At 41.9% G+C, this 72,089-nt stretch overlaps 2 protein-coding genes across 4 annotated transcripts; one reads left to right on the forward strand and one right to left on the reverse strand.

The window, feature by feature from the left end:
- The first annotated feature begins 517 nt into the window (after nucleotides 1-517).
- On the forward strand, nucleotides 518-13,537 carry LOC121547071 (mitogen-activated protein kinase 8). Of its 3 annotated transcripts, none has more exons than XM_041858168.2 (12): nucleotides 518-774; nucleotides 3,576-3,756; nucleotides 4,153-4,282; nucleotides 4,663-4,721; nucleotides 5,202-5,340; nucleotides 5,439-5,604; nucleotides 6,146-6,217; nucleotides 7,868-8,050; nucleotides 8,502-8,626; nucleotides 9,212-9,275; nucleotides 9,929-10,006; nucleotides 10,339-13,537. In XM_041858168.2, exons 2-12 carry the CDS (start codon nucleotides 3,635-3,637, stop codon nucleotides 10,485-10,487), a joined length of 1,287 nt encoding a protein of 428 aa, XP_041714102.1. In that variant the 5' UTR covers nucleotides 518-774; nucleotides 3,576-3,634; the 3' UTR covers nucleotides 10,488-13,537. The 3 variants fall into 3 exon arrangements, with proteins under 3 accessions (XP_041714102.1, XP_041714101.1, XP_041714103.1); XM_041858167.2 differs by lacking the exon at nucleotides 6,146-6,217 and adding an exon at nucleotides 6,913-6,984 and having other exon boundaries at nucleotides 524-774; XM_041858169.2 differs by lacking the exon at nucleotides 6,146-6,217 and adding an exon at nucleotides 6,913-6,984 and having other exon boundaries at nucleotides 528-774; nucleotides 10,334-10,433.
- A 137-nt stretch (nucleotides 13,538-13,674) lies between these two features.
- LOC121547070 (rho GTPase-activating protein 22-like) lies at nucleotides 13,675-46,898 on the reverse strand. Its single transcript, XM_041858166.2, has 10 exons — nucleotides 46,732-46,898; nucleotides 38,558-38,757; nucleotides 37,025-37,112; nucleotides 26,688-26,819; nucleotides 17,437-17,644; nucleotides 17,028-17,160; nucleotides 16,774-16,847; nucleotides 16,549-16,670; nucleotides 15,286-16,264; nucleotides 13,675-15,180 (listed from the first exon to the last, which is right to left on the reverse strand). Exons 1-10 carry the CDS (start codon nucleotides 46,763-46,765, stop codon nucleotides 14,958-14,960), a joined length of 2,193 nt encoding a protein of 730 aa, XP_041714100.2. The 5' UTR covers nucleotides 46,766-46,898; the 3' UTR covers nucleotides 13,675-14,957.
- Between the last annotated feature and the right edge of the window lie 25,191 nt (nucleotides 46,899-72,089).

Genomic DNA, 72,089 nt, shown 5'->3' on the forward strand with positions numbered 1-72,089 from the left:
TGTTTGTACAAAGATTTCCTCAATTTTGGGTCAGTGGTCAGGTATTCTGCCACTGTGTACTCTCTGTTTAGGGCCAAATAGCATTCTAGTTTGCTCTGTTCTCTCTCTCTCACACACACTATCTCTTTCTCTCGCCCTCTCGCCCTCTCTCTCTCTCTCTCTCTCTCTCTCTCTCTCTCTCTCTCTCTCTCTCTCTCTCTCTCTCTCTCTCTCTCTCTCTCTCTCTCACACACACACACACACACACACACACACACACACACACACACACTCTTTCTCTATTTCTCTGCCTTTCTCTCTCTCCTCTGTATCTTGCTCTCTCTTTCTCTCAATAAACTTCAGCGCGTGTGTTTATTATGGCGAGATGAGAACTAGAATGCCTAAATGCCTCTAATTTGTCCTGCGTAATATTGCATTCAGCACAATCAGAGAATACACACGGGAGGTAGGCTATGCAACACTGCAGGGCGTTGCGCTCTTGAATGTCACCCAGTTCTCATCCGCAACCGGAAAACATCGCAAGGTTTCGACGACGTCGGTATGAAATAGCAGAAACTGTTTGTGTCACGGAAGCTCAAAGATTAGGTTACGTAGTACACATGTACTTTGCAGATCCAGGCCTGCCAGTGGAAGGAAACGCAGTGGATTCAGAGGTTGTCTTACTAAGAAGAAAATAATATAAGATATTCAAACATTCTGCTGCAAATTTAAACGGAAGATCAGAAACCGCGGTTTGACAGTTTTGGAATTACTAACGGGTTCTTTTGGAGTGAGGTGAGTTCTATTTGAAACCTTTATAATACATGTTATTGTTAGCAGTGGGGGAGGGTATTAGCACTGTTGGGTCGCAAGGAACACATAAAATACAGTAAATAGCTGCAACCAGCTTGCTGGAACATATTATCGAGTTTTGGCCTATAGGCCTATTGCAATTTTAAAGACGTGAACCGCCTTAAAATATATGGGTATTGGATACTTCTCAATGCGCGATTAATATAAATGCACACGAGAGGCTATAAAATACGCTACATTGTAACAAGACTGTAACTACCTGCTAGTGTTACATTGTAACAACTACCTATCTTCGCAGCAGATACTGACAACATAAATGGCTTGGTTACATTTGGCATGCTACATTTCTGAAATAAGAAACACATGCTCACCATTCGGTAAATAAATGGGCTATTGACAATTAGCCTATCACCAATTGACTAGTATAAACTTGTGTTTGCAGGCTTACTTATTCTGCTAGTGCGTCAAGTCGATGTCTATTAAACAAGTGAAAGGTGTAGCAGCAGTTTATGTAAAATTGTAACACTTTTGATGGTTGATGTCGTCAACATATCTGGATCGAATACATTTCATCCAATATACCTAAAACATTGCAGAATAATTAATCCACGGTGTTATGGTCAGGCAGCTGTCACATCGACATAACCGTCTATCGATAATAATAAGAACACTATTAATATAATTATAATTATGGTAATCATGTAAATATGGTTAAATCATATCTTCCTTTGACTGTCTATCCATTCGATTAACGATTGATAACACTTGGGTAAAGATTACTGTCGCATTTTGTTTTGAAAGATGTTGGAAACCTTCATTGGCCATTCCAGCCTAAGGTGTGTCATAGAAGAATGACCTCCATAACAGATGCAGCCAGGGGTTTTTGACAAATTGCTTCTAATTCCGATGTTGCTCGTTGCTGCTCTCAGTGGTGATGGACTTCAGTGTCTTCATTAGCTGGAAAAGTAGGCTGGTGAAAACCACATAGATAATGTGAGAAGTCATATTAATTGAGGTTAGATGTAGACCCCAGCTGGTCATTGTGGCATGATAGAGAGACATGGATTGTTAGGCATTTCAGTTATTGCTGTGAATGCAATGGCCGCCATTTTACTGAAATGCCCCACACCACAAACTTGTGATTTAGAGCGAGACCTTGAAACACGTGACAGATGATGTAGCCTTCACCTGTGGGTGGGTGATGTTGTCCACGACGACGACATGCTTCTTGGCTACAGTTCTCTGCCTCCCTCTTATCGCAAATTCTCTCAGTTTCTCTCAGAATCTCTGTGATTTGAAGGAGCACTCATCTAACCAAGTGTCACATCTAAAGACCAAATGTCATTAATGTTACACCAAGACTTTGAGCTTCTACTGCTCCATGTCTCCTGTTTTTAATACACCTTGTTGCATACAGTATGTGTTAGTGTTTTTATCCTGTCTATTAGCTTTTCACGAATGAATTATGATGAAATGCTCACATTTCCATTGATAATGTGAATCAAAATAGTATCATTCATGTTGTTTTAATACAATGACACGCATATCATTCAATTCAGTCCCACTGTATAGCCATGGTCATCCAGTTGTTTGCACCGCCATCCATTCTGCTCCAGAGTGCACATTTGCATGGACCGATTGCACGGAATGATTTCACTTCCCTTTGTGTCGGTAAAGCATTCTGTTCAGGCTCCTCCAAACCATTTTTTAGTCCCTCTCATAGCACGGCTTCAGGCCGTTGACATGCCTTTCATCCGGGATGAAAAACCCATGCACAACACCCCTTCATGTGGAGAGGAGAAAAGAGGAGGGGGAGGGTGGCTGTATAGGCATATGGAGGTCAAGTTATGGTCTGTCGACTGTGCAGCCATTAGCCAGTGAAAATGGCCTAAATTTGAGTAATGATTTGTCTTCTAACTCCATATCAAATCCAGCACTCCCTCCCTCTCCTTTTCTCTCTCTGCCTCACTCCTTCCTTCCATTTGCCTGAGCAATGAGTCTTCAATAAATATTTTTGCAGGCTCAAATGGGCATCGGACAGTGGTATTAGTCCCTCTCGATGTGATAGCCGTGTGATTTCTCTATTGGCTTGTGATAAACTTTTCTAGCGCTGCCCCATATCTCAGCCAAGCAAGCAACTAAAGTGTTTTGTTTTTAATTTGCTATGTTTAAATGCTAGCAAAGAACTTCCACAAACCTCAGGAAAGGCCTTTTTAAAGCTGTAGAGAAAGGATGTATGCAATGGATTTGTTGACCTGAATGTTTGGCCTAGCTAAGACAAACACAATTGTGGCTGAAACATTGGTCCCTGTTTAGACCACAATTGATTGGAAGTACCAAGCAGTTTGCTGGGCTGATTTTGTGCTTTGCAGTGCTCTGGTTTTACATTTATGAAAGCTGTAATCCAAATCCTGCAATGGATTGTTACAGTATATTGTTCTATGATGGGATATTTTCTGTATGAATTCGCTCATACCAGCTAATCCTATAAACCCAGAACTATAATGTATTGTAATGCATTTAAACCTTTTTAGATTACTGTATGTGTAAAACAGTATACCCTAGCTTGCCTAAATGATCCAAATGTCATTGCTATACAGGGAGGACTTGATTGCCTTCACATACTGAATAATTTCACCTCATGCATTTTTTTACACTCAATGCAGCCTATGCCAATCAAATTCCCATAGATTAACAACTATGGCTTGGAATGCCCAGGTAATAAACTAATAATATGCACACTATTTTTTAAAATCTTCCTGTTTCTTTTCCCTCTGTCTTAGGTCTTGAGACAGAAGTTCCACTTGGATGCCCAAAATACACACTTTGTCCAGATTTCATCATGAATCGGAATAAGCGTGAAAAGGAGTTTTACAGTTTAGACGTTGGTGATTCCACTTTTACGGTTTTGAAGCGCTACCAGAATTTAAGACCCATAGGTTCCGGAGCACAGGGAATTGTCTGGTGAGTAGACGGAGCTGTGAATTAGAAAGGAAAAGAGATGCGCTGTAGCCCAATTCGCATGATCAAGTGGCTATGTTGTGTGTGTAACTTTGGAAAATAACATCTATCTAACATAACCATTTGCTAGCTATTTTAAATGGCATTGGAAGTCAATATGATATTTTATTAGCTGCTGCAAGTTTTTGTATACCATTGTTCCAGTATTACACTTAGATAATTTGAACCCTGTTATTGATCTAGGATGTGGGAAAGTAGGAACAACTCACATGCCTCCTAGTTAAAAAAAACAACATATTTTATTAAAAAAGGATAAAAGATATTTATGTTTGGCCATGCTTACCTTCTTCAGATTGCATCATGCAGTATGGAATAACCTGTTATATTTTGTGTTTCCAGCTCAGCATATGACCACAACCTTGAACGAAATGTTGCAATAAAAAAACTCAGCCGGCCTTTCCAGAACCAGACCCATGCCAAAAGAGCTTACAGAGAACTGGTGCTCATGAAATGTGTCAACCATAAGAACGTAAGCTATTTACCTCTCTCTGAATCTGTGATAGCAAATGGGGGAGTGCAAGTGGGACAGGGAGTTGTCCGAATTTATAGAAAAGAAAGTAGACTGCAGTGACTGTTGTACCATTTAACCAAAATGTAAAATGCATCGTATTTTCACTACAGAGATCATTCTAAAATGTTGCTATCCTCTTGTAGCTTTTACATGAATTCTTGATGTTTACATTTTTCAAATGTTCATTGCCTATTTTATGTAGTCTTATCTATTTAGCAAAGAACCCTTCTGTAGTTTTAGTGCACCCTTAAGCAGCGTATTGTCAGCATTAAATACAATGTTCCTCCATATGCTGCTCATAGAACCATGATGCATTGATGCCTTTTGTAACTCCACAGATTATTGGCTTATTAAATGTATTCACGTCACAGAAGACACTGGAGGAGTTTCAAGATGTGTAAGTAACGTCATCATCGCCCTTAGTTATAAAATAAACAAGCACAAATTACAATAGTATGTGCTCAGTGTTCCCTGGTAGGCTATAGTGCTGAAATGGCAAGAAGTATATAAAACAATTGTTTTGTGCAGTGTATGGTAGTGGGGATGGGGTCTATTGTGGGATAACAGATGGGTTAGTACATTGCAGTGCATGGGACGAAATGTGATTAATTCTCAGAGCGGAGGAACTGTGAGAATCTCTGCCTGCCTGATTGGAGCTAAAAAATAAAAATGAACAAATCATAGCCTGAGGGTACACAGACCATTTCACTATGATGGAGGAGCAGCCTGTGTGTGTGTGAGAGACGTGTAATCGGTGTGTATTCTTGCATGTGTTTGGGTGTATCTGTGTGTGTTTGCTTGTGTATGCATACGTTTGTGAGTGTGTACGTGTCATCTCACCCACCCTTCCTTCCCTCTCCTCTGTATCCGTCCCCAGTTATATTGTGATGGAGCTGATGGATGCCAACCTGTGCCAGGTGATTCAGATGGAGCTGGACCACGAGCGGCTGTCCTATCTGCTCTACCAGATGCTGTGTGGCATCAAACACCTTCATGCCGCGGGCATCATACACAGGGTAGACACACGCACGCCTTGCCTAGCCTGACATTTATAGAGAGTTATCCACAAATCCCATATCTTTAAACCATATCCCCTCCTGGCCCCCACCCTCAGGATCTGAAACCCAGCAACATCGTGGTAAAGTCGGACTGCACACTGAAGATCCTGGACTTCGGATTGGCCAGGACAGCGGCCACGGGCCTCCTGATGACCCCGTATGTGGTGACCCGCTACTATCGCGCCCCTGAAGTCATCTTGGGCATGGGTTACCAGGCCAACGGTGAGTGAGTGACCGATCATCGGAGCTGTGCGTGCCGCAGAACGCTGCCTTTCGCATGCTGCGCCCACAATATCCTGAGACCCACCCTCACAGCCACACCACCCTGATGGTGGCATGCCTGGCTATGCATTGTGGGTTCCTTTCCTCCTGTATAGAGAGCCAGTGCACAGCAGATGTAGCACTTGTGTTTTCTAAGAGGACGTCCAGAGATGGTGCAGCTGGACTAGATGTCAGTGTGAATCCAGTCACTTATGGATGCACTAGCTCACTTTAGTGCGCATGCCTTTAACAATTAAAATGTTCTGCAAGAATGTCTTATGTGCAAATGTGACGGGGCTTGATATCTCCAAATCATTGGACTCGGTTTGTTGTGCGATTAAATTCAGCGCTCAAATACGGGAAAAAGTTTATTTAACTTCAACTTCAACTGCCTGGAAATATGGCCATCGCTGTACTCTTGACCAAAAATGACCCAAACTTTCCTGCTGACTTGTTGCTTTGCTTATTTTCTTCTCCTTCTTTCCATGCTACACATATTTAGTGGATATATGGGCTGTTGGCTGCATTATGGCAGAAATGGTTCGCCACAAAATCCTTTTTCCAGGAAAGGATTGTATCCTTGTGCTGCTTGCAGCAGTTCAGTTCTGCATAAAAAAAAAGAAAACGTCACCAAGTTTATATGTCAAAGAGCAACTGTCGAAATTCTATCTCTCTTCTGATATGCCTGACACCTCCTCACCCACTTCCAACCCCCACACCTTCACTCTATCCCCCAAGCACACAGCACTGTAGCTTGAAGCACCTCTGACTCACACATCAAGCACCTGAAATAGAATTCAACGATGGTTTGCTCTTTCATTTGTACCAAGAAATGCAATTGCAAAAGATACCCTCTTATCTCATATTATTGTTTGCCGTTCTTCTTCAAAGATAAACAGCCATTTGGGCAGAAAATATTAAATGGACACTGTCCTAACACATAATATCTTATATACTGTATATGGTGGACTGGTAGGGCTTTTATCAATGATCTAATATTGGCATTTGTCTATTTAATTGATAGTATTAATTTACCCCACTGAGAATCTTGAGGGTGGTATGTAGGCAGTTCTCTAAGAGTGAACCAAAAAACCCACACCGTATCATGATGCACTGCTTAGCGGTTTGACATGAGTGTTTGCATGTGTTCATTTTCTTTGTCACACAACATCACCTTGTCTGCATCATTATTCATTCCTTGTTTTATTATTTTTCATTTTGATTGTTTTGATTTCTGCATGCTAATTGTATTGTCATTTCATTTCTCAGTTGATGTCTGGTCTATTGGCTGCATCATGGCAGAAATGGTCCGAGGTAGTGTGTTGTTCCCAGGCACAGATCGTATCCTTACCTGGACCCTCATCGTCCCTCCATTGTGTGTGTGAATTTGTTATGTGTGTGAAAGAGTGTGTGTGTTGTGGTGGTGAGACCGCCCTACTACTGCATACAAATTAATTTCCATTGGGTTGGGTATATGTGAATGGGTTTGTACCATATAGATAGATACTACAACCTGTTTTAGCATGGGCAGCGCCATTGAGGACTTTCACCATTTTTAAGTAGTCAACTAGGTGGGACTTCCTATGGGTTAAGGAAGGATCACATAATTCCATCCAGATCACCAGGAGGGATCAGCCAATTAATTATACTTGTGAGGAAACATTCTATAACTTCAGATGAAAGTAAATCACCAACCTTGGCTTATACCGGTTCAAATAACTCACTCTAGATGGCAGTATGCACCCTTTCAGTTTGTTTGCCAACTCCTACAACTAGTAGAAGAAGATAATTGACTACTTTAAAATGTAGATGGCCTCAATGGCGCTGCCCGTGCTCTCACAGACGCCATAATGGGACGGATACCATGATGCCATGTCTATCTAAGTCTATGGTTTGTACCTGTCAGAGGCCATTTCAACTCAAGGGAAAACTGTTCTGATCACTTCACCTCATTATACAGTCCCGCACTGAGGCTTGTGGTTCTGTTTTCAGTGTTTTGTGTGTCCGTCTCATGAGAGAAAAGACGATCAAACAGCTTTCCCTTGATTACTCAATCACAGTTGCTCAACAAAGGCAACAGTGAAATAAATTAGCCATGTGTCCAGTGTCCATAATCCGCCACAACAACCGATTTCTTTATCCTAACTACAAGCCCAAAACTTTGTCAATCGTCCCTCTTGTGAAAAGCCCTGTGCAGCGTTTTTCTTACATGTTGGAACGTCAGATATTGATCAGTGGAGCAAGGTGATCGAGCAGCTGGGGACTCCCAGTCAGGAGTTCCTGATGAAGCTCAACCAGTCGGTGAGGACCTACGTGGAGAACAGACCACGCTATGTCGGCTACACTTTTGAGAAGCTCTTCCCCGACGTCCTCTTCCCAGCCGACTCGGAGCACAATAAACTGAAAGGTAAATGTGGAGAGCACACCCCCCTGGGGGACACCCAAAGCATGACAACTGCAGTATTGTGTGTCATTGTGAGGTGCCAGTTGTGAGATGCAACATGTCTCCTACATGTTTGTATGACAAAAATATTCTAAATGTATAGTTAGTTATTTGCTGAATATAAGTACATTACGTGCCTAAAACTTTCTCTGATATGCGCTAACTAATGGAGTCCGACTTACTTAGGTGATCAATTGTTAATTCCACAGAAAGTAGTCAAGTTAGATGATGGTTAATACAGTATTTTATGTAGTGGTTTGAAGCCTTACTCCGCTTTGATTCTGATCATGTTTGACTAAGGGACTCTATTCTGGCCCACTACACTAATTTATCAGCACAGTGAATGTCAGCCGAGTGAAGGAGGAGGAATTTGCCCATGCCATTAATTTCTCTATTCGTCTTAATTGCCTCGCAGCAAGTCAAGCCAGAGACCTATTATCAAAGATGTTGGTAATAGATGCCTCCAAACGGATCTCTGTGAGCGAGGCTCTCCAGCACCCCTACATCAACGTGTGGTATGATCCAACTGAAGTGGAGGCGGTAAGCACTTACTTGCTCATTATGTGGGCATGGAGGGGTGGTTCTTGTGTTGTCTATTCTTATGTTAGATAATAACATGACTCTTCAGATCTACTGTGTGTGTGTCTTAATGTGTGCGCATGCTTCTAAAAAACACTTTTAGTGGTGGTTCACAATAAGAGGGAACATGCAAGCCCTGTGAGTTTGCCTGCCTGCAAAAGGCTTAGCCCACATCAGATGATAATCGTCTCTGACTGTTTATCAGGCCGTTGCTGAAAGCAGGTGCTCTGGATTTGACATCCATTGACAGGCATGTCATCATCACAGAGATTGCACTTGGATGTGTCAACCTGTTTTTCCTCAGTCACGAAATCTCCACCTCGGCTACCGTGCAGTGTGTGGGTGAAGAATGAAATGTTGCACTCCCCTTAGTCACTCACCAGTCCTCAAAACGGACAAAATCAGCCTTGAGACGTGTAGATTTGGCAGCAGTGCAGCGGCGCCTTGCACACATTTGAATGTGACTCAGCCAAGTGAAGAGAAGGTCATCAGTCCCTGTGTCACCCCACTTACAGTACACTCTGCTCTGTCCTCTTCCTGTTGCAGCCCCCACCGTTGATCACCGACAAGCAGCTGGATGAGAGGGAACACACAGTGGACGAGTGGAAAGGTACTGTAGAGAGAGCGAAGCCATTTTTCTTACCCATGCTTTGACGCATACACTCTGAGCACTTTTACATTTTTGCATTATGTTACATTACAATTGCACGTTATTCTACTAAGAATCTACATCTCACAATGAACTTGTGGGACATTTAATCTTAATATTTGAGTGTCATTCAGGTTTTCCCCTTTGTGTATATGTCTGTTTGTCCTAACAAATCCCTGTCTCAAGTATAAAGTGAGAAGTGTGTGGTGTATCCTTCGCCTGCCTCCCTGTATAATCTAAACCTGGTCTGATGATTTAACCCTGATCCCTCTGGGAGCGTGATAATGACACCCAGAGTTTAACAGAGCCCTGTTTATTGGCTCTATTCTCAAGTGTCGACTCCCTGTGTCACATCATGCTTGCTGTGTTGCGGTCTGTCATGCTCTTCATAGGTTTATGTCTCTTGTCTAAGGTTGCAAAATACCCAAACGTTCCCAAAATTCCCAGATTTTCCAGAAATCCCGGTTGTAGGGTTCCCAGATTTCCTCCTTATTCCCTCCTGATTCCAGGAATCTTCCAACCAGGATTTCTGGAAAACCTGAGAGTTTTGGTGAAGTTATCGAAAGTTGCAACTGTACTTGCTCTCTTTTACCAAATGTTGTGTTCCACTACAGATTTGATATACATGGAGGTCCAGGACTGGGAGGAGAGAACGAAGAATGGAGTGATCCGGGGACAGCCAGCGTCTTTAGGTTAGTTTAGAGAGTTTTCTCTACAGGGAATGAGCACTCCCACTCTGATTATAGCCTGTAACTATGGCCCAGTGTTTTTCCTGGTCAGGTCCCGTGGTCAGGAAAAACTCCTCGTCCAAGAGTACTAGGTGTGGGAGCAACAAATTGAGACTGACACTCTCTCTCTGCCCATAATTGGCTTCTGCTCCAGATCTGGCTTGAAGGACGATGTTAATTTCTTTAAGAACCTTTCCTCTTTCTGTCTGCTGAAATGTCATTGCCTAACCAGAAGTCATTTGTGGTTCAAGTCTGACTTGATGCCCCTTCAATGTTTCTCCATACATGTAGCACAGGTGCAGCAGTGAGCAGCGGCCCCCAGCAGTACCCTTCTACATCGTCCTCGTCAGTCAACGATGTGTCCACCGACCCCACCCTGGCTTCCGACACGGACAGCAGCCTGGAGACAGCCTCTAACACGGACCCGCTGGGCTGCTGCAGATGACTATCACCCTGCCCTGGGCCCTGTCCCACTGGTCCCGCCACTTGTCTTCAATGGTGTAGAGTTTAGGCCAGTTTCACTGTTTAAAAAATATATAATTTTCCCCGAAAACTACTGCTACAGAGTTATTTGAGTTATTAGATTTTAGATTTTTGAGTCCAGGCTGTAATGTATTTTTTTAAACCTGAGATCGTTATGATTTCACTATGCTGTGGTTTCGACCGATGGTGAGAATTTGAGAACATTTGTAAAAGCTTTATAAAAGCTTTTTTTGTGTGTTTTTAGTTTCATCAACTTTTATTTCAAGATACTGCTATTTCAACTGGCCATATCGATGTAGAATGAGTTTGTACAGATTTTATGGTAAATATATATTTTCAATTTGAGTTTGCAGTAAGCCATTTCAACCATATAATTTTAGTACTCCCCTTCAGAATAGTAATATTACTTTGCCTATTTTATCTTTTTCATATGGGATTTTGTGTTTAATGCATATATCCATTGGGTTGAATTTCGAGAAACTTTAGAACTGTTTTCCTCTTGTGAGTCACTACTTCCTTGTAAAAAAAATCCAAGTTGATATAACAGCTTTATTTTTTTAAATCTTTGTTTTTTATTAGTTTAGTCTTAAAATATCTCAAAATGCTGTTTGATTCCTGAACCATTTTCCGTTTTGGTAAGAGAAGACATTTTGTGTTTCTTTTTTTCAGTAAAATGTTTGCCTGAATTTTCTTTTGAGATTTTATGGGTATTCCAGTATATGATCAAAATAATGCAGATAGGTCCAGAAAGGAAACTAAGGAGCTTTTGATCATTTTCTTTATTTGTCAGAGAGCTGAAGGCACTGCTTTGTCTGCTCTGGTCAGTTATTCTTAAGTGATTATTTTCTCCAGGTGGCTCTTGCTTTGACAGTGGGGTTATGTTAAACACTAGGACTGAAACATGTGGCAGTGGCACTATTGTATGGGCGTATGCTGAGAAGCTTTGTGAGAAATGGGATGTGACTAGTTAGAACACATGACTTGTGAGGAGTCCTATGAAGAATGTGCTTTGATTCAGTCCAACCATGCATGTAGAGAGGGTTTGTGTATGTGGTGACGTTGGTTGTCTTTGGAGGGATGGAGATTTTGCAGGCTGCAAGCGCAGAAACAAACAATCTAAAAAAAATTGGATCAAATTTTATTCATGTAATATAAATATACCTTAGTGATTTTGTTTTTGCGGTCACCAACGTGCAACGTATTGAAAAGTTCTAATTGGGAAAATAATGAGTTTACAATATGTAAGTAATAAGCTGAATCTCAGAGAAGGTATTGGCTAAGCCCTTTGCAGAAGGTGTATGCATGTGTGCACTAAATCTATTTCACACTAAGCTTAGTACAGTACATCACAAAATGGTTACAGAACCACCACGAAATCCAAGTTAATCAATGATTCTGAACTGTATGCAATAATAATGTCCCTCCAGTGTATATATATATTTTTTGCTTTTAAAAGGAAAAAGTGCCTGTAGTTTGTCAAGCATTCATTCCTGAGTATCTAGGAAGAGGAGTCGTAGTCATGGTGTGTATAGGTTATTAACGGTTTCTGATAATGACTATAGTAGTTTCCACAAATAAGTCAATCACATTTGAGGCGGTTATCACAAATGTATTGTATATTTTTCTACGGCATTGGTATGACCCAAAAGTTGGAGACTATGTTCTGTAAAGAGGATGATGTATGCTTTGGAATATTTTAGCACATAATATACGTTTGAAATAGTTTCCGAAAGGGGCAGTTTTATGTAGGTCTTTCATCAAAGTAAAATACTTTAAAAATATATAACAATCACTGGTAGGCATGTATGGTTTGCATAATGAGAATGTGTTTGATGATTTTTAGGAGGGACGTTTCTTGCCTAATTTCCTCTATTTATATTAAACCAAATGTATTTGCGCTGAATGTTTACTATGGCTGTGGCAGTGTAGATGTTATGTGGTGGTGTTGAAGAATTCCTGTCCTAAATGATGGAGTCATTTCAGAATGTAAAATGTAATCTAGTGGATCATTTGGCAACATGACGTGTTGTGGAAGGGGAAGGTATGCAGAATAACAGCCAATGATATCTATCCATTATTTAGGAGCTGTGTTATATAACACAAGAAGATAATTAATCAAGAAAAAAGTCAGACTTTCTTTTGTTATTTTAAGTGGTCTTAATTTTGTTAGCCCAGCATTATTGGGGACACATTTGGAATTTGTAGACTTTCTTTTGCTTTTGCATCACATCTCTCAAAAAAAAAGTATCATCATGATTTTAAGTAGGCTTTGATGAACTACCTCACTAAATTTCGATAAGTTCTTGGATACTTAGTTGCCCACATGATTAGCTATTGAAGACATGTGAATACAGATTCCATTTATTTATTTGAAAGTGTACTATTGTCAATGTTAGGAATCTTCTAGTTTTGTACATTATGAATACTTCACCTACAAGTAAAGATAATTGTTTATGTACATTTCCTTTAAAACAATTTTTTTTAAATTATTTTTTTTACAGTTCATGTGCAATACCTTCCGCAAATTGTGCTAGGCGTAAACTAAGTGATGGATCTAGCCCATGTTAGTTTGTATGTTTCTGAAGGTAGAGAAATGTTTGGTACTGTCAGTCCATGTTTTCAGTTTTTATGAATTAGGATGATTCTCTACGACTTTAATCTAGTCATGATGTTACATAATCGGTCCTATTCCAGTCCAATCTGTGGCCAGAGGGAGCAGAGAGAGGGGAGTACATCATGCATGGCCAATAGATTTTGATTGGTAAGGCCAAATAATTATAAATAAAATTACAAAGATAAGTAATGCCTAAAAACAAAGTCATATGTATGGTGCTGGTTTGTTATGTTTGCTAGTGAAGCCAGCCATGCAAGTAGTTAATAATTCCTGGCTCTGTGCGTCTCGGACCGCAGGCAATGAAAAGTGCACTACTAGAATAAATGCATTGGGATCTGATGATGCCCCCCAAAAATAAAAAACATGTACTGCAAATAAAATAAACACAATTTGAGTCATGCATTTGTAGGTCGTTTTTGTACATGATCTTGAGATGTGGTATAATTTGTTGGTATTATGAGTAAGACACACAAAGCGCTAAGTATAAGATGAACTGAACCCAAGCTTGCTGACCCATATAGTATCAGTCACAAAATGACACCTGTCATCTTTATTTACTTAGATTGATTTACCATAATGCCATTCATTACAAGTATGTAGATTCATAATAAATAAGCGCCTTAAATGTTAATCAAAGACTATAAAATTGAACCTAAGTTTACGTTTTAGGAGAAAATAAACATTTCAACTGCTGTCATTGACAGGGCGACCACAATAGACACTTGTCTAAATCAGTCAAGTTTATCAAAACACCACCTTGTAAATATAAGCATATGAACAGCATATGAAAGCGGTAATCAGGTAACATTAGTTATATGATTCTGTATAAAATGCAAAAAGAACCCAAAAAATACAGTCACATTGCCTTAAAACTAATACACATTGTCACGATATTATACTGATTATAGGGGTCTTCAAGAACCAAATCATGTTTTGTGTTCAGGCATCCAGACATTTCTATGCAGTAGCAGTAATCATTTGCTGAAAATGGGGATTCTATCAACAGTTTCACCACATGCAACACTCACGTACGAATTTTCTGGGAAATGCATTCAAATCTATATCAATGTTTTAATAATTAATTCAGACTCAATTTACAGGGCTGGCATGATCAACAAGGCATTACATTCACTAAAGTATACAGTACATTATTTTTCAACATTTGAATTCAATGAACTATTGGCACCTTACTGCAAGTGACTCTGGGGATAGTGGTGATAAATTAAGGTTAAGCAATACATGAACCATTTGAGTATTATTGACGAAAATGGACTAACTACACCTCTGGACAAGCACGCAACATTTTCTTTTTTAAATTCTAAAAGCCCCTGAAGGCACAGCCAGGATACTGTTGAATTGTTTCTTTGAGGGCAGTGGTCAGCTTCATGTGCCCCAAACCGACATGGCGGCTTCAACACTGGTCCTTAGCAGAGTCCGGCTTTGGTATTGTTGTATTTGCACATTGTGTACTGTAGTAGGCAGCATATGATTAACAAAGCAGTGATTATTGTACAGTCATAATGATAGTAGTTGACCCCTTTGCTTTACATTAAAGGTATACATACTGACAGAGTTGACCAGAGTAAACCAAGGACCGAGGCTTTGTCACCAAACGACATGGAATTCCATCCAGATAGATACTCATGGTAGTTATAGGCACACTTAGAGGCCTGAGGAAAGATAGAGATGCAGCTGCCTGCGTTGTACAACATACAGTATTATTAATTGAGTCCATGTAGTTTTTAGTCTCGCTTGCCAGACTCATGGCACTCGACTGTGGGAAGAGACTATAGAGGTTTATGACTCTGATCAGGGCTATTAAATGTCACTAGTCCTTGCTCCCAGAGCCAGGTCTCCCAGAGTGGAGAAGAAGTCCTCCATTTCCCTCTCCAGGAGTCGGTTCCTGTTCTCTGCATCGTGACGGGCTCGGTCTGAGTTGCGGAGCTTGATCTCCAGCATGCGCTGCTTCTTCCTCTCCTGCTCCATTTCCTGCTCCAGACGCTCCATCTGAGCACACAGCGCAGCATTGGACTCCTCCAGCCTGCAGGGGGCACACACATACATAGGTTGATTTACACAACTATAGAGCCGGAACTCCTCAATACCTGCAAGTAACCTAAGACTGATATGCAGCCTGCAGACTTACTTTTTCATGATGGTCTCGTAGGCCACCTTCTGTTTCCTCAGCTCGTCCTTCAGACCCTCCACCAGGCTGGTAAGTACTGTGGAGCCTCCGTCAAGGTCTTCCGGCGTCACGATGGATGGCACCAACATAATATTGGCTTTGGTGTTCCCATTGTCACTGCAGCCTGCGCTGCTAACACACAGCTCCATGGCTTCAATACTGTCTTGTTCCTGCTCTGAGACCCTATCTCCAACTCTCTCCTCATCCCGGCCTCCCTTCCGGTCCTGGCCCTGGGGTGAGGCTAGCTCCTGCCACTGGCAATCCCCTTGACCCTTCCCGTTACCACAGTTAGGCCCTGAGGGCTCGCTGCCTGAGTTGGGTGCGGAGATCTCACAGGAGGAGGTAGACCAAGGAGTGCTGGCTACGCTAGGGACACTGCCCATGCTGGAGGAAGAGGTGACGTTGTCATAGGTGGACAGTCTCTGGAAAGAGCTGGTGGAGTCCCTGACACGCTCCCCTGAGGTGGTGCGCCTATGGCTCCTCAGAGAGGACAGCCCGTTCATCAGCCAGTTCCCACTATAGGAAACGCTGGTGACGTCAGCAGTGGAAACGGCCGGCTTGGCCTGAGGAGGGGGCCGCGGCATGGAGGAGCCCTTGAAGGAGTACTTCCAGGAGGGAACATTCTTGGTCTGCTTGCTGGGGCTGACCACCGTCTCCCCCTTCCCTGAAGGAGCGAGTCTGGGTGGAGGGGTGGTGGCGGCACAGAGTTTAGCATCCAGAGAAGAGGTGCTGCTGCAGGTGAGGTCCTCGTTGGGGTTGGTGGGGCAGCTCTGGAGGTCCTCCTCGGAAATCCAGCCCCCGATGCTGTGCTGCTGGAGCTGTTGGCCTTGGAGGGTCACCTCTGGCTGGGGAACAGGGACCTCCAGCTCCCCCCTCCCCGAATACAGACGTTTATGCTCACTGATCAGTACGGTCATGAGGCTCTGGACTAGGGAGGTCCCTTTACAGGAAACAATAAAAAGGAATAAGGAACCATACTGCACAATGCTGTTCTACTTTGGATTTGTATATGTTTTATGAACTGGACATAGAGTAGGTGAGTCATGAATAGATAGCATGTAATAGTAAAGTGTTTCGGTACTCTGTTTCCATAAGCTAATGTACTGTATCGACTCTGCATCATACTTCCCAGCCATTTCAATGAACAAATATCAGGAAAGTCTCAGATGATTAATACAGTTGCTGTTAATATCAGCATGATATAAAATGAATGAGAGTTCATACCTTCCATAATAACCACTGGGTCCTCCATTTTGGGCCGGAGGATATTTGGTCCAAATACAGTGGCCAGGTTCTGTACACTCATCTTGTTTTTGATTGCGTGAGACTGGACCTCATCAAGAAACCTTTAAAGAAAGGCACGGCATGGCGGGACAGAATTCGAAAGATATGAAAATGGGACTGTGATAAAATCTTCAAAGGAAGGGAGTTGGATGTTTGTGGACGTACTTGCATATGTACTTCAGGAGATTGTAGTTGGCTGGAGGAAGATTGCTCACTTGCTTTCCCAGCTCCTGTACACCCTAAGAAGATAAGATGAGAACCTATGACATACAGTATCACGACAGCTCTTGTTTCTTCACACAGACATCATGTACTTGAACACTGGTTTTTATCCAATGACAGAGCAGTTCTGCTCTTTGGCTTCAGTCAAAGTGTGAGTACTAACATGACAGGAACTAGCGCAGAGAAGTGTCTCTTACCACCTCCGCGTCTTTGGCCAGCAGCTGAGCACAGGAGAGGAAGTCCTCATACTTTGAGAAAGGGACCACAGGCTCAGGCAGTTCACGGAGGTAGAGCTTCAGCAGGGACGCCACTGTGTGGATGTCAGTGTTACTGCAAGAGGGCGCGAAAGAGTTATCTAAAGTTGTCTACTAACTCTGTATGAATTACAATAGAATTACAAGTGCTAAAGGCCTAGTGGCCTACAGTATTGTAGTGGAAGGATTTAGTGTAGGCTATATGTAGGCTTACTGTGTATACACTATCAAAGTTATTGTCAACAATTGACCACCACCACCACTACTGCCACCACCACTTCTACTTCCAGCTGAACAAATCAGCATTTATTTTGTATTCAATAACAGGGAATGCAGATGACCTTTCATCTACCTGTCAAAGAGAGGCTTATCCCCACAGTCAAAGGCTTCCTGTAGATCCTTCACCAGGTTAGCCTGCCCTGGCATCCGAAAGAGACCCTCCTCATCCAGACCTTGTTCCCTTATGAAGTCCACACACTGCTCCACCAGAAGAGGTGCCAGGCGATGGCCAAACTTCTTTTCATACTGGACTGTGTCCTCTAAACTCTGGCCAAATATCCCTGCAGGCAAGAAAAACGTATTACATACTGTATTTCAGTATTAAATAATGGTTGTCATTCATTCAGTAAAAAAGGTATTACCGTAATAAAATGCCAAACCAATGTAAAGTTATGTTCAGGAATACCAATATGCAGCTTCTCAACATTCAGTAGTTGGATGAACAGTAAACACAAAATGCAAATCAAAATATAGCTGCGAGCAGCAATGAACGGGGTTCACAGGATGACAGAAAGAAGATCAGTTGGATAACAAAGCAAGCACTATCATGTAGGAACTATGTTCCTTTATGTGCAATCAGTGAAAGCATTACCATGTTTATCTCTCAAAACCACAAAGATGACGCAAGTGAAGTTTAGTCTAGTCCAGTGCTGTAGGTTGGTTATCTTTGAATTCAGCAGGTAATCATTATTTAAGTCATTAATTAATGTATTGAGTTTATAAACCAATTCTGGGGTTAATTTGACTAATGTTTTATGTTAAGATTTGTGAAATGTTTTCAACATTATTTTCACAATATTTCAATTTTTTTTGTCTGCATAATTTAAATCTAACATGAATTTGCATGAGACAAATTCCACTTGATCAATAGTTATTGCTCCAGTATCTTATGTCCATTCCGGACATTATTATGAGCCGTCCTCCCCTCAGCAGCCTCCGCTGACGTATACATAAGGTTTACATACCTAATTTCATAGCCCTGGTGTGATATGGGGCCATCTAGTGGTGTAGCATGGCCGACTTTGAATGCAGCAACTAATTATTTTCAAATTTGTTAGAGGCTAATTCATTGAGTCTAAAACCTGGCTGAGAAAAATGGTAAACGGAGAGCCATATCAACAATCCAATGTTTTATCTAAGCTAGCTAGCTATCTATTTAGAATATTTATGTGGCCGCAAGTGCGTGAAAGTTTGTTAACTTATTAGCTAGCTAGCTAACTGTCTTGCGCAGCGACGGCTGGCAGTAAGCTACAAAGCTAGCTAGCATGCTAACTTGTCTGAATTCAATTTATAGAGGAATATCTACTGTAGCTTTTAGCTATAATGCAATCCATTATTATTGACTTTAGAATGTATTTATTCCGTTTAACGTGCCACTGTGTGTATGTGTGTGTGTGTGTGTGTGCCCACTGTGATGTATAGCACCGCACACTGGGCAAAATGGAGTGAAAAGAGTGTCCTCTATCAGGATGGACCTTATGGGTCTTTGAGGCAAATGTGTTCTACATGAGGAAAGACACCTACATACAAAGTTTCAAGTCTCTAGGTCAAATGGGGCGACAGATATGAGGGTTTAAGTGAGACTGTGTATACAGTGCCCTCTATAGGCCAATTGGTGCCATTATTTTTTACCAAGTTACTCAGCTTCGCTGTGAACCCCTAAAAATAAGAAACAGAGAGGGCAAAAAAAGTTCAAACAGTCTTCACATCTTCTTCGATCAATCGCGCACTGTATCTCATCTGATGATTGCGTGCAACACAACCCCTAGGCACGGACAGATCGGAGTAGTCATAATACTTAATTGAGAAAGTGCTACACAGTTGCAGAGCGCGCTTTTCATACATTACAAAGCCACATTCCTCAAGCAGCGACGGTTGAAGTAATTCAATCCAGTCTGGTTCGTGCATTCGAGAAGACTGGTCTTCTAATAACTCGTAATGAGGCAGGTAGTCTGCACATCAAAATGTAAATAGGAGACATGAGTCATTGGTTATGCCTGCAGTATTCCTGTTAATGACAGTTCTATAAGTTGGCGACAGTTCTATTCTTGATGGAGAGTGAGAACTCGAAAACATTCCTGCGGCCTTGTAAATTTGAGACAATGGAATAAGTGTGGCATTAAGTGAGTGAGAAAGGAAATGGTTGCATATCCCAGAACCAATGTGTGTCTGTGAGCAGGGGTTGTGAGAGAGAGCTTTCAATTTTGTGCAGATGAGGGATATACATTTTAAAATATAGTATACATCTAATATATTTTTTTATTGACCTATCATGATGGAACGATCCCCAACCCTATATCCTAGACACCCACCTGAGCGACCCATACACCAAAGAGAAGTCCCCATCTGTTTTATGGACCTGCTGTGAGTTGCCTATATGCAGCCAAAACAGGAAAATAAATGAGGTCAGAGACCTACTTGAGCAGCACTGCCCCCTCAATATTCTGAGCCTGCCTGGCAGGGTTGGTCCTACAAAGCCAGAGCCCCCTGATGGGAGAGCATAATATACAAGGAAGTTCTCAAAGCTGCTAATGAGAACCTTGACGACCTTGTACCTAGCCAGTGGGGATTCCGGTGGGGTACCCCTACCCAGGTAGTGGCAGTGCTGGCAACACTGGCTGCAGTAACCCATGGGGAGGGGGTCACACTCGGACAATCAGAGAGGGGGCTTATCATTGTGGCCAGGTGGCACAAAATAATCAAAGGTCTGACTGCACGGAGATGCTTGGGAAAAATGGTTACAACGGGGGACCAGAGTGTTTGTGTCTCAGGTGAAGAGGGTGGATCTGATCTCCATCACCTAGGACTTAACATAGATTAAATAGATTAATCAAATCTCACATTGTTGTCAATTTTTGCTCAATCTTGCACGCTTTCTCAAACAGCTGTAACTGTATAAACATTCGTGTATCCATTCATAAATCAGGTCCTTTCTTAAATTTTACATTTACATTTTATAACTGATATTTTCCGACATAACATAGGTACAGCAAATCCCCTTATTGTATGGGACGCCTTTAAATGTGCCTTTAGAGGCCATGCAATTCAGTACTCAGCTCGAAAACAAAAGAAATTTAGGTCAAAAGAAATTTGGGTCAAAAGAGTCCATACTAACAAAGGAAATAGAAGGTCTAACAGAACAGATAGATAGCAATAAAAACTGTAACATAGAAGCTCAGAATAAATTAGAGAAAAAACAAAAAGAAATTGAGGAACTTATTCAAGAAAGGTCAAGTGTAATATATTATAAAAATAAAGCAAACTGGATGGAATATGGGGAAATATGCACCAAATTCTTTTTTAATCTTCAACATAGGAATGCTACCAAAAATAATTTACTGAAACTGGTTAGAAATGTCACCCATGATTCACCAAATGATATTTTGAAGGAGGAAACAAAGTACTTTAAGCATATGTTTTCGTTTCAGTTGCCTCCATCTCCTCTAACTGAAGCTAATTGTAGAGATTTATTTTCTATTGATAATGTAAAATTAACAGCCATACAGAAAGACTCATGTGAAGGTGAAATTACAGAGGAGGAACCTCTGGATGCAATTAAAGACTTTAAGTCCGGGAAAACTCCAGGGTTGGATGGCATACCAGTCAAGGTATACCAAACCTTTTTTGATATACTCAGAGGACCGTTATTAGCATGTTTTAACCACTCCTATGTAAATGGTAGATTATCAGACACTCAAGAAGTTCTGATTTCATTATTACTGAAACAGGATACAAGTGGAAAATGTAAAGATCCAGTCCATTTAAAAAATTGACCCCTTACACTTCAGTGTTGTGATGCAAAGATTCTAGCAAAATGTATAGCGCATAGAATTAAAAAGGTATTGTCGGACATTATTCATTCTAATCAGACAGGTTTTTTACATGGAAGATACATTGGAGATAATATAAGGCAAGTACTGGAAACAATAGAACACTATGAAAAATCTGGGAAACCAGGCCTGCTATTCAAAGCAGACTTCGAAAAGGCATTTGATAAAGTATGACTGGGGTTTATGTATAATTGCCTTATAAATGTCTTATAAAATGGGTTAATATTATGTATAGTAATCCTAGGTGTAAAATAGTAAATAAATGGCTATTTCTCAGAAAGTATTAAACTATCGGCATATATATTTATTATGGCCACCGAGATGTTAGCTATTAAAATCAGATCCAACAATAATATCAAGTGATTAGAAATCCAGGGCTTAAAAACAAAGGTGTCATTGTACGCTGATGATTCATGTTTTCTTTTAAATCCACAACTAGAATCCCTCCACAGCCTCACAGAGGATCTAGATACATTTTCTAACCTCTCTGGATGACAACCAAATTATGATAAATGTACTATATTATGTATTGGATCACAAAAAAATAGAAATTTTACATTACCATGTAGTTTACCAATAAAATGGTCTGATGGTGATATAATCGGAATACATATCCCAATTGAAATAAATTCTTACTCCAATATATTTTTATAGAAAGTTAGCAAAAATAGATAAGATCTTGCTACCATGGAAAGGTAAATACCTGTCAATTTGTGGAAAAATCACCCTGATTAACTCTTTAGTATTATCCCAGTTTACCTATTTCCTTATGGTCTTGCCTACGCCTAGTGAACAGTTTTTGAAATTATATGAGAAAAAAAGATTCAATTTTATTTGGAACGGTAAGCCAGACAAAATTAAACAGGCCTATTTATATAATGAATATTAATTCGGAGGACAGAAATTATTAAATATTAAAGCATTAGACCTATCACTAAAAGCTTCAGTCATACAAAAGTTATACTTAAATCCGAACTGGTTCTCTAGCAAATTAGTAAGATTGTCTCACCCAATGTTCAAGAATGGCCTTTTTCCCTTTATTCAGATTACAACCTCTCACTTTCAGTTATTTGAAAAGGAAATTGTCACGTTCGTTGAATGACGGGTCAGACCAAGGTGCAGCGTGATATGCATACATGTTTATTGAACTATAAACACACGACAAAACAACAAAGGAAACGAAACGTGAAGTCCTAAGGTAGACACACAACTAACCTTACCAGGAACAAGATCCCACAACTCAATAGTGCCAATAGGCTGCCTAAGTATGATCCCCAATCAGAGACAATGAGCGACAGCTGCCTCTGATTGGGAACCACACCGGCCAACATAGAAATACCCATCCTAGATAAATCACATAGAAATATACACAAACAAAGAATATACACACCCTGACTCAACATATACGAGTCCCCTGAGTCAGGGCGTGACAGAAATAATCTCCCAAATATCACTATTTCTAAAACAAGCCATATAAAGTTCCTCCAGAAACGACAGAACAAAGAATGCAACAAATATTGTGGTTAAACTCAAATATATAATTGATAAAAAACCTTTTTATTTTGACAAATAAAAAAAAATAAAAGGTATAATCTTCGTAAATGATATCATCGGTAGGACAGGTGGAGGTATGTCGCACATGTAGCTAACAAAAACATATGGAAATGTCTGCTCTACCCAAAATTACAACCAAATAATTGCAGCATTACCGCAAAAATGGAAGAGGAAAGTGGAAGGGGGAAAAAGTAAGGAACTTGTCTGTTGGCCTTGCATTAAAGAACATAATTGGTTAAAGAAAACTGTGATAAATAAAAAAGTATACCAGTTTCATTTAAGGACCGACAGCCGTCCCAAAATAGCTGGGAAGAGATTTTTGAACTGATACGCAAAACGACGCCGGATTCAAAACTTAGAATTTGTCAATTTAAATTGTAAGTCGCTCTGGATAAGAACGTCTGCTAAATTACTAAAATGTAAATGTAAATGTAAATTATTATATAACATTTTTGCTACCAATAGATTTTGCTGCAAAGAGACAGAATCATTAGATCATTTGTTTTGGTACTGTCCATTCGTAGCTTGTTTTTGGACACATTGCAATATTTACCTGGAGCTAACCCTGCAGATAGCATTACTGGGTGATCTGAAAAGTCATAGTCAATCGATCAATAATATAATAATACTTTTAGCAAAAATGTTTATTTTCAATTTACAATCTGTAGAAACAATGAGAATAGAAAGGTTCAGAACTTTTGTAAAACATCACAGTACAGTTGAAAATATATGGCAAATAGAAATCCAATATGGATGGTGTTAAGAGATAGATGGGTGGTGTTGAATGGAGTTGAAGGATGGGACTAATAACTACTAACAACAACTAATAACAACAAGATAACTAATAATGTAAGCATACTGTGTCCATAATAAGTATATAGGTTATAGGTTGAGAGCTTTTGTGAAAGAGCACAGTTAGAAAGATATGGCATATAGAAGCAAACCGGATGGACATCATGAAAATGATTGGCGAGGTTGAGGTTAGAGGAAGTTCAGGAGTAAAAACAAATAAAATAGAATTATTGTAAAATTGACTGTGTCCATAAAATGTATATAGTATGTACAGTATAAGCTGGAAGTAGAGGCCTAAGCATTGTTGTTCTCTAGTTTACTCCAATTAGGGAAGGGGTGGTGGGGTTGGAAAGTAATAAAGGGAAATATATATTTTAAAACAATATATTAAAAAAAAACAACAACAACTAAATACACCCCTGTGCAACAGAGCATTCAGGGGCCAATATTGGCAAGTACCTCAACTCCCCGATGATTTCATCCATGGAGTTGAGCGCAGACTAGAGTTTTTGAAATGAACCTCTGACTCTTTCGAGTTGCTCCGTGGAGGAGTTGAGGTACTTGGCAAGGGCCAATACAGAACATGTCCATAGGTCTCACATACCGTATGGAATCTTGCTGTTATCAGCAATTTGTAGGCCCTCTTGACATGAATTAGACATTAGCTAAAGAAGTTCCCTTCATCATTGCATGCTCCTTCCAAAATGTAATGTATGAAGCCACAAGTAGCCTACTGACTACACAGTAGGTTGGTGGCACCTTAATTGGGGAGGACGGGTTTGTGGTAAAGGCTGGAGCGGAATCGGTGGAATGGTATTAAATACATCAAACACTTGGTTGGGTGACATTCCATTCGCTCAGCCGTTCCAGCCATTATTATGAGCCGTCCTCTCCTGAGCAGTCTTCACTGACTGACTACAATAGTGTGCCTCCCTTCCAGTTCCAGTGTCTGATGGGTTTAAAGTTACGACTATGATATGAAAGCCTGGATGTCAGTTAGACATGCTGTGATCCTCCTATTTATAACGTCCTCTTTTTAACATAATATCTGGATATCCAGCTGCCTTCACACACCCTAGCCTATATTTTATGAAGTGCTTGGAGAGGCTGGTTATGGCACACATCACCTCAGACACCCTAGACCCACTCCAACTTGCATACCACCCCAACAGATCCATAGATGACACAATCTGAATTGCACTCCACACTGCCCTCACCCACCTAGATAAGAGGAATTACTATGTGCGAATTCTGTTCATTGATTAAAGCTCAGCGTTCAATACCATTGTCCCCTCTAAGCTTGTCACCAAGCTTAGGACCCTGGGACTGAACATCTCTTTCTGCAACTGGATCCTGGACTTCCTGAAGGGAACATCACCTCTGTCATGCTGACTCTCATCACAGGGGCCCCACAGGGGTGTGTGCTTAGTCCCCTCCTGTACTACCTGTTCACCCATGACTGTGTGGCCACGCACGACTCCAACACCATCATCAAGCTGGCTGACGACACGACGGTGGTAGGCCTGATCACCGGTGACGATGAGACAGCTTACAGGGAGGAGGTCAGTGACCTGGCAGTGTGGTGCCAGAACAACAACCTCTCCCTCAATGTCAGTAAGAGCAAGGAGCTGATCGTGGACTACAGGAGAAAGAGGGGGGTGAGCATGCTTCCATCCACATCGATGGGGCTGCAGTGGAGCGGGTCGAAGCTTCAAGTTCCTCGGTGTCCAAATCACTAAGGACTTAAAATGGTACACACCCGCACAGTCGTGAAGAAGGCGCAACAGCGCCTCTTCCCCTCAGGAGGTTGAACAAGTTTGGCATGGGCCTTCAAATCCTCAAAAAGTTATACAGCTGTACCATTGAGAGTATCTTGACTGGCTGCATCACTGCTTGGTATGGCAATAGCACCATCCTCGATCGCAGGGCGCTACAGAGGGTGGTGTGGACAGCACATTACATCACTGGGGCCGAGCTCCTTGCCATCCAGGACCTCTATATCAGGCGGTATGAAAGGAAAGCCCGTAAAATCGTTAAAGTCTCCAGTCACCCAAGCCATAGACTATTCTCTCTGCTTCTGCATGGCAAGCGGAACCAGTGGATCAAGTCTGACACCAACATGCTCCTGAACAGCTTCTATCCCCAAGCCATAACACTGCTAAATAGGTAACTAAATGGCTACACGGACAATCTGAGCTGACCCTTGTATTTTATTTTATTTACATTTTTGCACTGTCTCTATGCACACTCACAGGGCCCTACACACTCACGCACACTGACACTCCAACACACACACAAACACTTACTCCATAATTTGCTCACACACACATAATATGCATATACATTTATACTGACTCTACACACACCGACTCAATCATAGTAATAATAATAATAATATGCCATTTAGCAGATGCTTTTATCCAAAGCGACTTACAGTCATGTGTGCATACATTTTTACGTATGGGTGGTCCCGGGGATCGAACCCACTACCCTGGCGTTACAAGCGCCATGCTCTACCAATTGAGCTACAGAGGATCATCATATACTGGAACTGACCCTGTATATAATATGCTCACTTACTTTCTCGTGTTCTTCTTATTTTCTTATTTTTATTTATTGTGTGTTTTTGTTTTACCTTATGTTATTTTTAGTATTACATTGTTATTGATTACTGCACTGTTGGGTTTAGAGCTTGCCAGAAAGGCATTTCACTGTACTTGTGCATTTGACATTAAAGCTTGAAACTTCCGGATACACGTCAAGTACAGCAGCATACAGTAGACTAGCCTTCAGTGCAATGTTAGAAACTGAACAGAGTGTAATGACACACTAGTAAGGAAATAAAGACTTAAAGCTCTGAAAGTACCTGTTAGTCTGTTCTGAACATACTGTACTCCATGCAATGATTTTCTGTCTGTCAAACCGCTGACCCCATACAGCATAAGTCAAAATGTTTGAGTTACATGTACAATGTGAGCCTTGACCAGAATACGCTTTCACTGAGCATTAGCTCAGTTTTGTAAATAATTGTATCTAGTAATATAAGTCTGGGCAAAGCAGTTTACTTCTAGCCTGGTTAAACCAGACTGAACACTGCAAAACAACAGTGAAACATAGCAAAATCACTTTGAATGCCAGCCTAGTTTACCTCCTCCAAACGGTGCCCAGATGACCCGTCGTATGGCCTTGACCCAGTCATCCATGTCACTCTGGGAGTTGGCCATGAGTAGAAAGGCCTCATGACTGATAGCAGCACGGTCCTTTTCTCCTCCTGGACCACCTGAGAAAGAGAGAGAGAGAGAGAGAGAGAGAGAGAGAGAGAGAGAGAGAGAGAGAGAGAGAGAGAGAGAGAGAGAGATGAGTCGAATGAATCTTTGAAAAGTTAATCATGTTGGCAGACTCTTATCTGGGGGAAAACTGGAGTGAGGTTAATGAAAGGTTGATGAGTCCAGCCACTTCAATATCCTTTCATGTTTTTTTCCATACCACAGCTCTCCAGCGGGAGATGATGTCCTTCAAGAGCACCATCCGTGTATTAGGCTACAATATGAGATATTGTGCATGGACAAGAACCTCCAATCAGGTAGGCCCGACTCCTCAAAGATCAAACTGTCTAAATTCAAAATCTGATTGGATTTTCAGCAAACAAGTTAGCCATCAACTACCTTCATATCAGGGTAAATAAAGTTGTAACTGGCTGGTACCATTACCACTAGATGGTGTAGTTGTTTTGTTTAGAATACAGTTACAGCTACATCAAAGACAGTACACTATGAAGATAGTCTAAAACTGCTTCTCCAAAATAAATCCCCAATCACACTTGTAGGCAATGTCATGGCGACGTTGGCTAGATAAGCACATGTGTAGAAACACGTAATTGAGTGTAATGGTCGTCTAGCGCCAAACTGCGCATATGCAGGCCGTCAAATCAAAGGCACTCCTTCGATATAACGTTTTTCTTTAACAAAAAAAATGAAAATGGTTCAGTTTGACACTTTCACGAGGTTGGAGTAATAACATGTTCAACTACTTAAGACATTGCCTCTAATCTTGGTTGTGCCTTTAGATTTCAAGAAAATTAACAACTAAGGAAGAATTTGTCACTTCTCTCATTGACTTCTCAAACCCCAAACCCCTGCCTGGTCTGTTTGGTCTGCTTTGCAAGCATTCCCAGAAGTCTAGCGATGTTGCACCTCTGGGTTTAGAAACTCTGTGGATACATAACAGACTGACTGAACAACCGAATGTAGACTACATGTCTCAATTGATTGACCCTATAGGATTTGGCAACAAAATTAATGTCTACCATTTATCAGATATAGTAGTACACATGTAGAGAAACAGGATCGCTAATAGTCACATTTAAGTGATTAATCAGATATCATTCTTTAGATGTGATTTTACTGTGGTCCAGTAATCCGTGTAATGATATCTCTTGCTATGTTACGCAATGCCATTTAGCTTTGGGAAGGTAAACCATATATAAACAGTGGTGCCATAAAGCTAAGTGCCTTTGTCACCGAGCTCAGCAAACTCACACCACTGTGATTATCGCTTAGCAGCCCAGTCACATTGACTGCTTTGGGCTCTGTGTACTCATGTGACCCTTAGATACAGGTTTGTAGTCTAGTGTCCAGGCTGTTGGTTATGCACGCTCAAGTTTTCTGTTAATTTGGTCTTATTTCTTGTTTGTTTCACCCCCAAAAATATTCTGCATCTTCAAAGTGGTAGGCATGTTGTGTAAATCAAATGATACAACCCCCCAAAAAAATCCATTTTAATGCCAGGTTGTAAGGCAACAAAATAGGAAAAATGCCAAGGGGGGTGAATACTTAAGCAAGCCAGTTCCAAACATAGCACTTCCCATTAATTTTAAAGATGAAAGTGTTAATATTATTACAGCTTCAAAAGCACTTCTTCAAAAAGCTGTTCCTTTATGTGGTCAGATAGGAAAGATAAAGCTCTTCAGTCCTAGTTCCTGTCATTAATAGCAGTGTAAACCAGATGGATCCCTTCCCTTCAGGTCACCCACATAAGTGATCTATACAGCCACCGGAAAAGAGAGAAATCAAGCGAGTGATAAAGATGTCCTGCCGTCGCAGACATAAAGGAGCCTGAACACAGTCAGTGCTTCCTCTTCCCGCCCACCGCCAGCCAGATAAGACAGCTTCACAAAATCATTCAAGAAATGCAGACTGTCAAAAAGATAAGAAAATACGAAAAGTCTGTCTTTGGAAAGAAAGTGCACATTTTATTTGTCACATGCGCCGAATACAACAGGTGTAGACCATACCGTGAAATGCTTACTTAAAAGCCCTTAACCAACAATGCAGTTTTAAGAAAATAGAGTTAAGAAAATATTTACTAAATACACTAAAGTAAAACATTTAAAATAAATCACAATAAAATAACAATAACGAGGCTATATACAGGGGGTACCCGTACCGAGTCAATCTGATTTGGAGACAATTAAGATAAACCAGAGCTCTGGGATTTAATGTAAGTCTCACTCCCACTGAGCACATTAAAGGGCTGGTATTTTGATTAGGACACTTCATGTTCCACAGAAAACTGCAGTGAAGATCATTTTTGATGATAATGATTCCCTCTGGTCGGTAAATGTCAGACTGACCACTGTGCTTGTGGATGGATGGATCCTTAGTGGAAGGGAGGGGAGATGAGGGATGAGTTTTACTGCGAAAAATATGTTTCTTCTTATCTGTGTGCAGTGGTATAAAGTACTTAAGTAAAAAACTTTGAAGTACTACTTAAGTATTTTTGGGGGGTATTTGTACTTTACTTTAATATTTATATTTTTGACAAGTTTTACTCCACTACATTCCTAAAGAAAATATTTACTTTTTACTCCATTACATTTTCCCTGACACCCAAAAGTACTTGTTACATTTAGAATGCTCAGGCAGGACAGCAATATGGTCCAATTCACACACCTATCAATATAACACATTGTCGTCAGTGGAGGCTGCTGCGGGGAGGATGGTTTCCATGTGGTTGATAGCATTCAATTGACTCTATTCCAGCCACTATTATGAGCCTTCCTCCCCTCAGCAGCCTCCACTGGTTGTCATCCCTACTGCGTCTGATATGGCGGACTCCTAAACACAAATACTGAATTTGTCAATTATGTCTGAGTGTTTGAGTGAGCCCCTGTAGTATGACAATTGAGTACTTTTTACATCACTGTACTTAAGTACATTTAAAACCAGAGTTTTGCTCAAATAGTATTTTACTGGGTGACTTTCTCTTTTACTTGAGTCCTTTTCTATTAAGGTATCTTTACTTTTACTCAAGTATGACAATTGAGTACTTGTTCCACCACTGACTGTGTGAACTTAGTTAACTGACTGGGAGGTGCAGACACCTGCAGTTAATGATAAGCAGCGGTGTTGTGTGTGTGTGTGTGTGGTCACTGTCAGTGTTAATGGTTCTGAGGATTGGGAATGGATTAACTCCCGTTGACCTTTGTGCAGCAGTGTTTATGAGGTGCAGCACATGTGTTGTGTATAATGTTTCCTAAATAACTGTGTGTAGAGTCACCATGGAGAGGGAGCATCATGATATTTCTGGCATATAGTATGTTTAATTATTTATTTATTATAGTATGTACGTTTTGTAATAAAACATGTCCTCTGGAGCAGCTATGATTGGTTCTAGAACATGCTTTATAATGTTTTCTACCAACCTTTGTTGGATATTCAGAAAAGCTTGCCCTTCAAATGAAAGGAAAGACTCTTCACAAAACCTGAATGTAGTACGTCATACAACATCAGAACACCACCACCAACAAAATAAAATACATTTTTTGAGCCCATCTAGCGCCCCTACTGAGGACACCTTTCGTTGTGGTATGGCATATTGCACTATGGACAAAACAAGTGAAATCCACAACAGACAGATGAACATCAACAGCCCATAGCTGTTCAATGTACATTGTAATTACAGTACATTACATGTACTCAAATGACATGAATTTATATTGACAATATAACTCAAAATATGTAGCTAGCTTTACCTTGCAGGTGTTCCTGTTTGAGCCTGGTGGGCTTACAGCAGGCCAGCCCCATTCCCATGCTTCACTGAGGGGAGCTGGCAGTGCTACAGCTGGGGCATAAACGGGGTACGTGCTGCCCTCCTGGAGGTTGTGTATCCTTATCCACACGCAGGTACTACTGGGCAGGCGGTGCCAGTGAGGCATGCTCGATGCCAGGAAAAAAACAAACCCCGAAAAACAATTCCCACTTCTTCCTCTTCATTTATACATTCTCTCATTCACTAACATGGGCAGCGGCAGTTCTCTCTATCCCCTGGCTCCCCTAGGGAGAGGCAGATCCCAGAGGAGGAGTGTAGGCTAAGCTCTCCTTGTGTGCCCTTGCCTTGCTCTCCCTCCCTGGCAGTGTGCTGTGTGTGGAGTGATTAGGAGATGGGCTGCTCTTCCCTTCCTTACCAAACAAACCTCCCCAGTCCACACACACACTCTCTGGAAAACAAAGAGATGTTGCTAATCAATCGGGAAGCCTCTGATTGGCCAGATTTGTGATGGTGATCTATAGTACACTCGTAGAAAAAAGGGTTCCAAAAGGGTTCTTCGGCTGTCGTGGAACCCATTGCGGTTCTACCTGGAACCAAAAGGGTTCTACCTGGAACCAAAAGGGTTCTACCTGGAACCAAAAATGATTCTTCAAAGGTTTCTCCTATGGAGACAGCCAAATAATATTTTTAGGTTCTAGATAGCACCTTTCTTTCTAATAGTGTATGAGTCTAAACTGCAATGACCAGTATCATTGTAATCATGTTTTTGGATCACACTCTGCTGTTGGCTAGTTTGTCCTACTAACGCATATTTACAGCAGGTCTTGGTGTTTTCCCTTCGCTTTAAGTGACCAGAAAGAGTGATGTGCGTAGGTTTGTTGCTAACCTCACAGTCACAGTCACGTCACCACAAGACCCATCTATAGATCCATGGAAATCCTCCATCACAAATTCCAGCATGCTGTCCATAGACATGGCACTTAAACCAACAAAACAGTGCTTTGCTACTTTCCATTGCTTTCTTTCGCAACACTGTCTGGGGTCATGAAGTGAGCCATTGTTGTAGTTACTGACAGTTTATGCATATCAAGTAATGAGAGCTCACAATGAAGCTCAGATGAAAGGTATGCATGAACATTGTCTACTTTTCAACCTGGGTCACATTACTCAGGTAAACAAGATCATAAACCTTTCTACTGCTAGTGCCACAGGATAATATGCAAATGTCAGAGGGCACTAAGAAAATTGTTTTATACTGTATACAAAGATCTTGTTAGTAGGGTACTAACAATATCTTTGTATACAGTATAAAACAATTTTCAATTTTCAACATTCAATGTTCTGAGCCATTGTGGTGCTCTATAAGCAATGAACTGACAACTAGCTAAGCAGAAGTCATGCAAGCCTAGAAAGACGGGACCACTGTCCTTTGTCTGGAACTGTATTCCCTCTCTAGCAAACAGGTATTTTTGATAAGGCTGAGCTTGTCTGCAAGACTTGGACAGGTGCTGGGGGTAGGGGACAGGCTCCAAGAGTGTGTTTGCACTGGCTAAACAAGTAGCCTGCAATAATTAATTAGCTGAAATTGTCACGTTTACCCAGGCTTGTGTGTGTGTGTGTGCACCATCCTTCACTGGCTGTTGTTTCCCAGCTGGTTTTATGGCTAGAGACCAACACAAAAGGAAGCTTAGCCTTGAGTAGCCCCTTAAGCACAGAGAGCATTTAAAAAACACAGATTATTATAACTCTTTCCTTACTCTGATTGACTTTCAGTCATAGCCATATAGCCTATTTCAGTTTAACGGATATTGAAAAGGGTTGTTGGATTTGGCTGTGTTTTGGTTCATTGCTTTCTTGGTCCCAAGGATATTAGAAGGTATGAGGCCTCCCAAACCAGTTTAATTGTACCCTTGGATATGAGGACATAACAAATGCTATCAGATAGGTTAATTTGGTCATACAGGATGTCTCTCATCGTAGATGTTCCTAAGGAAATGAGTAGAGATGTATCATGTATCAATGTATCATCTCTTGCCAAATTTTGGAGGGAAAAAAATCAAGCTAGGCATATTTGTACCCTTGATGAGCTAGTGTCAATTTGGAGGGGCCTTTGCTTCTTTTTCGTTTGGACAGGGCAAGGACCTTAAAGTGTCCACATGAAACACAACCTGCAAGGGCGTTTATTGCCAGAGGTCATGCATAGAGAGAGTCAGTGAAATGAAACCCAGGAACACCCTAGTGCCTAGCCTTGCTCTGAAATAGGGCTACACGACATGGGTGTTTTTTTATCCAAATATTGCGATTGCGATTTCACTTGCGATATAGATCAAAACACTTGGGCAAACTGATGGAATCATAGAAATAGATTTAATAAAAAACTAAGAGGATGTTACACGTGGCTGTTTCAAAATATTGCATGCGATATGATTCTCTTGCTAAATGGATATTGCACATGTCAATGTTGCGATTTTGATGTGAATTCAAATAATTCTGCAGCCCTACTCTGAAAGGATGACGTGATGTGGTAACAGAAGACAAAAGATGCTTAGAGGGATTTATCACAAGTGCTAGGAGAATCATACAGACAGTAGCATCAGAGGTCATGGGCTCTCTAACCCCCTAGATGGCACAGTCAAAAGCCAAATTGGCCAATGAATTGCAGGCACTGCTCTTTGCCGAAACCGATTTTGAAATGGATAGTATGAATAAGACCATCAGTTCAGAGTGGATCTGAATTCATATGGAGACATTTTGGGTGATATGGGTGAATGTAGTGGTCCCTCTTGACCTACTGTAAGAAGTGTACAAAAAGCTTCCCCGCACCTCTGTTGAAGCCTTACAGTAATATTTGTTTAACATGATCTCTTGTTTCCCAACCCCATTACTAGAGTGGATCTTTATCGTAATGCCATAGTCAACCTGAGCCCTCAGTGGTTGTTTATTTCAAAGCCGAGAAGCGAAAAGCTTTCATTTAAGCTGATTAAGAGTGAAAGCAAGAGGGAGAAAAAACACCTACTTTCTCTCAAGGGCCTGAGAATTGAATATCTTGTAATGGGCATGGAGGGGCTGAGTTGGGTTTGAGAGTGAGAGATATGTAAAGTGCACAGACCCGATTGAAACGCAATCCCCTTTCCATTATGTTCTTGCTGTCCCACTGTTTAAATGGTCTTCAGAAATGGCCTTCCCTGCCTGTGTGCTGCCTGCCAGGCTCATCCACACTTAGCCAGTAAAGGCTGATTGGGGTCACACTCTCCTGCAATATTTACTCACCATAAATAAAACACACAGAGACCCACTGGCCCGTCAGCAGCAATAAACAGTGGGAAAAAATCACAGTGCAAATACCCTTTAACTGAGTGATATAGCTACCTAGTACTATAGAATTAGAAATTACAATTTAATACGATCTCAATGCCAAGCTCACTTTAATTGAAAATGACAATTCGGCTGAATTGAGCGGAACCAATAGCGTGAAGAGCTGAATGAGTAGGGTATTTCCAGCAAACTTGCCCCCAGGCAAAGCTGCGTACTGTCCGTGCATATGTAACAGTATTGCTTCCGTCCCTCTCCTTGCCCCAACCTGGGCTCGAACCAGGGAACCTCTGAACACATTGACAACAGTCACACTGAAACATCATTACCTATCACTCCGCAAAATCTGCGGTCCTTGCAGAGCAAGGAAAACAACTAATTGAAGGTCTCAGAGCGAGTGACGTCACCAATTGAAATGCTACTAGCGCGCACCGCTAGCCTTTTCACACCGGTTACTTTGCCTTCGGAAAGTATTCAGACCCCTTGACTTTTTCCACATTTTGTTACGTTACAGCCAGTGGTGTAAAGTACTTAAGTAAAAATACTTGAGAGTACTACTTAAGTCGTTTTTTTGGGGGTGTCTGTACTTTACTTTAGTGTTTATATTTTTGACAACTTTTACTTTTGCTTCACTACATTCCTAAAGAAAAGTATGTACTTTTTACTCCTTACATTTTCCCTGACACCCGAAAGTACTCGTTACATTTTAAATGCTTAGCAGGACAGAAAATGATCCAATTCGCACACTTATCAATAGAACATCCCTGGTAATCCCTACTGCCTCTGATCTGGTGGACAAATGCTTTGTTTTTAAATGATGTCTGAGTGTCGAAGTGTGACCCTGGCTATCCATGAATAAATAAATAAAGAAAATTGTGCCGTCTGGTTTGCTTAATATAAGGAATTTTAAATTATTTGTACTTTTACTTTTACTTTTGATGCTTAAGTATATTTAAAACCAAATAATTTTAGACTTTTACTCAAGTAGTATTTTACTGGGTGACTTTCACTTTTACTTGAGTCATTTTCTATTAAGGTATCTTTACTTTTACTCAAGTATGAGATTTGAGTACTTTTTCCACCACTGGTTACAGCCTTATTCTAAAATGGATCAAATATTGTATTTTTTTCAGCAATCTACACACAATAATAATGACAATGCGAAAACAGGTTTTTTGAAATTTTTGCAAATGTATTTAAAAAAACAAACAGAAATACCTTATTTACATAAGTATTCAGACCCTTTGCTATGAGACTCGAAATTGAGCTCAGATGAATCCTGTTTCCATTGATCATCCTTGAGCTGTTTCTACAACTTGATTGGAGTCCACCTGTGGTCAATTCAATTGATTGGACATGATTTGGAAAAGGACACACCTGTCTATATAAGGTCCCACAGTTTACAGTGCATGTCAGAGCAAAAATCAAGCCATGAGTTTGAAGAAATTGTCCATAGAGCTCTGAGACAGAATTGTGTTGAGGCACAGATCTGAGGAAGGGTTCCAAACAAATTCTGCAGCATTGAAGATCCCTAAGAACACAGTGGCCTCCATCATTCTTGAATGGAAGACGTTTGGAACCACCTATGCTCTTCCTAGAGCTGGCTGCCCGGCCAAACAGAGCAATCAGGGGAGAAGGGCCTTGGTCAGGGAGGTGACCAAGAACCCGATGGTCACTCTGACAAAGCTCCAGAGTTCCTCTATGGAGATGGGAGAACCTTCCAGAAGGACAACCATCTCTGCAGCACTCCACCAATAAGGCCTTTATGGTAGAGTGGCCAGACGGAAGCCATTCATCAGTAAAAGGCACATGACAGCCCGCTTGGAGTTTGCCATAAGGCACCTAAAGATAAGCTTGTAGCGTCATACCCAAGAAGACTCGATGCTGTAATCGCTGCAAAGGTGCTTCAACAAAGTACTGAGTAAAGGGTCTGAATACTTATGTAAATAGGATGTTTCCGTTTTTGAAAACCTGTTTTTGTTTTGTCATTATGGGGTATTGTGTGTAGTTTGATGTGGGAATAAAACAACTTAATCAATTTTAGAATAAGTCTCTAACGTAACAAAATGTGGAAAAAGTCAAGGGCTCTGAATACTTTCCGAAGGAACTGTACATGGATGTCAACCTTAACAGACTCATGATAGTCATGAGACCCAGCTATTGGGGTCAATATGCCTGGGCAAGATCAGAATATTCTATTTTCTCTCTTCCCAGTATTAAAATGTAATTAGCAAGCAGGTGGCACCCATACTGATGTATTAATTTGTTCTTAGTGATTAGTTCTGATTCTGAAGTCTTGGTTTGGAGATTCTGTTATGAAAGAGATTAACATCCACAGGGATAGAATTCTTAGGGGGTGATATACTGCTCTTTCTATGACATAGACTGATCCAGGTGAATCCAGGTGAACGCTATGATCCCCTATTGATGTCACATGTTAAATTCACTTCAATCAGTGTAGATGAAGGGGAAGAGACAGATTAAAGAATTATTTTTAAGCCTTGAGACAATTGATACATGGATTGTGTATGTGTGCCATTCAGAGGGTGAATGGGCAAGACAATTTAAGTGCCTTTAAACGGGGTATGGTAGTACGTGCCAGGCGCACCAGTTTGAGTGTGTCAAGAACTGCAACTCTGCTGGGTTTTCAAACTCAACAGTTTCCCATGTGTATCAAGAATGATCCACCACCCAAAGGACATCCAGCCAGCACAACTGTGGGAAGCATTGGAGTCAACATGGGCCAGCATCCCTGTGGAACACTTCCAACACCTTGTAGAGTCCATGCCCCGACAAATTGAGGCTGTTCTGAGGGAAAAAGGGGTGCAACATAATATTAGGAAGTTGTTCCTAATGTTTTGTACACTCAGTGCAATTGCACAGTGTATTGAGTGCAAGCTTATCCACCAGTCAGTATGGTGTCTTTGTCCTGCATCTCCAGTCTCCATTGTGAAACATCAGCATTACCCCCTGCTGGCTTAGTGTGGTATTGAGGAAACTGCAATATGCTAATATCCTCCTCATAAAAACTTGAGTCAGCCCTGTGTAGTGATGCCTGACTTTGACAACACGTGTATTTTCTGTGAAAAAAGGAGAGTGCTTGGTGTTGATGGATCACCTCACCTGGAACGATTTCAAAAAGATGTCTCCCTGGTTCGTCTGGGTTGGCGGTGAGCTCGTTCACCTGACAGCCCTGCAGAGGTATGCAGCCCTGGAACAAACAAACAGAGAAGGATTTCACTCAACCACAGGAATCAGCAGCATTAGGGAATCCGTCCATTCAAAACCAAATATTAACGATACCTCAGTGAGATTAAACTCTAATCGGTTAAATCACAAATATTGATAAAATCCTGATGAGAATATTAGGGTAGAAAATAGACAGAAGATCTCTCTAGCTCTATCTATCTCTTTCAGGATGAAGATGTACAGATTATTGAATGCAGATCAATAATAATTAAACAACGTAATCAAGGCCTGTTAATTTAGAGACTACTCAGAAGGTAAGCCGGTCTCATTCTACCAGTCTGGCAGCATCCCTCATCATCCCTCATCAAACAGGCTGGGATCTTCCAAACCAGAGGCCAAGCTGTCCACAGTAGTTGCCATGGCAACAAATTGGTATAATGTTGGGGTAGGGCTAGCAGCCCAGCAGAGCTCCCAAGGGTACAATGTGCCTTGAATATGGGGACAAATGACTGAGGAAAACCAAGACGTAACTCAAGATCTGAGATTATTCTCCCTTCAAAACATGTCTTGTAGTATCCTTTATGGCTCTAAACACCAATCCATTCCTTAACGGCCAGCTCTACATGATAGGAAATGGCTATAGATTGCCTCTGTGCAAATTCCCTTCTTTCAATTATAATTTCCTTTCATCTCAGTGTGAGACCTTGCTGTGTGAATTGCTTACACAGCCCCCTGCTCCAATTCCTATTGGTTAGATGGGAAAAAAGCGACCAGATTGACACTTTTGCACGCATCCTGGTTACCGCGCAGGGAGGGGTGTGTGTGTGTGTATGTGTGTGTGTGTGGAGAAATCAATACTGGCTGGATGACTATTGACAGCCTGTGATTGAAAGGTGCTAGTCAAACCCTTCAGTCATTCATCCAGGCCTTAATGCAGAGCTTCTCCAACCTGAAAGGCATCGATGGTGTGTGTGTGTGTGTTTGTGTGTTGGGGAGACAGGTCTGCATTTAAAAGGGCAGCAGTCAAGTGGGAACGCCAGTGGAAATCAATGGTGCTTGGATATCAGGCCGGGAATGTAAGACGATGATCACTGAACACTGGAAGCATGGGGCCACCGCCTACCGCCTGCTGTCTTTTGTTGGATCACTTCATTACCCTTTCCTGGCTTGATGCTGTGTAGTGGTCCCGAAACAACCGTCTGCCTGATTACCTCGTAGCTCTTTCATGACCATGTCAACATGTCATGACCAACATTGATTTTCCTTCTAGGCAGGGCACGATGGCAATACTATCTATCCATGCTAGGTGGTGATATAGAATTTTTAAAATGTTCTATTGGCCATTTGACCTGTCTGTCTAAGCAATGGATGAAAAACCACAGCAAAGTATTATTGGAGAGGATCTGAACCAGCGACAGTAGCTACTATAGCGAAAGTCCCACATTAAACCAAATAAAGGTTCAATACCTGTGGCTTGGTCTCCTCCTCGTCTTTGTAGAAGTAGAGCTGGTCAGAGCGCAGGACAAACCATCTCAGCTGCCAGTTCTTCATGATGCTCCTCTGTTTCTTCAGCCAGCCAGCCTTCAGAGCCCCCTCGTGGAGACTGGGGGAGGACGGGCGGCACGGGCCCCGGGACACATCCCCCATCACCATGCTCTTGGACCGGGCTGGAGAGTCGAGACACACACACATACACACATTAATACAAATACACATGTAAGCAGGGAGGGAGACAGGTAGGGAGGGAGACAGGCAGGCAGGGAGACAGGCAGGGAGGGAGACAGGCAGAGAGGGAGACAGGCAGGCATGGAGACAGGCATGGAGACAGGCAGGGAGGGAGACAGACAGAGAGGGAGACAGGCACATACACATAGTGTGTGTCAGCTCCAGGGTTGCCATGGTGAGGCAGACAACACACACACCACGTCCTGCCCTGGAGCTGAGGCTGAGGCCCCCCTCCCTCCCCTGGGTGGAGGTGGCTGGAGACCCACCCGGCACAGGGAAGAGAGGATAGGCCTCAGGTGATATAAGCGATTCATTTAAAGCCCCTGGAAGAGAGTTATTGTCTGTTCTGGCAGACCACTAGAACCAGAAACCCGTTTGAACTGTGATAATAAGACCTCCTGGGATTGACTCTTGGTTTTAGTGTAACGTGAGCTCAGTCAACGACTGTTTCAGATGCAGTTTATAGGCTTCCTCTGTCTGGAGGTTCTGGACTCACACACTGTCCCTGTATCAGTTTCAGTCTGTCCTCTATGCAACGCAATTCATGAAATTAGCTACAGTATCAAGTACAGGAAACACACAAGATGACTCAATACAGTACAGCATGTGCAGAAAGTAAAATCTGGTCATTACTAGTGCATGCATTAATCATGACATTTGACACAATTAACAAAACCCTGATTTCAGCTTCTAGAGACCTGACCATCCTGAGAGAATAGCCACTCAGCAACACCTCTCACAGAGCCAAACAGCAGCAAAGGCAAACAAAACAAGCAATTTGATGATCATGAATAATTTATAGGAATCAATCCTGCAGACATCCTCTCTGCTGGACCTCCTGTGTGACACACTCAGGATCATTGCTCAGCTTAGAGGGGGAAAGGGGGATGAAAATCAATGTTTATTCTGCCCTTTTCTCTCTTATTCTCCCTTTATTCTCCTTCTTGCGATATGGGATGGGTATGGACGGCCAGGAGTTTCTCACATGGTCAGGGAAAATCCCCGACCCTAAGGATGGGGAATGCTATAGTAGACACTTCCCAACATCTCCCTGGCGTCACCCACCATGTTTGGAATGAATTCAAACTGTCCATTCATTTACAGTCATTGTATATTATACACTGTGGTTATGGGTTGGGCTGTGGCTCCTTTGCCCCCAGCCCCAGACACAACATAGCATGGCTACTGTAGCCTAGTCATCATGGTCCCCCTCCACTCCTACTGCCATGGCTGCCTGCTTGGCTCCATTCCTAATGGGTTACACTCATCAGAGGAGCAGGGGCCATATATCACATTTACCATTTCTCTCTCTCTCTCCATCTACAACCGTCCCTCCATCTCTCTCTACCTCCGTCCCTGTGTCTGGGTGCACTGCTGGCCTCACTGAATCACAGCCCTGTGTTCTACTCTGGAAGCCTTATTAGAGTAAGTACATACTGTACACACACTAGGGTTGAATATTTTTTATGTTCCATCCCCGAGAATGTTTACAAATGTTCCATCCCAAGAATAAATCACTTTTCTCCCGGGTAACCCAGTTCTTCCCGCCAAAACCGGAACTGTCATTCAAAAGCATTATAAAGCACGTAAATAGGCCTGTCTGGATTTGATTCGAGCTTTGATCGAAAATTCAAGCCTGATGCTACTTGAGCCTAATGAGCCATACATTAAATACCTTTTATGAGCCCTACATTAAAGACATTCAATGAGCCCAAGCCCAAAAAAGCCCAAATGATTGTGCCGTTATCCAATATAAGATAGGCCTATAGGCTACTGCACATTATGCACGACAGAAAAACATAAAAGCCCATTGATGTAGCTAGCTATATGCTCTCTTGGGTAAATAAATGAAACTAGCTCCAGTAGGCTAATCTTTTTGAGTGTGAACTGTATTACTGTACTGCATTGTATTATACTGTATTATATTGACTGGAATTACGCACATCGTTCAAACCATGATAAAGCAGGGAGAGAACAAGCGATTCTGGTGCAGCACATAAGACCTACAGAGTTAAAAGTTGTCACGTCTCCTCCCGTTGCTCCCCTCAGAGGCTCTGATTCGCCGGTCTACTGAGCCACCGGTCTGAGCACACCACCTTGGCAACACCAGAATGGAAACCCAACCCACCCTAATCACCTCCAGCGCACCTGCACCTCACCATCTCATCACCACCCCTATATAGCCCTGGACTGTTCAGTGTTGTGTTGTGTGTGATTGTTAGTGTCATATCGTGTACTCGCTCTTTGTTGTTCTCTTGCTCAGTGTTAAGTAAACCTTTACGTTGTTGATTCCTGCGTCTGCGTCCTGCCTCTTCGTATCCTCAGTACTCGTCACAAAAGTAAGGATTTTGAAATATAATAGAGCCTATATGTATAATTAGTAGGCTGGCGCATATATACCTTTCATAATACTGTATTTCCCCTAATGTTACTAGCCTACCTCCTCTTTTTCTCTTTATTGTTCATTCCTTCCTCGTGTTCAAGAGTTAACCTCTTAAGGATCAGACCCTTTTTTCAATTCTCGCCTAAAATGACATACCCAAATCTAACTGCCTGTAGCTCAGGACTTGAAGCAAGGATATGCATATTCTTGATACTATTTGAAAGGAAACACCTTGAAGTTTGTGGAAATGTGAAATTAATGTAGGAGAATATAGCACATTATATCTGGGAAAAGATAATACAAACAAAAAAACATGTGTTTTCTATAAATTTTTTGTTCCATCATCTTTGAAATGCAAGAGAAAGGCCACAATATAATATTGCAGTTTAGGCGCAATTTAGATTTTGGCCACTAGATGGCAGCAGTGAGTGCGCAAAGTTTCAGATTGATCCAGTGAAGCATTGCAATAATGGACTATTTTGTATCAAGTCTGCCCAAATGTGCCGAATTGGTCAATTGATACATTTTCAAGTACATAACTTTAGAGAACATAAAAAATGATATGGTAATACAAAATGTAAGTTTACACACTCCCAGGAATGTCATACATGATGGATCATTAGCTTATACACTAACTTTCACACATCTAGATGGCCGGGCGGGGTGGGTGTGGAGCCAGAGATAGCAGGGGTTCAAACTGTAGAACCCAGTTCCTACATTTGAATATAGCAATTGATTTTATCTAACAAAACTATGATACATTTTATCTCTGGGACCTTTAGGATGACAAATCAGAGCAAGATTACTGAATTGTTGTGCACTCTCCTCAAACAATAGCATGGTATTTTTCACTGTAATAGCTACTGTAAATTGGACAGTGCAGTTAGATTAACAAGAATGTAAGCTTTCTGCCCATACAATCATGCTAATCACATTAGCGCACATTAGCTCAACCGTCCCGTATATGGGACACCGATCCTGTAGAGGTTAAATGAAATACGTTTTGTTGTCCTTATCTTCATCTTTATAATGACATCCCAGAATAATATAGGACTAGAATTAGATGCAGAAGGCTTTCACTTCTCTTCACGAAGATTGAATGGTTATGGGTCTGAATAAATAACTGCTATAGCCTACCGCCATCGCACATTCGCTCTTCTTTCAAACTGCCCGAGTTCTATTGGCTGCTGTATTTAACATTCAGCAAACAAGAGCTTGCATCCCTCTTCAAATTGTCTATTGGTGTTAGAAACACAAAAACAATTATGTCCAGCAAGCTATTCTAGTCTATCTTTTCCTGCATGGGACTCCAAGAGCTAAGGATTATTTTCAGGAAAGAAGCCAGTGGAGCACAGGTGCATGCATATTGCGCAAGAGACAGAGGCTATAAGTTAGAAGCTTATTATGCATAACCCATCATTAATTAGCTAAATATAAAGCTAATACTGCATTGAATTTATTACCTGAAAGAAGTAGGCTAGGACATCAATATATTGGGCTATATATCAATCTAGAACAGGTTTATGTATTTTGGATGAAATTTCAATGGAGTTGATGGAGAGAGAACTTCGAGAGAGTGCTCATGCGTGCATTGCTTTAAAACAACGATATTCGAGTAATTCCCACGGGGGGCCAGTATGAAATTTTTTATTATAATAATAATTGTATGCACTCACTAACTGTAAGTCGCTCTGGATAAGAGTGTCTGCTAAATGACTAAAATGTAAATGTAAAATGATAGCCTGTTTAAAACTGCAGCTCCAATAAAAAATAAAAAGTATCTTTAATTCAAAAATAAGGTGACCCCCGAAAGCCAGATGGAGATGGGTAAATTAGATGCGCATTCTGTCTATATTACTGTAGAATAGACTATGCTGCAGCAAATGCAGGCCTACCTGTCAAAATAAAAAAAGTTACCATGATGAGATGATAGGACTATATGCATCGTGAACTGCACTCCATACTGAGATGAGTCTGTCCCCACGCTGAGTGTTGATGATTCATCATGCAGACGCCGTAGAGAAGCCAGATTTAAACATTGCGTATAATTTTACAGTTCCATTTTACACCATGCTGTTCATATAAATTGTTTATTATAATTTACCGGTTTCTCGCAGTTATTTATCCCAGGAAACGGGAGTGGTTTTGGGCGGTAAATCCCGGTAAATCTTGTTAGCCGGGTTCCCGCCATTCAACCCTAACACACACCCGTCCTGGAGGGACCATAAGCATGGTCGTTAGAGACTTGTTTGAGCTCTTTTGTTTTAACATTGTAATTGGTGTATTGTGAGATCTCAAACATTGTCTCAAATATCGTCTTAATTGAAACTATAATGACAAAGTCTTTCATTACTGTATTCATTATTCTGTCATTCCAGCCAGATGTATTTCATCAGTGGTGTTTCAGGACATAACAAACCGTGGTGTTTTCTAAACAGACATTTGGGGGAAGCCTCGTGAGTCTTGTTTTCCAGTTTCCACACTGCCCTTTCAAAAATCGACTCTACTGGAAGAAACCAAGTAGGTCCAAGAGGAATGAAGGAATGATTTGTAAATGTTGCCATAGTAGTGCACACTCTTAGAAAAAAGGGTTCCAAAAGGGTTCTTTGGCTGTTCCCATAGGACAACCCTTTTTGGTTCCAGGTAGAACCCTCTGTACCATTTGGCCTACACTCACTGACTCAGATAATTGGGCAGTGTATTCCAATGCACCCACGGACTGCAACATCTGATGCAAACTACATTACACTCTTAGAAAAAAAGGTGCTATCTAGAACCAAAAAGGGTTCTTCAAAGGGTTCTCCTATTGGGACAGCCAAATAACCATTTTAGGTTCTAGATAGCACCTTTTTTTCTAAGAGTGTAATGTAGTTTGCATCAGATGTTGCAGTCCGTGGGTGCATTGGAATACACTGCCCAATTATCTGAGTCAGTGAGTGTAGGCCAAATGGTACACTGACCCAGTTTGGAGATTTCTTCTATCAGTGATTCATTTCACGGTAAAGTATACACCAGTTGTATTCTGCGCATGTGACAAATAACATTTGATTTGATTCCCTGCGTTGTCATGGGCGTAGTTACAATGTGGTCACTCCCAGTCTGTAAGTAGGTCTTAGAAACAACATTGTTGTGTTATCACAACATACCAGCAATTCATTTAGCTAAGGAGTGCACATTCAGAGTATTTCTTTGTATGTTTATGGTTAAGTAAATGGATGATTCACACTCACAGTAACTCTGAGATTATAACCCAAACATACTATTCCCCTCCATATGATTTATAGTAATCTTCAATTAAAGATTTAGTAGATTGGTTGTCCTCCTCCTTATTGTATGTGGCATGTATTCCCTGACCCTAGAGAATAGTCTGCCAAGGATGTTCATCATGATTAATGTATATTGTGTACCAGCTTTACTAATACCATCAATCAATGAACTAATGTCTAAAAGCATGATATCATGCCAGCTAAGGAGATGTGCTCTATATAACTTGTCTATTTAGCATGTCTCTAACCCATAGTATGATTAATCCATAGTAATGGCATATGACTAAGTGTGTCTCTTTTCCTGTGGCCCAGACGTCATACCTACCTTATTGTGTTTCAAAGTGGGTGAAAACTCATCCAGAGATAGTAATCATGACCATAGAGAAATAACGACTGCATGATTGCATTGCACACACACATATTATAGCCCAGGGGTAGGCAACCCTGGACCTGGAGTGCCACCAGGTGTGTTGATCAATTAGCTCAGTTGGTCAGGTGAGGTGCCTAGTTGGAACAACATCCTGCAGTATCTGCAGCACTCCAGGATCAGGGTTGCCTACCCCTGCTGTAGCCTATATCCAGTCACTATTGTTAATGAACTTTTGAGCTGTGTATTCATCATCACACGGTATGGATGTATAGTCCTCTCCAAATCAGAGAATAGCTATCCATTAACCTGTCACAATGAGCAGACTTATCAGCCACAGGATAAATTACCTGGCTCTTTTCTCCAAGCTGGAATCCATTTGAGAAATTCCATTTAATTAATATGGTTGCTGTGTGATTTATGATGCATGGGAAGGAGGTAGTAGAGCTACAGGTGCATCACTGGATCATTTCCACTGACTCTATCTGCTGTTGATGAATGTATTAACCCATTGAGAATCAGTGGAGAGTTTGCGTTGCCTAAGAAACTGTAGTAGGTGTCACTCGGATTAGGGGGAGGGGGGTGTGATTACTGTGCGTGATGTTCAGCTGCAGTGAGGTGTCACACTTCTGTACTGGTGTGTGTGTACTCTGTGTTCTAGTGATGGGGGGAAAAATGGATTACAGTTACATATCGCAATATTATTTTGGACGATATTATATAAATACTTTTCATTCTATAGCTTGTTCTCCATCTTCTTTTTAAATATTGAGCCAACATGTTTTCACATTTACATTTGAGTCATTTAGCAGACTCTCTTATCCAGAGCGACTTACAGTTAGTGAGTGCATACATTTTTCATACTGGCCCCCCGTGGGAAACAAACCCACAACCTTGGCGTTGCAAGCGCCATGCTCTATCAACTGAGCTACAGGGAACTGTTTTCAACACTTTTATTTCCATGACTGATCAAAACTCATTTTCTCATGATCTCTCTTGTCTCTATGCAGCAGACATATAGTAAGCAATATGTTTGGAACATCAAATTGCAATAACATTGCAGTATCGAATTGCAATCGTGAGAATCGCAATACATCCCTGGCAATTCCCAGCCCTAGTGTGTACTGTAGCTATGCTGTATATTCTGTTGCATAGTATGTGTGTGTATGTGTGTGTACTACTGTGCCTGTAGCTCATCTGTCAGTACTACTACTGTCAATGCTGTGTAGTATACTACAGTAGTGGGATTTCTCATCCCAAAACCATGGTAATGTACTTCAAAGGCATGATGATGAGGAGAGTGAAACAGCTGAGATGTGGGCTATTTATTGAGATTTCCATGGACCACAAAATATATTTAAAAGGACCAGGACTCGAAAATTGTATTTCTTCAAGTGTTTTGTTGAATGAATAAAAATAAGCAATTTACACACCAATTACAAAATCTATGCAGAGAATGTGTGTATCTTAGAACCACAAACCTAATTGAATCTATTTCATTTTTGACATCTTTTAATGCATTTATTCATCCATTTAGTTTCTTATACACTCTCAATTTGATCTTATTTTAGAGAGAATAAGAGAATACAGATAACGATGTGATCTATCCCTATATCTAGTACTGTTCATCATTTCACATGAACTCTCATGAAATCTTATCACACCTGCATCATTTTGTCATTCACATTCTAGTGTCAATGCCGCATACATCAAAAGCAGCAACTGACGGACAAGCATCTGGTCAGCATCGTCAAGATGAAACAGGAGATGATGATGTCATTCACAGCATCATAGTAGAACGATCGTTGTGTACCGCCCATGTGCTCCATTCAGATACAGTATGTAGTAGTAGGTTAGATAGTAGTGGTAGAGAAAAATACATCGCTCTCGGCTCGCTCACCTCTCCTGGTCTGTCTGATCTTGGGACTCAGCATCGCTGGAGGACCACACTTTGCCCTCTCAGCATGTTCATCCGTCCGTCCGGCACCCCACCCCTTTCGTTTTTCTCTCTCTATCACTCTTTCTCAACACACCATCCTCTCCTCTCCTGTCTATCCTTTAATCTCTTCTCTCTCCCACTGACCTTCTGTAGTAGGCAGCACCAGCAGCAGCAGCAGGCTAGGGGGCTGGGGCTGAGGGGGGAGGGATCCCTCCTCCTCGCACACGCTCAGTGGCCTCCACCCCTCCCTTCTACATTATTCATCGCCGGGGCGACCACACTGGTGGGTAGGGGGGAGGGAGGGGGGATCTCATCCCACTACTACTATACCACACTGATGGGTAAAGCCTGTTTGTGATTAGAATGCCCTTCCCATCGCAGGTTCAATGGGGCTGAAACACACAAGGAGGAGAGCTGCTGTTTCCCTTCCTCTCTCTCTGGCTGGCAGCTACCCTCTTAATTGGCTAAAGCCATGTGTTTCTCTCTTTATCACTAATGTTCTGTCATTTTCTATTTTTCTAGATTTTTCTCCCTCTGTCTGTGTTCTTCCTTTTCCTTCTGTTTCACTCACTAGGGTCTACCTCTTCCTCATTATGTCATTTACGAAAGTTCAATCAGGAAGGCTAGTCTGAATGCTTGTTTAACTTCATCAAGCAGCATAACATAATTCCTATTAAACAGGCTTGGTGGGAATTAATACAAACGTGTCATCATCAGCATACAGTCTCAACAGTCTTTCAACTATTTACATTTAGCCTATAAGCATGGCACAATAATGCACATTCCGCACGCTTTCTGTTTAACCTATGGGCTCACTTTTGCAATTATCACTTTCCTCTCTCTCTACCAATGGGTGTAAATCTTGGGATGTATTATTTTTATGTAATTATTATTAAAAAATGTAGGGGGTAAATCAGCTTTAATATTGCAGATAGATTGTGACTTACATCAATGTAATTGTCTGCATCATTTCCAATCCCCCACACATTTTTTTGTAAATATATTTAAAATATATATTTTCCTTTATTATTTTCCCCTAACCGTACCATCCCTCCCCTAATTGGAGTAAACTAATGGACAACAACTCTTAGGCTTCTACTTCCAGCTTATACATACTATATACATTTTACGGACACAGCATAGTTTACAATAGTTATCTTTTGTTTGTATTTAGTCCCATCCTTCAGCTACACTCAACCCCTCCCATTTATCTCTGAACACCATCCAGTTTTGATTTCTATTTGCCATATATTTTTCAACTGTACTGTGATTTTTCACAAAAGTTCTAAATCTTTCTATTTTTTAAAAATCATTATTTTCTTTAGCCAATTTTGGTCTTTAATGCTGGGCCGACAGACAAGTTCTTGGTATGTATTTATCAAATCAAATCAAATGTTATTTGCCACATGCGCCGAATACAACAGGTGTAGACATTACAGTGAAATGCTGACTTACAAGCCCTTAACCAACAATGCAGTTTTTAAGAAAAGAAAAACAAAGTTTTAAGTAAAAAAATTGATAGGTAAAACATTTAAAATAATTAAAGACGTGCACGAAAATAAAATAACAGTCGGGAGGCTATATACAGGGGGTACCGGTACAGAGTCAATGTGCGGGGGCACCGGTTAGTTGAGGTAATTGAGGTAATATGTACATGTTGTCACGATCGTCGTATGGAGTAGACCAATGCGCAGCGTTAGTTGCGAACATACTTCTTTATTAAGTGAATAACGACAAAAAAACAACAAACACGATAACGTGACAGCCAACGGTCAAACACAAACCTAACTAGAACAAGATCCCACAAACACAAAGGGAAAACAGACAGTTTCAATATGGCTCCCAATCAGAGACAACCAGCCACAGCTGACACTCGTTGCCTCTGATTGGGAGTCACTCTAGCCAACATAGAAATAAACAAACCAGAACTCCCAACATAGAAATACACCACATAGAATGACCCCACCCTGGCTCAACATTTAGAGTCCCAGAGCCCGGGTGTGACAGTACCCCCCCCTAAAGGCGCGGAGTGCGACCGCGCCTCAACTTGAACAAAACAGGGGAGGGCTGGGTGGGCATTCCTCCTCGGCGGCGGTTCTGGCTCCGGGCTTGCCCACCACCCTCCAATAATCCCCCCATAGCGCCCCTGGTCCGATCTGGCCCCGCTGGCTGGAGCTGGACTGGACATAGTAGGAGCGGATAGCTTCAGCTCCGGTGTGGAGCAGCCGACCGGTACCTGATCAGGCACCGGTGACCCAGGCACGGGTTGTGCCGGCTGACGATACGCACCCCCTGGCTTGGTGCGTGGAGCAGGAACGGACCGGACCGGGCTGACGTGCGCACCCCTGGCTTGGTGCGTGGAGCAGCAACGGGCCGGACCTGGCTGACGATACGCACCCCAGGCTTGGTGCGTGGATGAGAACGGGCCTTACCAGGCTGACGACTCGCACCCCCTGGCTTGGTGCGTGGAGGAGGAACGGCCTTACCAGGCTGACGACTCGCACCCCTGGCTTGGTGCGAGTAGCAGGAACAGGCCGGGCCGGAGCTGGCGACGCGCACCGTAGGCTTGGTGCGTGGAGCAGCAACGGGCCTTACCAGGCTGACGTCTCGCACCCCTGGCTTGAGTGCGAGTAGCAGGAACAGGCCGGGCCGGGCTGGCGACGCGCACCGTAGGCTTGGTGCGAGTGGCAGGAACAGGCCGGGCCGGGCTGGCGTCGCACCGTAGGCTTGGTAGCAGGAGCAGGAACAGGCCGGGCCGGGCTGGCGACGCACACCGTAGGCTTGGTGCGAGGGGCAGGAACAGGCCGGGCCGGGCTGGCGACGCACACCGTAGGCTTGGTGCGAGTAGCAGGAACAGGCCGGGCCGGGCTGGCAACGCGCACCGTAGGCTTGGTGCGAGGAGCAGGAACAGGCCGGGCCGGGCTGGCGACGCACATCGTAGGCTTGGTGCGAGGGGCAGGAACAGGCCGGGCCGGGCTGGCGACGCGCACCGTAGGCTTGGTGCGAGGGGCAGGAACAGGCCGGGCCGGGCTGGCGACGCACACCGTAGGCTTGGTGCGAGGGGCAGGAACAGGCCGGGCCAGGCTGGCGACAGCGCACCGCACACTTGGTGCGAGGGGCCGGAACAGGCCGGACCGTACTGGGGACACACACCTCTGGCTCTACACCGGGATCTGGAACGGGCCGGACCGACTGGTAACACACCCCAGTACCTCTCGCCGTGCCTCTACACCTCCCTTCCCTACTTTGACCAGTGGCCCCCGTAACCTGGTGGCCTTCTGAATTTCGCCCCTTTTCTGCCTCCGTCAGCCCCGTCGTCCATGCCCTGTGCCCCCAAAAATTTTTTTGGGGGTTGCCTCTCGTCCGTCCGACGACGCACACTGTTGACGCCGTTGCTCCTCTCTCCGTCGCGCCTCTACCGTCTCACTCCATGGCCGAGCGATCCATCCCGGCCAGGATTTCCTCCCAGGTCCAGGACCCCTGCCCGTCCAAGATCTGCTCCCACGTCCAGGCTGCCTGCTCCTGGACACGCTGCTTGGTCCTGGATTGGTGGGATCTTCTGTCACGATCGTCGTATGGAGTAGACCAATGCACAGCGTTAGTTGCGAACATACTTCTTTATTAAGTGAATAACGACAAAAAAACAACAAACACGATAACGTGACAGCCAACGGTCAAACACAAACCTAACTAGAACAAGATCCCACAAATACAAAGGGAAAACAGACAGTTTAAATATGGCTCCCAATCAGAGACAACCAGCCACAGCTGACACTCGTTGCCTCTGATTGGGAGTCACTCTAGCCAACATAGAAATAAACAAACCAGAACTCCCAACATAGAAATACACCACATAGAATGACCCCACCCTGGCTCAACATTTAGAGTCCCAGAGCCCGGGTGTGACACATGTGGGCAGAGTTAAAGTGACTATGCATAAATAATAAACAGAGTAGCAGCAGCGTAAAAGAGGGGGTGTTCAGGAGTCTTATGGCTTGAGGGTAGAAGCTGTTAAGAAGCCTTTTGGACCTAAACTTGGCGCTCCAGTACCGCTTGCCGTGCGGTAGCAGAGAGAACAGTCTATGACTAGGGTGGCTGGAGTCTTTGACAATTTTTAGGGCCTTCCTCTGACACCGCCTGGTATAGAGGTCCTGGATGGCAGGAAGCTTGGCCCCAGTGATGTACTGGGCTGTACGCACTACCCTCTGTAGTGCCTTGCGGTCAGAGGCAGAGCAGTTGCCATACCAGGCGGTGATGCAACCAGTCAGGATGCTCTTGATGGTGCAGCTGTATAACTTTTTGAAGATCTGAGGACCCATGCCAAATCTTTTCAGTATCCTGAGGGGGAATAGGCTTTGTCGTGCTCTCTTCACGACTGTCTTGGTGTGTTTGGACCATGATAGTTTGTTGGTGATGTGGACACCAAGGAACTTGAAGCTCTCAACCTGTTCCACTACAGCCCCGTCGATGAGAATGGGGGCGTGCTCAGTCCTCTTTATTTTTTTCCTTTGTCTTGATCACGTTGAGGGAGAGGTTGTTTCCCATGTTCTCTCACTTGTTGTTTTTCACAACTGTTTTTAAATGATGGTCTCTGCTTTCCGTGTTATTTAAATGATGTCAGACCCCGAAATCTCCCCTGAGGAAGAAGATACGTCCCTTGTTCCAGCGATAGATCTACACCCACTCCCAGGCAATCCAGGTGATTCCTCCATAACTATTTTCCCGAGAAGAAGTTAAGCCTTGTTCACACTGCAGGCCTTAGTGCTGAAATCACTTTTGTTTTTCAAATCCGTTTTGGAATACTGACTGTCCAAACAGCAAGTTACAAGTGACCAAATCGGATGTGTGTGTTCAGACAGCAGTAATTTGCTGACATGGCTATGTTAGTTGTCATAGTAATGACGGGTGTGTGCTCACAGTGGTGTAGGCTGATTGGTGGTGGTGCTCCTGCTTCCTATCACTCAGAAATTATGTGGCAAGCTAAGGTGACAACAATGCCTGCCTTGGACGTTTCCCCAGTTGCTTTGAATGTTCAGAACACTTTTAAAGACTGAAAGGATAAGACGATCCAACTTTCAAAATGAGTCCTTTTTGGCTAGCCACAACAATCAACTAGATAGCTAGGTAGCTGTTGAGCTCATCTAGCACATTCACTCATGTATTTGTAAACAATTAACAAGCCAGTTAACTACCACATGTTCTTGTCAAATCTGTCACCAGAGTAGCTAGCAAGCAAAAGGATATGCCAAATAACAGTCGCATGGCAAGGAATCAGATTTGTATCTGATTTCAAACCACCTACGAAGGTAGTTGGAAATGTGGGTTGAGGTATCTGATTCCATTTGCTCAGACTGCAGGAAAAATAACAGATTTGAATGAGATATGGGGGGAATTGGTAACACTTTACTTGACACCTAGTGTCATAACACGTCACTTGTCATAACCTGTCATAATATGGTCATAACACTATCATGACACATATCCTTAGACCTGTTGTGACATATATTGTGTTATTTTATGGCTGGTTATGACACCTACATAAGAGTGTCAATACCCATAAAACTTACCATACAATGCTAAACATTCCATTACACCATAACCTACTTGTCAACAGTATATTTATGTTATGTACAATTTTCTGAAATTGACCATATTGAATTGTCATTGTAATTGTAAACACATTGATGTCAGACATGTACAGTTGAAGTCGGAAGTTTACATACACTTAGGTTGGAGTCATTAAAACTTGTTTTTCAACCACTCCACAAATGTCTTGTTAACAAACAATAGTTTTTGCAAGTCGGTTAGGACATCTAATTTGTTCATGATACAAGTCATTTTTCCAACAATTGTTTACAGACAGATTATTTCACTTATTATTCACTGTATCACAATTCCAGTGGGTCAGAAGTTTACATACACTAAGTTGACTGTGCCTTTAAACAGCTTGGAAAATTCCAAGAAATGATGTCATGGCTTTAGAAGTTTCTGATAGGCTAATTGACATATTTTTAGTCAATTGGAGGTGTACCTGTGGATGTATTTCAAGGCCTACCTTCAAACTCAGTACCACTTTGCTTGACATCATGGGAAAATCAAAAGAAATCAGCCAAGACCTCAGAAAAAAAATGGTAGACCTCCAGAAGTCTGGTTCATCCTTGGGAGCTATTTCCAAAAGCCTGAAGGTACCACGTTCATCTGTACAAACAATAGTATGCAAGTATTCAGCTGTCATACCGCTCAGGAAGGAGACGCGTTCTGTCTCCTAGAGATGAACGTACTTTGGTGCGAAAAGTGCAAATCAATCCCAGAACAACAGCAAAGGACCTTGTGAAGATGCTGGAGGAAACAGGTACAAAAGTATCTGTATCCACAGTAAAACGAGTCCTATATCGACATAACCTGAAAGTCCGCTCAGCAAGGAAGAAGCCACTGCTCCAAAACCGCCATAAAAAAGCCAGACAACGGTTTGCAACTGCACATGGGGACAAAGATCGTACTTTTTGGAGAAATGTCCTTTGGTCTGATGATACAAAAATAGAACTGTTTGGCCATAATGACCATTGTTATGTTTGGAGGAAAAAGGGGGTGCTTGCAAGCCGCAGAACACCATCCCAACAGTGAAGCACGGGGGTGGCAGCATCATGCTGTGGGGGTGCTTTGCTGCAGGAGGGACTGGTGCACTTCACAAAATAGATGTCATCATGAGGAAGGAAAATTATGTGGATATATTGAAGCAACATCTCAAGACATCAGTCAGGAAGTTAAAGCTTGGTCGCAAATGGGTCTTCCAAATGGACAATGACCCCAAGCATACTTCCAAAGTTGTGGCAAAATGGCTTAAGGACAACAAAGTCAAGGTATTGGAGTGTCCATCACAAAGCCCTGACCTCAATCCTATAGACAATTTGTGGGCAGAACTGAAAAAGCATGTGTGAGCAAATAAGCTTACAAACCTGACTCAGTTACACCAGCTCTGTCAGGAGGAATGGGCCAAAATTCACCCAACTTATTGTTGGAAGCTTGTGGAAGGCTACCCGAAATGTTTGACCCAAGTTAAACAATTTAAAGGCAATGCTACCAAATACTAATTGAGTGTATGTAAACTTCTGACCCACTGGGAATGTGATGAAAGAAATAAAAGCTGAAATAAATCATTCTCTCTACTATTATTCTGACGTTTCACATTCCTAAAATAAAGTGGTGATCCTAACTTACCTAAAACAGGGAATTTTTACTAGGATTAAATGTCAGGAATTGTGAAAAACTGAGTTTAAATGTATTTGTACAACAACAAAGGATTTAAGAAACAAACTTTCAAACAAAGGAAAAAAAACTCATCTGAAAAAATGTGGGTTTTGACATCCTTAAGTAGGTGTCATAACCAGCCATAAAATAACGCAATATATGTCACACAGTTGTAAACACTGTATATGGCTCATGACAGAGTTATGACCATATTATGACAGGTTATGTCAGCTGTAATGACATATTATGACATGTTTATGACCGTGTCATAACGTGTTATAACGCTAGGTGTCAAGAAAAGTGTAACCAAGAAATTATTTGAGTCACTTCAAACTGCCAACGTGAACAAGGCTTTAGAGAATCGCCATTAGGCAAGTGGGCATTTTCCGACGCTCAACTTTTGGGATTCCTGGCCAATCCTGGCCACAGTGGTCCAGGCATTTCAAGCCATGAGCTCCTCACAACTGGCTACGAATGCATTTGACTCATCTATGCACTCCACACGACAGTATTCCTTTCTCGGGAGAAGAGGTCGTTTTTCCCAGAGGGAAGAAAAGGCTCCAGAAAACGTGAGGCAATGGGCGTCTCTGACCAGGCTGGTCCTTCCTCCTCTGCTCCTTTTCATTGCAGTTTGTGGTAGCATTTAGCATTTGCCGTGATGTTTTGCTCCATGTTTAACCCCAGGAGAAGAGAGCTTGATAATTATATCTCTAAGATTTCCGGCCGTGGTTAGCGTCATTCCACGTTGATATATAATATTATTCACTTCAGCTATCAGATCCAGTTGGATTTATTGTTAATGCTCATTTGACTCATAGTCTTCTCGAGGGTATTAATTGGGAAAACTCAACCTTCTTTACATCCCGGATTCATATTCACTGATGAATATTTTACTATGGCTGTTTGCTAAACAATATGGTGTCTTGTCATAAACTTTCTTTTGCAGAGAGAGCACAGAGTTTTTTCCAAATACAGTTATCCTCTGCAGGGATAAGGGTGCACATGGGTCTTTCTATAAATAAGGGGGCCAATGTGTGACATCAGTGTCAAAATTGTAAAATGGTTTGACATTTATCTAAATATGATTTTCTTGCAGCTTCATGTGTAGTTACAGGAATAAAAGTCTAGGTAGGCACAATGAGACCACAACTTCACCTAGCAACAACAAAATATCTACATGTCATGTAGCATTTTTCTTTTGTCATGCCTAGTTGCCTGGTCTTTTTGTGCTTTAGTCAACTTCTCTATTATTTATAGCCATGCTAAACATTCCTGAAGAATGAAAAAGACAAACAACAGCATTTCTATGTTTTAATACTTGATATAATAATATAAGACAATACAATGTGTTCTGTCAACAAAATCAGTGACAATAATAATAACCAATAAGGAAATCATTATAATCAGTAAACTCTTCAAGCGTTGTGTGTGTGTGTGTGTGTGTGTGTGTGTGAGTCTGTTTGAAAACTAGCTGTCATATGCTTGCTTCCTCTGTCCTTATTTCCTCTACTCCTTGCCTTTCCTTGAAAGTGCATTGTAGCCTGAGGGAAGGAACCTTCACTCCTCTCCCCCAATGTGCTTTGAGAGGGAGGTGAGGAATGGGGGAAACAAGGGGAGAATCTCAATTGCATTTCTTGATTCCTCAAGAGAGGGGAAGGACCTCTGACCTTCTCATCCAACGGGTTTTGAGAAGGAGAGAGGATGTGACAAATCAAGGAAATGCAATCGAGATTCTCCCAAGGACAGAGGAAGCAAGTATTTGACAGTTATTAAAGCCCCCATGCAGTCTTTGTAATTTTATTTTTTAAATCATCACTGTATGTCTAATAAATCACTGTGTGTGTTTATTTAATGAAAATAACTCCAAAATACATTTTTTTCTCATTTATTCCCCTGAGCCTCCTTTGGCCCTTGAAATGCTCAGTCTGATTGTGTGGGCGTTAGGAAACAAATTTGAAGATATTTACATACACGGCCCTGATAAGCTGATAGGACGATCTAGAGCCCACCCCTTACCCAGATGAACAGTCATTGGTCTATTATAATCAAATCACATTGTGATGTCCACATCACCAACAAACTATCATGGTCCAAACACACCAAGACAGTTGTGAAGAGGGCACGACAAAACCTTGTCCCCCTCAGGAGACTGAAAAGATTTGGCATGGGTCCCCAGATCCTCAGAAAGTTATACAGCTGCACCATCGAGAGCATCCTGACTGGTTGCATCACTGCCTGGTATGGCAACTGCTCCCCATTCGACCGTAAGGCGCTACAGAGGGTAGTGCGTACGGCCCAATATATCACTGGGGCCAAGCATCTTGCCATCCAGGACCTATATACTAGGCGGAGTCAGAGGAAGGCCCAGAAAATTGTTAAAGACTCCAGTCACCCAAGTCATACTGTTCTCTCTGCTACCGCACAGCAAGCGGTACCGGAGCGCCATAGTCTAGGTCCAAAAGGCTCCTTAACAGCTTCTACCCCCAAGCCATAGGACTGCTGAACAATTAATCAAATGGCCACCCGGACTATTTACATTGACCCCCCCCTTTGTTTTTACACTGCTGCTACTCACTGTTTATTATCTATGCATAGTCACTTTACCCATACCTACAGTTGAAGTCGGAAGTTTACATACACCTTAGCCAAATACATTTAAACTCAGTTTTTCACAATTCCTGACATTTAATCCTAGTACAAATTCCCTGTCTTAGGTAAGTTAGGATCACCACTTTATTTTAAGAATGTGAAATTTCAGAATAATAGTAGAGAGAGTGATTTATTTCAGCTTTTATTTCTTTCATCACATTCCCAGTGGGTCAGAAGTTTACGTACACTCAATTAGTATTTGCTAGCATTGCCTTTAAATTGTTTAACTTGGGTCAAACATTTTGGGTAGCCTTCCACAAGCTTCCCATAATAAGTTGGCCCCATTCCTCCTGACAGAGCTGGTGTAACTGAGTCAGGTTTGTAGGCCTCCTTGCTTGCACACGCTTTTTCAGTTCTGCCCACAAATGTTCTATAGGATTGAGGTCAGGGCTTTGTGATGGCCACTCCAATACCTTGACTCTGTTGTCCTTAAGCAATTTTGCCACAACTTTGGAAGTATGCTTGGGGTCATTGTTCATTTTGAAGACCCATTTGCAACCAAGCTTTAACTTCCTGACTGATGTCTTGAGATGTTGCTTCAATATATCCACATAATTTTCCTTCCTCATGATGCCATCTATTTTGTGAAGTGCACCAGTCCCTTCTGCAGCAAAGCACCCCCACAGCATGATGCTGCCACCACCGTGCTTCACAGTTGGGATGGTGTTCTTCGGCTTGCAAACAACCCCCTTTTTCCTCCAAACATAATGATGGTCATTATTGCCAAAAAGTTATATTTATGTTTAATCAGACCAGAGGACATTTCTCCAAAAAGTACGATCTTTGTCCCCATGTGCAGTTGCAAACCGTAGTCTGGCTTTTTTATGGCGGTTTTGGAGCAGTGGCTTCTTCCTTGCTGAGCGGCCTTTCAGGTTATGTCGATACAGGACTCGTTTTACTGTGGATATAGATACTTTTGTACCTGTTTCCTCCAGCATCTTCTGGATTTGACATGGTGAGAGCTCCACCTTACCCTCTGAAAGGCTTGGTGGATTTTGGTGGTATTGCTTACACTTGTCCAATCCTTTCAGATCTCCACAAGTGTCTAGGGGCTAGGGGTTGCTTTTGGACAGGACAACCCTCCGGTTGTGTGGTGGACCTACAGCATGACTCGAGGCATTGGTTGGATGTTTCATTCCATTGCTATACACACATACATTTGCACGGGTGTAAGCTGGACACACCCACGGCACCCTATCAGGCTGATCAGACAGTTCTGGGTAGCTGAAGACCTGCTGTAAACAGTGAAACGATATATTTACATTTCTACTATTCATATAGTAGTTAGATGTGCAACCACTGACTAACTATAGCTAGGGGAATATCTCTAGTCTAGCAATAGACACTGTTGTTTTGGCTGTATGGCATCATTGAATAAGATTACGAATGGTTAGATAGGTAGCTAGGATATACACTACCAGGCAAAAGTTTTAGAACACCTACTCATTCGAAGGTTTTTCTTTATTTTTACTATTTTCTACATTGTAGAATAATAGTGAAGACATCAAAACTATGAAATAACACCTATGGAATCATGCAGTAAAAAAAGGTGTAAAACAAATCAAAATATATTTTATATTTGAGATTCTTCAAATAGCCACCCTTTGCCTTGATGACAGCTTTGCACACTCTTGGCATTCTCTCAACCAGTTTCACCTGGAATGCTTTTCCAACAGTCTTGAAGGAGTTCCCACATATGCTGTGCACTTGTCGGCTGCTTTTCCTTCACTCTGCCGTCCGACTCATCCTAAACCATCTCAATTGGTTGAGGTCAGGGGATTGTGGAGGCCAGGTCATCTGATGCAGCACTCCATCACTCTCCTTCTTGGTAAAATAGCCCTTACACAGCCTGGAGGTGTGTTGGGTCATTGTCCTGTTGAAAAACCAATGATAGTCCCACTAAGCCCAAACCAGATGGGACGGCGTATCGCTGTAGGATGCAGTGGTAGCCATGCTGGTTAGGTGTACCTTGAATTCTAAATAAATCAGTGTCACCAGCAAAGCACCCCCACACCATAACACCTCCTCCTCCATGCAGAGATCATCCGTTCACCCATTCCGCGTCTCACAAAGACACGACGGTTTGAACCAAAAATCTCCAATTTGGACTCCAGAACAAAGGACACATTTCCAGCGGTCTAATATCCATTGTTCGTGTTTCTTGGCCCAAGCAGGTGTCTTCCTCTTATTGGTGTCCTTTTATTAGTGGTTTCTTTGCAGCAATTCGACCATGAAGGCCGGATTCACACAGGCCCCTGTGAACAGTTGATGTTGAGATCTGTCTGTTACTTGAACTCTGTGAAGCATTTATTTTGGCTGCAATTTCTGAGGCTGGTAACACTAATGAACTTATCCTCTGCAGAAGAAGTAACTCTGGGTCTTCCATTCCTGTGGCGGTCCTCATGAGAGCCAGTTTCATCATAGCGCTTGATGGTTTTTGCGACTGCGCTTGAAGAAATGTTCAAAGTTCTTGACATTTTCCGTATTAACTGACCTTCATGTCTTAAAATAATAATGGACTGTCGTTTCTTTTTGCTTATTTGAGCTGTTCTTGTCATAATATGGACTTGGTCTTTTACCAAATAGGGCTATCTTCTGTATACCCCCCCTACTTTGTCACAACACAACTGATTGGCTCAAACGCATTAAGAAGGAAAGAAATTCCACAATTTAACTTTTAAGAAGGCACACCTGTTAGTTGAAATGCATTCCAGGTGACTACCTCATGAAGCTGGTTGAGAGAATGCAGAGAGTGTGCATAGCTGTGATCAAGGCAAAGGGTGCCTATTTGAAGAATCTCAAATATAAAATACATTTTGATTTGTTTAACACTTTTTTGGTTACTACGTGATTCCAAAGGTGTTATTTCATTAGTTTGATGTCTTCACTATTATTCTACAATGTAGAAAATAGTAAAAAATAAAGAAAAACCTTCGAATGAGTAGGTGTGTTCAAACTTTTGACTGGTACTGTATGTCATCTAACCATTTACAGTAACAGCAGTTCATTAATAAGTCAGTACACACTAAATCTAATGCAGAAATTGAGAAATATTGCTTTATCATGCACTGTGGCATTGCATTGGCAGCTATTAATCTGTAGCTCAATTGGTAGAGCATGGCGCTTGTAACGCCAGGGTAGTGGGTTCGATCCCCGGGACCACCCTTACGTAAAAATGTATGCGCACATGACTGTGTCGCTTTGGATAAAAGCGTCTGCTAAATGGCACATTATTATTATTATTTAATCGATTAATTAATAGATAATAGATTCATAGATTCAAAGAATGGAGTTAGAAGGGTGAACTCCTACTTTGAAAGGACAGGAAGAGTTGGCTGTGCACTTAACCAATGACAGTCATTTCACATTTAACCCCACCCACATGGGAAAATTGAAATATCAAGTAGTTTTTGGGGTTTTATATAGTTTTCTATTAAAAAAACAAATAAACAAGCCATTTTCATGTTCCTGATTGCTCCATTTTAACTCGGAAAACAAACAATCTAAACATACATGGACCATAATCTTATCTCAGGAATCTTAACATAATGTTGTCCATGACATAGGCTAATTATCTTGACCGCCCTAACATAGACACCTAAATGTTCTGTCAATTCTCCAGATCAACATTAATTCCCGCACTTTGGCTGTTGTTCAATCGTGTGCAGTATCACACACGCTCTTTATCACTCGACTGTCATTCAGAAAATCCTTTCCTGCTCAATAGTTTCCCAATGTAACTAAACAGGTACTGTAGACATCAAATGCGCATTAAACAACTATTATGCATAATTATTGAAGAACCCAGTTAATGACTATCGATTTTTGTTTGATTCATCTTGTTAAAGTACTCTTTCTGTTAGAAGCATTGAATTTGGCAATCCATACATTATTTTGGATATGTGTGCCCGCTGTAACATAGGGAGATACGAAATGTAAAGAAGTTACAGTGTACTTTCGAGATCTCCATACGAAAAAAGCAGCAATATCCAGGAATTTTACAGGAAGTTCAATGTGTAATTAAATTGTTAAATTCTCAGTATATGATATAATGACAAAGAGCAGTATCATAAATGTAAGGAAAGAATGATAGTGTTTTATTTCACAAAATGTTTGCCAAATCTATGAAGACTCCAAGCATGAGAGAGTTCTTAATACATATCTTAAAGTATTCACATGGGGGAAAAAAAGCCTTTTTTACTATTAATGACTTTGTAACAGCTCCAAACAGTTGTCCACTACAACAAATGCTCACTGGTAACCTAGTTTATAGAAAGACCCATATACAGTATGCTGCTGGTAGTATATTTATCTGACGATATTCATCGTTACTCATTGTCACTTCACTCTTGGGGGTGCCACAGGGTTCAATTCTTGGGCCGACACTTTTCTCCGTGTATATCAATGATGTCGCTCTTGCTGCTGGTGACTCTCAGATCCACCTCTACGCAGACGACACCATTTTGTATACATCTGGCCCTTCATTGGACACTGTGTTAACAAACCTCCAAACGAGCTTCAATGCCATACAACACTCCTTCAGTAGCCTCCAACTGCTCTTAAACACTAGTAAAACTAAATGCATGCTTTTCAATCGAACGCTGCTGGCACCCGCCCACCCGACTAGAATCACCACTCTCGACGGGTCTGACCTAGAGTATGTGGACAACTACAAATACCTAGGTGTCTGGTTAGACTGTAAACTCAACTTCCAGACTCACATAAAGAATCTCCAATCCAAAGTTAAATCTAGAATCGGCTTCCTATTTCGCAACAAAGCCTCCTTCACTCATGCTGCCAAACATGCCCTCGTAAAACTGACTATCCTACCGATCCTTGACTTCGGCGATGTCATTTACAAAATAGCCTCCAACACTCTACTCAGCAAATTGGATGTAGTCTATCACAGTGCCATCCGTTTTGTCTCCAAAGCCCCATACACTACCCACCACTGTGACCTGTACGCTCTTGTTGGCTGGTCCTCACTACATGTTCGTCGTCAAACCCACTGTCTCCAGGCCATCTATAAATCACTGCTAGGCAAATCCCCGCCTTATCTTAGCTTATTGGTCACCATAGCAGCACCCACCCGTAGTCTGCGCTCCAGCAGGTATATCTCACTGGTCATTCCCAAAGCCAACACCTCCTTTGGCCGCCATTCCTTCCAGTTCTCTGCTGCCAATGACTGGAACGAATTGCAAAAATCTCTGAAGCTGGAGACTCTTATCTCCCTCAATAATTTTAAGCATTAGTTGTCAGAGCACCTTACCGATCACTGCACCTGTACACAGCCCATCTGAAATTAGCCCACACAACTACCTCATCCCTATATTGTTATTTATTTTGCTCCTTTGCACCCCAGTATCTCTATTTGCACATAATCTCTTGCACATCTAGCATTCCAGTGTTAATACTATTGTAATTATTTTGCACTATAGCCTATTTATTGCCTTACCTCCATAACTTGCTACATTTGCACACACTGTATATATTTTCTGTTGTATTTTTGACTTTATGTTTTTTACCCCATATGTAACTCTGTGTTGTTTTTTATTGCACTGCTTTGCTTTATCTTGGCCAGGTCGCAGTTGTAAATGAGAACCTGTTCTCAACTGGCTTACCTGGTTAAATAAAGGTGAAATAAAATAAATAAATAATAAACTCTTAAGTTCTGCAATCAATGCAATGTATGGAGCGATTTCAATGCCAACAGAAATTGTACTGGAATTCCATAATTTTTAATATGTATGAGGATATTGAATTTAATATTTTTGCATTTGTAATGCAGAAATGTAATCATTGAACATAAATTGAACTTGTATTTCATGATTTGAAACTAAAATAAATGAATATTGCATTCAGTTTTAAAATTCAATTTCAATTTAATTGAATATTCAAATTCAATATTTATGAATACATTTTAATGAAACTTTAATAAACTTGCAATGCAAATAGTCCGGGTAGCCATGAGTAGCTGTTCAGGAGTCTTATGGCTTGGGGGTAGAAGCTGTTAAGAAGCCTTTTGGACCTAGACTTGGCGCTCCGGTACCGCTGCCATGCGGTAGCAGGAGGAACGGTCTATGACCTGGGTGGCTGGAGTCTTTGATACTTTTTAGGGCCTTCCTCTGACACCGCCTGGTATAGAGGTCCTGGATGGCAGGAAGCTTGGCCCCAGTGATGTACTGGGCCGTACGCACTACCCTCTGTAGTGCCTTGCGGTCATGGCTGAGCAGTTGCCATACCAGGCGGTGATGCAACCAGTCAGGATGCTCTCGATGGTGCAGCTGTATAACTTTTTGAGGATCTGAGGACCAATGCCAAATCTTTTCAGTCTCCTGGGGGGGAATAGGCTTTGTCATGCCCTCTTCACGACTGTCTTGGTGTGTTTGGACCATGATAGTTTGTTGGTGATGTGGACACCAAGGAAATTGCAGCCCTCAACCTGTTCCACTATAGCCACGTCGATGAGAATGGGGGTGTGCTCAGTCCTCTTTTTTTTTCTTCCTGTAATCCACAATCATTTCCTTTGTCTTGATCACGTTGAGGGAGAGGTTGTTATCCTGGCACCACACAACCACCACTCCTCCCTATAGGCTGTCAGATTACTGGTGGCAATCTTATTCACTTATCATGGGGCTATACCATTTTTATCATGTCATGTTGATCTAGCAAGGATCTAGCGCACATTTGCAGTCTATGCTTTATGTTTGGTTTCAGATGTGTAGCCCACGGGCCTACTCTTTCCCCTTAATGTGCTGTGCTGTTTCCTCTCCCCTCGCCATCGCCGGCTGTGAGAACTCCGTTCCACTGGTCTACACAGGACGATTGTTGTTGTGCTGTTCACAGCTATATGGTTGCATAGGAGTGGACTCAAAGTAAATTGAACCCGTGGGAAGCTTATCGAACGGCTTTGCTAAAACGCCATCGCCAGCAATCATGAATAGGGTATCGTAAAATAATCAGAAACATGTTTCCTAAAGTCTGTGGGTATGCATAATCATAGCCTATTTCACAAGTGGTGCTTTGCAATATCATAGTCATTCATCAATTGATTCTTCATTGATGACAAAAATATATATTTCATCCATGCTTTATAAGCTCAGTAGACATACTGTACTACTGCCTTTAACTCTCATCACTCTAGGTATTTTTATTTAAACAAAATCTATTCTGCAATATATTGATACGTTCTGTCAGTCCTTGCAATCAGTTCCATCTTGAATAATAGTTATATTCTCCAGCCTCCTAGCAGCAAACCAAGTGTCAGGGTGGCCATCGACAATAATACAGTGGGGAGAACAAGTATTTGATACACTGCCGATTTTGCTGATTTTCCTACTTACAAAGCATGTAGAGGTCGGTAATTTTTTATCATAGGTACACTTCAACTGTGAGAGATGGAATCTAAAACAAAAATCCAGAAAATCACATTGTATGATTTTAAGTAATTAATTTGCATTTTATTGCATGACATAAGTATTTGAAACATCAGAAAAGCAGAACTTAATATTTGGTACATAAACCTTTGTTTGCAATTACCGAGATCATACGTTTCCTGTAGGTCTTGACCAGGTTTGCACACACTGCAGCAGGGATTTTGGCCCACTCCTCCATACAGACCTTCTCCAGATCCTTCAGGTTTCGGGGGCTGTCGCTGGGCAATACGGACTTTCAGCACCCTCCAAAGATGTTCTATTGGGTTCAGGTCTGGAGACTGGCTAGGCCACTCCAGGACCTTGAGATGCTTCTTACGGAGCCACTCCTTAGTTGCCCTGGCTGTGTGTTTTGGGTCGTTGTCATGCTGGAAGACACAGCCACGACCCATCTTCAATGCTCTTACTGAGGGAAGGAGGTTGTTGGCCAAGATCTCGCGATATATGGCCCCATCCATCCTCCCCTCAATACGGTGCAGTTGTCCTGTCCCCTTTGCAGAAAAGCATCCCAAAAGAATGATGTTTCCACCTCCATGCTTCACGGTTGGGATGGTGTTCTTGGGGTTGTACTCATCCTTCTTCTTCCTCCAAACACGGCGAGTGGAGTTTAGACCAAAAAGCTATATTTTTGTCTCATCAGACCACATGACCTTCTCCCATTTCTCCTCTGGATCATCCAGATGGTCATTGGCAAACTTCAGACGGGCCTGGACATGCGCTGGCTTGTGCAGGGGGACCTTGCGTGCGCTGCAGGATTTTTATCCATGACGGCGTAGTGTGTTACTAATGGTTTTCTTTGAGACTGTGGTCCCAGCTAGGTCATTGACCAGGTCCTGCCGTGTAGTTCTGGGCTGATCCCTCACCTTCCTCATGATCATTGATGCCCCACGAGGTGAGATCTTGCATGGAGCCCCAGACCGAAAAAATCCAGAAAATCACATTGTAGAATTTTTTATGAATTTATTTGCAAATTATGGTGGAAAATAAGTATTTGGTCACCTACAAACAAGCAATATTTCTGGCTCTCACAGACCTGTAACTTCTTCTTTAAGAGGCTCCTCTAGAAACAAAATTGTAGACCTGCACCAGGCTGGGAAGACTGAATCTGCAATGGGTAAGCAACTTGGTTTGAAGAAATCAACTGTGGGAGCAATTATTAGGAAATGGAAGACATACAAGACCACTGATAATCTCCCTTGATCTGGGGCTTCACGCAAGATCTCACCCCGTGGGGTCAAAATGATCACAAGAACGGTGAGCAAAAATCCCAGAACCACACGGGGGACCTAGTGAATGACCTGCAGAGAGCTGGGACCAAAGTAACAAAGCCTACCATCAGTAACACACTACGCCGCCAGGGACTCAAATCCTGCAGTGCCAGACGTGTCCCCCTGCTTAAGCCAGTACATGTCCAGGCCCGTCTGAAGTTTGCTAGAGTGCATTTGGATGATCCAGAAGAGGATTGGGGAGAATGTCATATGGTCAGATGAAACCAAAATAGAACTTTTTGGTAAAAACTCAACTCGTCGTGTTTGGAGGACAAAGAATGCTGAGTTGCATCCAAAGAACACCATACCTACTGTGAAGCATGGGGGTGAAACATCATGCTTTGGGGCTGTTTTTTCTGCAAAGGGACCAGGACGACTGATCCGTGTAAAGGAAAGAATGAATGGGGCCATGTATCGTGAGATTTTGAGTGAAAACCTCCTTCCATCAGCAAGGGCATTGAAGATGAAATGTGGCTGGGTCTTTCAGCATGACAATGATCCCAAACACACCCCCGGCAACTAAGGAGTGGCTTCGTAAGAAGCATTTCAAGGTCCTGGAGTGGCCTAGCCAGTCTCCAGATCTCAACCCCATAGAAAATCTTTGGAGGGGAGTTGAAAGTCCGTGTTGCCCAGCGACAGCCCCAAAACATCACTGCTCTAGAGGAGATTTGCATGGAGGAATGGGCCAGAATACCAGCAACAGTGTGTGAAAACCTTGTGAAGACTTACAGAAAACGCTTTGACCTGTGTCATTGCCAACAAAGGGTATATAACAAAGTATTGAGAAACTTTTGTTATTGACCAAATACATATTTTCCACCATAATATTGCAAATAAATTCATAAAAAATCCTACAATGTGATTTTCTGGATTTATTTTTCTCATTTTGTCTGTCATAGTTGACGTGTACCTATGATGAAACTTACAGGCCTCTCTCTCATCTTTTTAAGTGGGAGAACTTGCACAATTGGTGGCTGACTAAATACTTTTTTCCCCCACTGTATGTTATGCAATAAAATGCAAATTAATTACTTAAAAATCATACAATGTGATTTTCTGGATTTTTGTTTTAGATTCCGTCTCTCACAGTTGAAGTGTACCTATGATAAAAAATTACAGACCTCTAGATGCTTTGTAAGTAGGAAAACCTGCAAAATTGGCAGTGTATCAAATACTTGTTCTCCCCACTGTATATCAAATAAGAACTGTATCTTTCAGCTTCAGTTTTGTTGCCTGTAGCCTATTAATACTAATTTCATGGTTTTTGTCAACATTCTAATACATTTGTTCATTGTTACAGGTGGAGCTTCAGTTTCTAAAAACCGGGTTACATTTTGCCTGAACTGATTCGGGGAAATGCTTCTCTATGCTAGCTTCTAACATCCTGCCCAATTAACAACGGTTGGTCCCACAGTGACCACCACCTGTTTGCAAATTAAGGCTACCCAGCAATGGGTTTCACCACGTGGGTTCCCTTATTGCTAATGTGCAAGGTTGTAGTTTTCATAACACTTTTACTATGGTTGTTGCAACAGTGCCTGATCTCAAGATCTCATCATGTTTTAGACAGTTGGCCCTAGAGGACAGGTTTTACTACGGATGCTTCCCATCTGTGTACTTTGGGAGGATTTTCAGGCTCAGTTGTCTGAAGTTCATCGGTCTACATTACGGATCATTGGTAATTCTATAGTGCGCCTCAACTCATAGGCCTAGCGACAGCATGTCGCACACTAGGCAAATGACATTATTTCAGGCTACCATTACAGCTTGTTTCTTTGTCTCGTACCATCTTTTTAATCAGCACGACTCTCTTCATCGCAAAACACAACAGTTTTGATCTCAATACTAAGCTACATGCTACTTCCTATTCTACAGCATATGCTCACAGCCCTCAGGCAAGGCAGTTTCCCTCCGCATTGACGTCTTCGAGGCTGTCTTCTTACCGGTTTTCCATTGTTTGCTTCTAATGGCGAGTTTACAACTTCTATCACTTTTATTCCTTCTCGTGATTTAGGTTTTTCCTGATCCGGTCTTTTCACTCTAATCACTATTGCCTAACTTATTTATTTTGGGGGGTTTCGATGCCAGCTGCCCAGCAAAGGGCTACCTGTCATCAGCATCTGGCTCCGAGGAGCGTTCCTCGGAGACGAGGCCATACCCCAAACTATTTAATACAATTCCATATTGCATTCTGTCTCTGTTGTTCATTCAGTTAAGCCTGTACACGATTGAAATGTAGTTTACGAAAGTTCAATCAGGAGGCTGGTCTGAATGCTCGTTTAACTTCATCAAGCATCATAACATAATTGACTCTGTTTCCTATTATACAAGCATAGTGGGAATGAATACAAACGTATCATTTTCAGCATAGCATCTCATTCTTCTCCTTTTCCTATTTCCTGGCTCTGAGGAGCATTCCTCGAAAACGAGGCCATACCCCAAACAATTTAGTACAATTCCATATTTCATTCTGTCTCTGTTGTTCATTCAGTTAAGCCTGTACTTGATTGAACTCTCTGTGTTCTCCCTTCTACATCTCTCTCTCTCTCTCCCTCAAAATCTCCCTCCAAGTTCTCTGCATCTCTCTAATGACAGCTGCCCAGCAAAGAGTTACCTGTCATCAGCATCTGGCTCTGAGGACCATTCCTTGAAAACAAGGCCATACCCCAAACTATTTAGTACAATTCCATATTTAATTCTGTCTCTGTTGTTTATTCAGTTAAGCCTGTACTTGATTGAACTCCCTGTGTTCTCCCTTCTACATCTCTCTCGCCCTCAAAATCTCCCTCCTAGTTCCCTGCATCTCTCTAATAATATTGCATCAGTGTGGGAGCAGCAGCCCAGGCATCCTCCTCCTCTCCTCTTCTTCCATATGGAGTAGAAAAGCTTTAAGTCCTCCACTGCAATTGAATCAACGCTGCCCTGAAGACCACAGCTGCTCTTACTACAGAGACCAGAGGGGGAAGGGCCTCACAAACCTCAGCACAAGCCAAAATGAGACAGCAATAAAAACCTTACGGCCATTGATAGTTGATAGGGTTAAGGTTTGGCTGGGCACTGCTGTTTTTGTTCAGCCATAACAACTGGGCTGCTCATTGTCACTAGGGTTGCAAAGCTACCGGTAATTTACCAAAGTTATCAGAATGTTCGGTAATTTGGGTATTAACAGGTAATCTATGGTAACTTTGGTAATTTATACTAGAATAACTTTAAGAAAATGTATTAGTATATTTTTTTTTAAATCTGTGTCCATATTGTCCATGAATTTCTAGTGCAGTGGTCACCAACTGATTGATCGCGATCGACTGGTCGATCTCCAAGTCATTCGTAGTCGATCACCAAACATGTCTGTAAAAAACAACAACGATAAAGCCTTGCGTTCCTATATTTTTTAATTTTGTTTAGCGCTGCTAGTGGTAGGTGCACTTGATTAAGCAGCCCTAGTGTCTGGAAGGCAAAGTGTTCCCATTTTGAACCACTTCATGTGTCTAAAGGTAGAACCCAGAGAGCCAATCAAGTGTAACTATAGGCCTACCGCTGGCCAATCAGATAGCTCAGATCACTGTGTCTGCATAGTTTCCTCTAGCCATAGGCTGTAAAAAGAAACATTGAGTGCACAGCAAAGTTGATACTGTGATTTTAAAAACGTTTAAAACAATGACTAAAGAGAGACTCAACGAATATAGGAAAGAGCTGTTATTTTTATAAGTAAGTTCTTGTTTAAATTGTTATTCAGCACTGTCAAAACTTTGTTCAACACTTTTTATAAGCTATAGAATGTGCGTTCTTCCTACTTCCACTCACACTACAACTAGCACTGCAGCTGCAATGAATGAGTAGGCCTATAGCAAAGTGTTGTTCTTATTAGTGTCTTAATATGTAGGAATATTTCACTTTTTCTGGTCATAGGAGTAACAAAATGAATTGGTGCATGAGGCAGAAATAATGCAGTGCGACTTCAGTTTCGCCATCAGCTGGAAGACTGTGTCCCCTTTTCTCAACGAAGGGCGGGAGAGCGGAGGGACCTTGAGCCGGGTGAGAGGCAGCCTCACCTCTGTTCTCTCCCTCCCTCCCTCCATCCCCTCAGACTGACCATCAGATGCAGGCCATCAGTCCAGTAAAATAAAAAATGCTAATTATTATGCTCACTCATCTGTGCCTCACAAGTAATACAACAAATGATCTATTACCAGTGTGATGATATACCTACGATTTTGAAATATAATTTCAAAATGGTCTGAGAAGAACAACATTGGCAGAGCAATTCAAGCATAGCCAATATGCAGTAATAATGTATTGGGCCTATTATCACATTTCAGGAGAAAACCCAGATACAGACAGTGTTGAAGTAACAAAAGTTTATTACAAAAACAGGGGGCAGGCAAACAACAGGTCAAGGGGAGGCAGAGGTCAGTAATCCAGATCAGAGTCCAAAAGGTACAGAACGGCAGGCAGGCTCAGGGTCAGGGCAGGCTGAATGGTCAAAACCTGGAAAACTAGAAAACAGGAACTTGAGACAGACCGGCGCAAGGGGAAAACCGCTCGTAGGCTTGACGAAAACAAAACGAACTGGCAACAGACAAACAGAGAACACAGGTATAAATACACTGGGGATAATGGGGAAGATGGGCGACACCTGGAGGGGGGTGGAGACAATCACAAAGACAGGTGAAACAGATCAGGGTGTGACACCTATAGCCTACAGCACAAACCTCATTGCTACAGAACTGTTTTTAATAGGTGAATGTTGCATAGGCTTACTGTATGTTTTTAAAAAGTAAAATCGGAAAGGTAGATCTTGGCTTGCTTTTGGACTCAAAGTGATCTTGACTCAGAAAAGATTGGTGACCACTGTTTTACTGGATAGACCATATGGTTCAAGAGAAAATAGCCTAATTAACTCTGCAACTCTTCCAACTATTTACTTTTTTTCACAACTGCCACCAGTTTGGCAACAAAACATTTACAACAAATATATATTGACATAGTAAAATAAATAAACAGTAAAATGTAAAGGATATTTCATGCTGAAACCCTCATTAAACACCAATGGTATTCACTAACTTCATGGTTTATATTTAGGAGAATGTTTTGCAGCTTTGTTATTCAATTTTTAAAAAGTTACAAATAATGTTATTTCATTATTTTATCTATTTTACATGTGATAAGGCCACACAGAGGGCCAGAGATAATTACAGACGCCTGTGATAATCTGAAGTACCCAAAAGGCCACTAGATTGCATCTCTTAAATTCCCCCCCAAAACTTGAAGGATACCAAAATGCTGGTAGTTTACTGGTAAACTTCGAAGTTTGCAGTAATATACCCTCCCTTTGCAATGCTAGCACTGACACAACATACACCATGAAATATGGGCTCCTATGTCCATTTCTGAGGTGTATTAATAATATGATGTGTTGTTGTTTCGTGTTTTAGGATGGATTGTTTTAAATTGGGAAAATCATGGTTTAGCACCATCTGTGTGAAAAACCTGCAGGCAATGCTATAAAACAGCGCCTGTAGCCTCTCTTCTGGGTCAATGCATGTCATTGTACTGATTTGGAATATGCTGACAAGTGTTTTACTGCTGACTGTCTAGAAATGGGAATCCAGAGCTTTGCTCTCTTGTTAAATATTAATAGTAACTTAAGTACATTTTCATAATGGATAGGTGTGGTAGTTGTTGTGAGGTAGTATTGGGTGTCTGTTGAAAGTGTGATGTTGATTTAGCATTACTACTTATTAATTTGAAGTGTGTCCAAGAACCAGCAATCCACCCGTATAGGGGCGTTTGGCAGTGACAAAGGCTTTGCAAATCTACATAATTTGTTTCTACAGTACAGATTTTATCGAAGGTTGACACTATGCCGAACATACTATTCATCATACCCAATCTAGTGTTAGTGGGAATGCTAGGGACTTCCTATACTTCATTAAATATTTGGCATCTTAAGAAATGAATTGGTCGTTTACTAACAGGTATAGACTGAATTACTTTACAGATTGTATTTATACTGACAGTTATTTAGGATACGATTAATTAAAATCTGGGTCATATCTGGGGTGTACCCTTACTGTAAATCAGGGATGGGCAACTTTGATGGGGGTGGGGGCCACCAAAAAATCTAAACTCACCATGAGGGGCCACAGTGGCTCGCGAGTCTGCATACCCACATCCATACCCACACATGCAGTCAATTGATTTGTGCAGTTAAACTACTTACCTTTCTTAACTAAATGCACCATACCAGTAGCCATTGCCAGCCATAGCCTTTTGGGGGCACTAAGCGAGATTTGGTTGGGGGCGTCCTCACTTTACGGGCGGAAAAAATGATTGGTCCCGTCTTGACGGGGGAGAGAGAAATTAAGTCAGTGCCCTGCGTGACTGGTTGGTATCCGGCCATGATGACCAGTTTAGATGCTGGCTAGACTAATTTACTAATCTAAAATGTTTTTGCTGACATGGCTAATTGAGTGACTGTCAGTGACTGACATAACAAGAGACAAACTATTACCGAAAAAACAGGTTTCTGGCAAACAGTTGTGGCAAATCTTTCTTGTGGCAAACTCTTGTGGCGACTTGTGGACTTCTGGCAAACAATTCTGTGAAACTTGTGGCGAACATTCTGTTTGCAGAAAATTTGCTGCAAACTCATTCTGTATGCAAATTAGATTAGGTTTTTGGTTACATTTGACATTTTAGTCATTTAGCAGACACTCTT

The sequence above is a fragment of the Coregonus clupeaformis genome, chromosome 31 (genome assembly GCF_020615455.1).
Source record: "Coregonus clupeaformis isolate EN_2021a chromosome 31, ASM2061545v1, whole genome shotgun sequence".
NCBI lineage: Eukaryota > Metazoa > Chordata > Actinopteri > Salmoniformes > Salmonidae > Coregonus > Coregonus clupeaformis.

Bases quoted from the DNA above. Each gene is read 5' to 3' on its own strand.
- LOC121547071 (XM_041858168.2), top strand. From the start codon at position 3,635: ATGAATCGGAATAAGCGTGAAAAGGAGTTTTACAGTTTAGACGTTGGT. The intron at 4,722-5,201 runs GTAAGTAACGTC...ATCCGTCCCCAG, and splicing joins CTGGAGGAGTTTCAAGATGT to TTATATTGTGATGGAGCTGA. The intron at 5,605-6,145 runs GTGAGTGAGTGA...ACACATATTTAG, and splicing joins CATGGGTTACCAGGCCAACG to TGGATATATGGGCTGTTGGC.
- LOC121547070 (XM_041858166.2), bottom strand. From the start codon at position 46,765: ATGCTGAGTCCCAAGATCAGACAGACCAGGAGAG. The intron at 17,161-17,436 runs GTAGATGAAAGG...GCCCTCTTGCAG, and splicing joins GATAAGCCTCTCTTTGACAG to TAACACTGACATCCACACAG. The intron at 16,265-16,548 runs GTATGAACTCTC...TTTCCTGTAAAG, and splicing joins CCCAGTGGTTATTATGGAAG to GGACCTCCCTAGTCCAGAGC.